Source organism: Denticeps clupeoides, chromosome 5, assembly GCF_900700375.1.
Source record: "Denticeps clupeoides chromosome 5, fDenClu1.1, whole genome shotgun sequence".
NCBI classification, from domain to species: domain Eukaryota; kingdom Metazoa; phylum Chordata; class Actinopteri; order Clupeiformes; family Denticipitidae; genus Denticeps; species Denticeps clupeoides.
This window is the reverse complement of record NC_041711.1, coordinates 16,805,872-16,877,960: the sequence shown is the minus strand read 5'-3', so window position 1 is coordinate 16,877,960 and position 72,089 is coordinate 16,805,872. Positions and strand designations below refer to the sequence as shown.

General features: G+C 40.8%; 2 protein-coding genes across 3 annotated transcripts; one reads left to right on the top strand and one right to left on the bottom strand.

Moving 5' to 3' along the window:
* Positions 1-13,137: 13,137 nt before the first annotated feature.
* On the bottom strand, positions 13,138-21,311 carry LOC114790844 (uncharacterized). Of its 2 annotated transcripts, XM_028981240.1 has the most exons (2): positions 21,184-21,311; positions 13,138-15,809 (listed from the first exon to the last, which is right to left on the bottom strand). In XM_028981240.1, the coding sequence occupies exons 1-2, from the start codon at positions 21,219-21,221 to the stop codon at positions 13,616-13,618; spliced, it is 2,232 nt and encodes a 743-aa protein (XP_028837073.1). In that variant the 5' UTR covers positions 21,222-21,311; the 3' UTR covers positions 13,138-13,615. The 2 variants fall into 2 exon arrangements, with proteins under 2 accessions (XP_028837073.1, XP_028837074.1); XM_028981241.1 differs by lacking the exon at positions 21,184-21,311 and having other exon boundaries at positions 13,138-17,273.
* Positions 21,312-29,356: 8,045 nt separating this feature from the next.
* Positions 29,357-51,430, top strand: LOC114790845 (glycophorin-C-like). Its single transcript, XM_028981243.1, has 5 exons — positions 29,357-29,545; positions 31,038-31,245; positions 50,146-50,190; positions 50,316-50,489; positions 50,773-51,430. The coding sequence occupies exons 2-5, from the start codon at positions 31,134-31,136 to the stop codon at positions 50,778-50,780; spliced, it is 339 nt and encodes a 112-aa protein (XP_028837076.1). The 5' UTR covers positions 29,357-29,545; positions 31,038-31,133; the 3' UTR covers positions 50,781-51,430.
* The last annotated feature ends 20,659 nt before the right edge of the window (positions 51,431-72,089 follow it).

The following is a 72,089-nucleotide window of genomic DNA, read 5'->3' as shown; positions in this document are numbered from 1 at the left end:
TGTTGGCCATCCCGGCAGCACCCAGTGCTTCATTGTTTGCGATTTGTCATTACACACTGAGAAACCAATGACTGTTGTGGTCTAAATGGTCTCATTAGGTGGTGAACAGGCGTGGTTGGTGATGATCTCCAAGCTAATATTCAGGTGACGGATGTGTGCAGGGCGTCACACTGCGGTTTAAAAATGTGCTTTAGATACAGAAAATAGAGCCCTTTATCTTCATGAACTGTAGTATTGGGCAGCTGGGTGCAACAATAGCATGACACCCTAACCTTACCATTAAGCCACAAAGAAAGTTACAACAACCCTGGTGTTTAGTCCTGTGTTAACAGCTCTTTCTTTAAAACTCTGCAATATAACAAAGCAAAAAAGGATTAAAAGCTGGTTTTAGCTTTGTTGAGAATATTGACCAGATGAACAGTTTGAGTAGTGTATTTGGCTCTGGTAGCAGATTATTTTGTGTAGTAAATAAAAATAAAATAAATAAAAATAAAATAAATTAGTTGTTCTTACTGAGCCCAAACGACAATAACCGTGTGGTTTAATTGAGGCAATTTGGTATTGCTTGAATGTTTTATTTTGTCAGTGTAATAAAACTGCGCAGTCATGGCAATTTTCTCAGCATCTCATTATCCCCCCTGTACCTCTTTCCACTTCCCCAAATTTTAGTTTACTTTTCACTCTATTGTCATATTCCTATGATTTCAATTTTGAAGGATTTGCGTGATCTTTATGCTCCTGTTGTCTCAGTACTCACGTCCCATCTTTGTGTTGTTTATTATGGTTAAGCACTGTGTGCTTTTTGTCCTCATTGTTTCCACATCATTTGGAAACATGACATGAATCCATGCTTGTCAATCAATGTCCTCAATATACAATAGAGTCTGTCAAGATATCTATCCCTTCATCCATCACAATGTCCACAAAAGCAAAGTGTGCAATAAAAGTCCTCTCAGAGGTTTATTGCAAGTGTCGATGTGTTGATGTTCCCAATAAAACCTTGGTCAACTCCTGTGGCATTCTTTATCTATTTGACATTTCTGCAGTGTTTGTCGTACAATATGATATAGAGTCCAGAATATTAATTATAAATATTTAGATGCATTGTATGCATTCTAAAAGCATACAATGCATAAAACCATAAAAACTGATAATATGTGACATTTTATTTTAAGTGTTTGCTCATGCACATATAACAACACTGTTGATGTTGCAGTTTCTGACCTTCAAAGTTTACTATTTGCACTCCAGCACACAAATCAGTGTAAGAAGCTAAAAATGCAAATCATACATGGATGCTATTCATAAAGGTGTACTCGTCCTGGTCATGTAACAGGTCTGTATTTTTTTTTTTAATTGCAGAATTTTACAAAAATATTGTGGAAAATTCTACTCATCGTTGACCAGTCACTAATGCCTTCTTTTCCTTCAACCTACAGTCATGTGCAAGTCTGTTTGTTTTTTATACTTTGTTTTGTTTATTTTGGCATATTATGCACAATTCACAAGACCATAATATTAATAGTACATACAATATATAAACAATTGACATTTATTCCAAAAATCCATGTTTTTATGGCCTATGCACATTTTCTGACACTTTAGTAGTAGGCTAAAAACTATTACCATAAATACGGCCACACATTTTAAATTCGACACATCTGCTGTTGAAATAAATTTAAGAGCAAGACTTAATGGTTCAGGAATTGCTCTGTCAAATTCCACAAAGGCCTTCTAAGAGTAGCGAAAGCATTAGAGCGCTGTACCAAATCTGCTCTGTCTTCCCTACAGGACATTTACATCCGGACCAGAACAACCGGCATCACCCCTGTTAATCTCTGCTTTGCCGGTTGAATTCAGGCAAATGGTTCTCCAGCCTTACGACTAGAACAGAGTGATCCAAGAGGTGCCTTTTAACTCAGGCCATAAGGCTCCTTAATCAGGACATTTCACACTTCCATTCCGTTATGGCACACTCTATGTGTAAATTCTAAAAAGTGTTAGCCAGAACATTGTCACAGTCATTTTATTACAAGAAATGCCCTGGATTAAGGAGTGGTTTTGAGGATGGTTTTACAACACATCGATTTTGATGGATGAGGAAGGTGTGGATTTCCTCCCACAATGTGAGGACACCAGCACAAACTAAATGAAATCATTAATTCCTTACACAGCTTACGAATGATTTTTAATGCTCAAAAAGTAGTAAAAGGTAAGAATTAATAACTCCCTCACCTTCCTATGTTTACCACCAATGTGACCGAAAAGCCCAAGGACTACAGAAAAGTAGAACTGATTATTAACCAAAGCCTGTCATTGGGCATTGGCCACCCTTTATTTGTTGGATAGTCCCGGGCCCCCCACGCTAAGATAATAATATTCTGCTCCATTTCTCATCGCCCCCATGCGGCAAATTGCTTGTCATGGCCTATTTGAGCCTGTTCCCTCGTCACAACGGTGCAGGCGGGAAAACGAGTGCAGCATGACATAGAGTTCGGCTGTTTTACTTGTGCAGGATGAATCCCACTGGCTTTTATGTTGGGTTTCAGGACCATGCACTTTGCAATTTAGGCACTGTCTGTGCATCAGGTCAAAGGGCCAATCAGACCTTAAAGCAAAGTAAGGACCCCCTCAGAGCTTGGTATAGTAGCATAGAATGTTTTTTTTTGTCCATACTGTGGGGGAAAATTGCATTTTCACTCAAACCAGTCAGGTTACTCTCCTTAGTACTCAATGTTGCTGAAAACCTAGCACAACTTGCCCCTGTAAACAATGTAATGGGTAATTATAATGACATTTACCTCATACTGTTATGCACATGTGATCTATGAAATCTATGAAATGTAAATGTATTTTTTGCCCAAGAAACAAAGGCAGCCAATTTCACGGACATTGATAGGAGGAATTGCATGACACGGTTTGGGCTCTTTGCCTCTCATTTTTAAAGGGGCAATAAAAGGGAAATTGATTGTACAATGTGAAATCTGGTAATTTGTTTGTGTTGCTCCCCAGCCGTAACACTGCTCAGATGCACTGGCATGGCAGTTCTCATTTGAGACAGGAGGAAGGCTGATTGACTTTATCCGTATCAGGTAAACAAGAGGATGAGTGGGTTCCCCTTTTCCCCTTTGAGAACATTTTCATTTGACCTACAAGGTTATAATTATCTTAAATGGTTTGCTTTTATTCCTTTTATTTCTATACCTGGACCATTTACTAGGAAAATTGCACATAATGATTAAACATGATGAGAAAATTGGCTGGGTATTTCAATTTTGCTATTTTATCAGTGTTCTGTACTATATGGATCTTCATTTACAACATGCATGCATGGTCTGTGTGTGTGTGCGTGTGTGTGCCTGTATTATGAATGGAGCTTAATAAGGTAGCACTTATTAAGCTCTAAGGTAGGTCTTTCATAATTACATAATTTGAAGAAGGTGTTTGCACAATTCATTTCTTGGAGAAAATTCAGTGTTGGCTTTTTTTAGGACTACACGGGAAGCAATGTTTACTCCCGCCCCCTTTAATGAGAACAAGTCTCCATGGGAAATATCAGCAGGAGCAACTGCAGAATCTTGTTTCATGCATTTATACTACCTTGTAAAAGTGATTTAATTCTATTCCATTAGGGTTGTCTATTAAAATCTATCTAACAAATTGAACATTTTGCACTGAAATAATTGCAATAAGACTAAAGCTTGCTAATGGACATTTTAAAAAGATATAAGTCCAAAAGGCATAGTCAGAGGCATATCTGCTCCGGTATATATATATTTATTTATTTGTTTGTTTGTTTGTTTGTTTATTTATTATAAAACACACTGACAGTAAGTGAAATGGAAATATAACAGTAAGTGAAATGGAAATATAATTTAGTGTAAATCTTTTTTGTTTTTCTAAATAGTGACTGGATTTCACTGCTGAAAGTGTTTTTTTTTTTTTTATTTCAGTGTAGGAATTAGACATTCCACCCTAGAAAGGGAACAATTTAATGAAATGACTGAAAGTCCCAAATTATGATTGCATTCATGCAATTATGAGTGCATGAAAACTTTAGACCTAACTTGTACATGATTAAATCTATGATACATTTATCTTTTCCAGATTTATTTGATGGGCGAGTTGTTATGTGCTTTGCAAAAGAGAAAACTAAAAAAAGGGAGTCTGGAGGAGTAAAATAAAGAAAACCTCTGGGTTTTATTGTAGGTAAAGGCTACCCATTGCCTTGGCATCAATAGTCTCAGAGCTGGGGTTTACCCTCAGGACCTGGGCTGCTGGTGGGAGAAGCTGCCAGCGGTATGCCTCATCAAACATGGGGCCAGATGGCAGACTCCCACCAGCAGCTTCTCGCTGGAGCAATGGGCCACAGGGGTTACTCCCCAATGCCAACAGTGTGCTGAACGTGCCACTGGCATTTGACTCCATTGATCGCCCTCCCTGTCTCCCAGGGCTTGCATTTGAGGTGAAGGGCTCTCTTGTTATTACTGTGTCACTGGCACGCTGTCACCACGGTCTTAGTAGTCAAGCAACGTTCTGCTTGTCTGGGTGTTTTGCTGAAGGCGGGCCTCCTCAAAAGACAGCCATCGATATGTATCCAAATGTCAACATGGATCTGTAATGCCCTTTTTCTGGAGCCATGTGGACATCTGTGGATGGTTATTACTTCACAACATCAACATATCCTGCACACCATCATTCAGTCTATCATTTAATGCTGGGTTTGTTAGGTCAGAGAATAGGTTTTTTTTTTTTGTTTTTTTTACCCACACAAATCCTTTAAAGTGATATTCTGATATTCTTGTCTGTAAATGTCTTCTGATCCTTTGCCACTGTTCTGTGTGCTCCCTGCTTCTAACTTAGAACTAGATACCTTGTGACTACATGGCAAAAGGCCACGATTCCTCTGTGAACTCACTAACATGTTGCAGAGGATGCCAGCATCTGCCAGGTCTTACCCTTGAACAATCTGGTCCCACAAGGCCTGGCAGTTCTATTACACTGCTAAACCACCTCTATAAAATTGAATTAAAACACACGGCTTATGAGAGAGGAGACATTAAGGTTGAATGAGAGAGACAAAAGGGAAGAGGGAGGGAGGGAACCAGGGAGGCATCAGCAGACCCTCTGGCGAGAAACACAGAGATACGGGTCATGTCACCTTGAGGTTTAACAGCTCGGTGGACTTGCTGCGCTGCTGATGAAAGGTTTACTGGTGACACAGGGAGAGCTCCTTTGTCCACCTTTGACAGAAAGCACCGTAGAGTCACACTGATGAGCGGCATTCCATCCTGATTGGCACCCTTGTTGTGGTTACATGCGAATTAATCTGATGAGAAGACCCACAGTAGCACCTCTGCTGTAAAAAATTGCTGCACAATTTTTGAGGATCAGGGTGAGTGATCATCGGCTTTTGTAGGACGGCTAATCCATCAGAAATCACAGGGCATGTGAGAATGAGCATCCAGTTTTAATGGCAAATCAATTTCTGCCTTTGTCTGATTGCATGGTATTTCGTTGATTTTTTTATATTCTTTTTTTTTTAGCGTTGCCAGAACTGAATTGACTCCATACTAACAATAATTACAAAAATTATTATGATGTAACAGTTGTCATCATTATCATAAAAAGATTAACTACTTATATAGCTAATGAGGTTTTTGGATTCAGTACTATCCCCCTGTGGCTAATTACATGTGTCTGTCAATATGAAACGTTCAAACACAGTTACCTTTCAAAGTTTGAGCCTTGGGGTGTTATTTACCAATCCATGGTGTCAACATCATATAGAAACTAGCAGCTAATCATCACACCCTCACCCCCCAAAAAATGGCACAAAAACCGTGCACGTGTTGCTCCTGAAAGGATTTGTGGTGGGGAAATCATTTGCTTGAACCCGGGGTGGCATGTTGCCCCCCACCTCTCCCGAGCGCCTGATGCCCGCGGGAGCCGGCTTTGCACTCGTTGCCAGGCTGTGGTGTGAAAACGCCCTCGCTGCCAGAGCGAGGTCGCTGTTTATTTGTCAGACACACAGTGACACCTTCACTCACAACCGCTCCTCTCTTTTCATCCCTCCTGCCTTTTTATTCATTATTTTGCCCAAGCTGTTTCGGAGAAATGTGTTTGGCATTTACGCTTCTGCTGTCGCCCACCCTTCCCCGGGGAGAACGAAAAGCTAGCATCATAGATTTCCAGTCTGCTGGTATTAGCTTCTGACTCCCCACCTGCAGCTCCCTCTTACACCTTCTCCCTCGGCCTCGTTCTCACTTGTATAAGAGGGATGGAGAGGCAGGGGAACAGGAGAATCAGAAGGGGGGGTAGGATCACGCCGAAGCCTGCGGATCAGGCAGCCATTGATGCTGCAGGTGGCCACTGCGTTGACAAATGCCTCCCAGACGCCGCGCCTCCGTAAACACCACCGAAAAGGACTCCGGGACACTCAAACTGGGGACCCGCCAAAGCCCCCTTATCCCCGGGCTGCAGCCTGCATCATGGGTGAGGCCACTCAGCAACCTGCCATCGCTCCCACACCAGCGTCCCTCGTTCCCTTGTCCCTGCCTAATCCCTTTTAACATGCAGGAGTTGGTGTCGCGTCGCCACCCTGCAGTGATGAGGAAGAGGAAATCAAACAGCACCCTTCAACTAAGCCTATGCTAATGACACTCCGCACACAGCGCATGTGCTTTAATGATTTTTTTTTTTTTTTTACAGAAATAATTCATCATCCGTTATGATAAATGTCTCTGCAGTTGAATAAAACACCATGCTAGACAAATGCATGACCGGAGAAATAGATGGAGGATGCTGCTAACAAATTTGTTGCCATGAAGATGTATTTCTGTGTTTTTATTTTTCAGATATTTTTGTTGCTCAGACAAAACAGTGATGACAAATATATGTACTTGTTCGCTTGGAGCAAGTGAGTGGGAAGAAATGTCAGCTCTGCAAATATCAACATTTGTTTTCATTTTTCCCGATCAATAGCGAATATCATTATAAGACATTTCTTGAAAAGTTTTTAAAATACAACTTTTGCAAAGTTTTTTAAATGTTGTTCAGTTTAACCACTTCAGTCAATATGCTGAACACATCTGCTTTGCTGTGTGCAGCCACAGGGTACAGAATCCATTACACACTGGCAAACACGCAGCGGTTCTGCAGTATCCGCCATTCTGATGTTAAATGTGCTTATAGTCTTCCCTGTTTATTGATTACCTGTGGAAGCAGCTTGCTCAGTTCAATGAAAAGGACACATTATGAACTTTCTACTGATTGGTGGTACAACCAGTGCTTTTTGGGGCAGTGGTGGCCTAGCGGTTAAGGAAGCGGCCCCATAATCAGAAGGTTGCCGGTTCGAATCCCGATCCGCCAAGGTGCCACTGAGGTACTACTGAGCAAAAGCACCCCCACACAATGCTCCCCGGGCACCTGTCATGGCTGCTCACTGCTCACCAAGGGTGATGATTAAAAGCAGAGGACACATTTTGTTGTGCCACCGTGTGCTGTGCTGCAGTGTTTCACAATGACAATCACTTCACTTTTACTTTCTTTTTTAACCATGTATTTAGACCAAATAATGTAGACAAAAGCCTGCATAATAAAAAAACACACATTAAATAAAAAAAGATTTACTTCAGAAACTCATCGAGAATGATCCCAGCTTGATCACAAATATGCATAATTAGCCAAGGCATCTCCATTATACATCCATGTGAGTTAATTACGGTGGGTTGAATTTTCACAGTATCATGAAACATCTTCTGGGTTTACAAAAATTGATACATAGAAGAAAGGACAGCTTGCTTGTTATATGTGTCTTGGAGAATATACAGATTACTTTTAAGCCCGCTTTTTGCAGAGGAAAACTATTTTTCATAATGTTTTTATGTGCGCGGTCCCACCATCCCACCCTCCTCGGCTTGCCTCTGTTCTCTAAAATTCTAATATCCGTTGTTCAGCGAGGCATCAGCAGACATCACAGTCATGACCTCTGGCTGCCACCAAGCACCCAGGGAGTTTATCAGTGTTTTATCTAAAGAATTCTGATTGGAGACATTTCATACGCTCCTCATGATCTAATATAGTGATGCAGAAATGTCCATCGTGTTGTTTAGGATTTGGGATTTACAAAAAATGATATGTTGTTTGAAGAAAAAAAAAAACCATACATATATATATATATATATATATATATATATATATATATATATATATATATATATATATATATATATGTATGTATGTATGTATGTATGTATGTATGTATGTATGTATGTATGTATGTATGTATGTGTATATATATATATATATATATATATATATAATTCCATGTGACTCCATATTACACTTCACAATTATTTAACAAAATATTACACACATTTTTTTCTTTTAATGAATACAACGCTTCAATAAAACCACAAATAGCGGGTCATTATGATTCATCCTGTGCAGTATAACAGCCGCATTGTGGAACATGTCCTCCCAGTGACACTGCAGCGCCGGTCCTCTTTTTATTTCAACTGAAGAGGGTAATTGGTTGCACATCCCACATAATTGCTTGGCCTTTGTAATTGCACTTTTTTTGTCGATTTATTAAATCAGTGCCAGCCACAGTCAATCAGAGGCATGGTGCCCCTCTTTTTCAACCACCTGAAAGAGAGCTACCTGGTTTAGCCAAATGACGGCATTGGTGGGAACATGGCAAGACGTCTAATACAGACACAAATCTCCAACCAGTAGTTGATACCCTACCTCAAGGATGACGTTTGGAAGGGCACATATGGGGGGGGAGGGTTTAGAAAGAGAAAGCAGTGATGACTGTTTTCATGTTTTCCTGATGGTTTATTCAGTAGAGGAACACTGCTGGTGCCCCCTGCTGACAGATACACTGGTGAAAAACAAGTCTTTATGGGCTTCTCTCAAGGTGTTATCCACCAGGTCAAACAACCTCTCTACCATCATAAAGAAATAACTGCTTCATCATTTTTCAGACAAACCGTACATGATAAAAACTCTAGGATCATGTATGAGGTTTGTTATGCCAGGAATGGGATCACATCTACCGTACAGTTATCTTTTGACTTTTCTCTGGTTTTCAAACACAGCAGGACAGAAATCTTATTGTGTGTGACTTTCTAGCTCAAGCTCTTCACAGCCACAGTGATGCAGCTGTACCTGGCAATGGTGAACTAAACTGCGTGGACAGTCAGTGAATCTGGGTGTCCAACTGTTCATAAAGTCATTCTGTTTATAAAGTCTAGATGAACAGATGAAGTTGAGTTTCATTGTCATTTCAGCTACATACGTGTTAGACAGTACACAGTGAAACAAAATAATATTTCTCGGGAACCTGGTGCTACATGTAACATTTGAACAACTAAACAAAGTTACATACTGACATAAAGTGCACGTGTGTGACACAGACAAGCTGGGCTACATAAAGTGCAAACAGGGGACACAGGCCATGCAAGAATAACATTTAACAAAATACATGTAAACAACAATGAGACAGACAGCTATAAACAACTGAAATGAATAATAAAAGTGCAAAAGTAAAAATACTGTGCAAATACTGCTGTGCAAAATGGAGCAGCGCAATAATAGATAATATTACTCCATATAACAGAGGAAGTGTGTGTGTGTTTGTGTGTGTCAGTCCAAAAAGGAGTGTCCCTGAGTGATAAGTTGTCTGATGGTCTGGGGAGGGCAGCTGGGTCTTCATATGTTTCATGATCAGACTTCTTAGGCATGAGCACGAAGGTGGTGGCCTTCAGACATGTTGAAACAACAACTGGGCTCAGTGAGATGTTAAAGATGTGGGTGAGAACATCTGCTAGCTGGTCTGCACATTCTCTGAGCATCTTTTTGGGATGTTGTCTGGTCCCCTGCATCCAGTAAGGAAGGGTCACTGTCACAGGTAGATGTACTCCTGTAGTAGTTTATGACGGTCTGGATGCCCTGCCACATGCGCCGTGTGTCTCCGCTGTCCTAGAAGTGGCTGTGGATTTCCTGCCCATGTGAGGGTTTTGCTGCTCTAACTGTTTCGAGACAGTTTGGACCTTGCTGATCTTAGGACCACCATGACACCCTTTCTGAAGGCGGAGTCTCGAGCTTTGAGCAGTTCACGTACCTCTGCAGTCATCCACAGCTTCTTGTTGGATCTTGTTGTCTTGTCGCCATTGGTTGGAGCCTCCCTAAACATTTGTCAGTCAGTGCACTCAAAAAGAGCAGAAATGGCTCCTGCTGGCCGGGCTCTCACCTTCTGTTTGAATGCTGGAATTAGCATACCAGTTATGTGGTCTGATTGGGCAAGATGGGGGTGGGGCTCCACCTGGGACACGCCAGCCATGTTTGTGTAACATCGCTTCCGGTTTCTCACGCACCGCTTGCAGTGGCATCTCCCTTGGGCACCGGCATCAGGCGAAACCTGTCTACGTGTCTTTTCCGGTGTGCTGAAAGACAAAAAAGTACAAAAAAACACCATTGTGGAACCGGAGAAGCCGTTGCGAGCTACTGTTGTGCTGCAATCTTGGTTCCATAACCACAGCTGGTCACACCACCTCATATCCTACTCTTCAGAATTGCATTCCCTTGTACTTGTGTAATGACAGTAAATTGGAATTTAGTGTAATCTTTTGTTAATTATATGCAATTTTATGGATAATTTAAACTTATCAGGACTTAACCTCACTTAGTGAATTTTAGAATGTGCTTGTTACATTTGCTTTGCATTATTTTAATTTGGCCATCTTGGCAACATTTGACCTAAAGATGAACTTCATGAAATGAAACCTCTGTCATCTCTAAGAATCATCTCTGGGTCCAGCATCACTTATCTGACTGGATAATCTGCCAAGGCAACTCCTTTATACATCCATGTGAATTAATTATGGTGGGAAACAAAGCAGTAACAGCTATAGCAGCTTCTGGCCATTAAGTTTTGTTAATAAAATGAATCAAACGCACCTCTCTAGGTCATGTGGTCCAGGAGAGCCACCCATCATTTTTAGCACAATGAAAAAACTGGATCATTTACTGGTTATTGGATTTAAAATTCACAGAAATACAGTTCAAGGCAGAACACAGTAATCAGTGAATAATAATGGACTCTGAAAAATGGCAAGTCTGTTTGAGTTTAACATGGAAGAGGCCAGCAGTTATTAAGGGGAAGAGACGTCTATCACATTTAATCTGTTTTGATAGTTTCATTGAAAGTGACATGGAGGCTCAGATCTTTCATCCAGCATTATGTAATGAACAGTATTAGACCTTGGACAGATAGTATTCAGATATGCTGCCATTTCATTTCCCTCTTCAGAGAGATGTACTTCCATTTTTTGCAGGCTTTGTCGTTTTTTCAGGGTCAATAACTGAGTCAGTAGATCATTATCTCCAGCAATATCCTATATGTGGAACGGCAATGGACACTATCTTTTAAATGATGTCTGGATTATGTCTTGTTTTCATCACTTTTCAGTTTTCAGCAAACAACAGTCCATTAATCTGACATTGCTGAATATTAATTATGACCAAAACTGAATTTCGTACAGTTGCTTTTGGGAAAGGTTTGACATTTTTCAGACTCAAGGAACTGACTAGCCATGAGGAATAGGTGAAAATGAAGACAACTATGTGAACGAGGAATGAAATTAAAGGATCAAAGTAAACCCTTATTTCAGGTATTAAAGGTCCCTTACTATGAAATATCATTTTGTTATATTATTTAACATTAATTCGAGTTCCCATAGCCTGTCTGTGGTCCTGCAGTGGCTAGAAATGGCAATAAGTGTAAAGTGTGCTTTGGACATTCTGCTTCGCCATTCAGAGAGACAGTCGGATCTGGAATGTCTCCCCTTATGTTGTCATAAGGGGAAAGGTTACCTCTTGTTTCTCATGCTTTGTCCACCCAATAAATTTTCCTCACCTCCACTAAAAAGGAACTCCACCTACCGTCATGCCTTGAAAACATGCAAAGCATTGCAGTTGCTCAGTGGTTGTAAAAATAAGCACAACTATTTTTTTAGTTCTATCACAAGAGACTCTGGAGAAGGGTAGGTTAATATCATTTGTTTCTGGAAAAACGCTGACATGACTTAATGTTTGCGCCAAACATTGTGGTTGGTGAATAGTGTTGTTGACATCATTTCTGCAAATACCCGCTTACTTCTAAAGGCCACTCTCCTCATTGTCCCGCCCCTCTCTCCTCCTCATTTGCATTTAAAGCCACACACACTGAAACAGTGCGTACTGGTGTAAAACCCGCCTATCAGCCCAATAACGGAACCTGATACGACGGTGAAGGGTTTAACGTGTATGACGTTTTATGACGCAAAATAAAATAACGAATCTACAAAACTAATTTATTTATCAACCGGATAAATAGTCTTAGATCTGTATAATCTGACTCCAATATAACTACCAAGACTATTCACTTTAGATGGGTAGTTGGAATGAAGAGGACAATAGGGACTGAATAATTTATAAAGTCAGGGAGAACTAAAGACTCTGCAAATTTGCATTGACTTAACGAATCTTGATCAGCAAAACAGTGGCCAGTTAATAGATCAAGTATAATTAATAAAATAACTTTCTACCATGCGGATTTGCACCGACTGACAGGCTGATCACACCAGGGGTAGGAGAAAAGGAACTCTCTACGGTTCACATAAAATACCTACTTACGTGCTATAGGATCAAGAAGTTCTTTAAACATACATAAATCTGGCGTGTTGCCATACGATCAGAAAGTTCCCCCTATGACCAACAACTTTAGTTGACAGAATATTCTATAACAAGACTGGAGATTAAGGATATCAATAGTTACATTTATTATGACACATAATCTTCACAGTTCTACAGATATAGTAAATGCAGTTCCTTAATTGTCCAAAACAAAATAGAATGATAGAATGAAAATCAATCCAACATACCCAACAGATGTTACACACAGCGCTGGATTAAAGAACAGGTAGCAGAGCTCTTAAAACCATCGCATGTGTGGGAGAACCTGAATGCAGTAACTCCTAGAACGGCATGTCACCTTCCCTTTTGTATCCTCGATCTGGGTCACTTTGGGGGGGTCACTATACGACCCCCTCAAGTGTTGGAGATCTTTGATGTTGTTTATGATTTGGTTTTAGTAATAACATATTTGTTGTATCTTATATCTGTTTAATTTATGTGACAGGGGACATTGAGCCAATGAAAATCAATCTAAACACGCATGTATTGTCATGATACCTCCATATATATATTGTACTCAAGTTAAACACTCAAGGAACCTTTCTGCTTCCCCCAGAGGTGAGAGGGGCTTTCCCGCCATCCTCAGGATGATGAATCTGTGGGAGAGATCTCATCCACCCGTTCTCGTGACCATTTGGTAATAATTGTCCGTGGGGGTCAATCTTTGATCTTGTGACCATTTGGTAGAGAATAGTCTGTGGGATCGATTACGTTTCCTGGTTCTCGTGGTTTTTCTGAGGTGTCAGGATGTCCCCTGCTGGGACAGGCCTGGTCCTGCCGGGAACCTTACAATTCCCCCCTTGACCCCGTGGGGCAATTGAAGCATAGTCCACAAGGGGTCACCGTGGTGGTCTGGCAGGGTTAGCGTCTCTTCTCAGGGTCTTTGAGATGTAGGTAGCTGTAGGGGGTTAAGAATAAAGGCTGCCCTGGTTGTTGAGTGTAGGGTCCTGAGTACACTGTGAAAGTAACAGCACTGTACCAGTGAGAAGGTGAAAATTAATGCACTGCTGATGACACATCCACGAAACACCCAGTCCCACCATGTGTAGGCATCCTTTGCCGAACGAGTGGAGGAGCTTGACAAGATTCTGGTCGTCTTCTTGGCCATGTTGACTTCCACCTGTGCCTGATTGAGGTGGTATTCAGTTTCCTGAATTGTCTGTTGCACCAAGTTCATTGTCTCTGCCAGGGCGTGGATTCCTTGCTCGTAGAATGTGTCATCCCACCAGGGTGACACATCAACCTCCAGTGCTGTTCTGCCAAGAATGTTTAGCTGTCCCATGGAGAAATCCTCAGATATCTCAAGGCAGAAGGTGTGGTTGGTAGGACACGTTAGACCTCCATATGAGAAGGAAGTCATTTCGCTGACGACACACCATTGCGTGTGAGATACTTGGACAGCATCTGAGTAACCATGTAATGACTGTACACTGATGAGTCTAGTATCATTATATGCGAATGGCTGCAAAGTGTTACAAACACAAATTACATAACTGGATGTCTCATGACAACACGTGCGTGTGGTAAATAAGATCTCGGTTCCTTTGGATGTCATGTACCCCATGAGTTGGTCCCATTTTATCACCTGGTCTTTGACTACGGTGCCAATTGAACGAATGGTGGTCGAATTTGGATATACTTGGTCAGGATGTATCAAAGGGAAGGTAACAAAAAATCCTATGCATCCAATACATTCTTTTCCAGTATATAGCATAAGTGTAGACAACAGTTCAGAATAATTAATAATCTTCATTTTGTCAGATGTAAACCACCTATGCAAATCTAGGATGTTGATTAAATCATTTAAGGCATGTCTGGGAGTTTTTCGGAGTCGAAGGTCCAATATTTCTTGTCTGGCTGTTGTGAATAAATCTTGGGCATATGTTCTGCATGCCAAGTCACGTTCAATTGTTTTAGTTTGATTAAAAAGTGAGCGGCTAATGGTCAAAAGTGTTTGGGCCTCTGATTTAACTGCTTTAATTATGTTTTCGTTGCTATTCGTGATGTGTTGGAATCCTGTAGCGATTTGGTTTGTCAGCCATGCAAGATACTGAGATTGTCCAGTGATTTTGTATGTATTTTTAATGGAGTTCACTGAGCCAAAAAGACCAGTGACTTCACTGAATAGATCCCGTTTGTTTCGTGTGGGTGGTGTTTGAACAGCCAATCTACTTTTGTAATCAGAAACTAGATCATCGATACGTGTCTGCAACCATGTGTAGGTTTTATCATCGTCATCACAATGAGTTACATATGCAGATAAGATGTTAGATATGTTGTAACTGACATGTGTCATGACAAGATTTACATCATGTAGTAGTGTCTTATTAATATTCCCTCTGATGAGTCCGCCTGGAGGGATGGGATGTAACTTGGGACATTGTGAGGGTTTGCGATAGCCACAAGTGGTGAGAGTTATGCAATAATTTGATGTCCATGAGCAATTTTGAGGGTTAGTAAATGTATTGAGGTTGGATTTGCATTTTCCTACACAGTAGGTTCCTTCTCTCCGACTGGTCCAAACAAAAGCTCTCGGTCTATTGTCTTCAGTTGTAGGGGAAGTTAAGTTAAATAGCAGTTCTGTATACCCTATGTGTGTGTGGTTGTGTGGTTCTGTGTGTCTGCATCGATACGATGCAGGTTCAAGATCCTTGATGTTATAGCATTTTTTTGGATCTCGTCCATTATTATCTTGGTGGTGCATTATGTGCATACTACCGATATTTGAGTCTGCTATTGCCTTAAGCCTATACCAGGCAGTTGTATTTCGAAATTGTGTGGGATTATTAAGTGTGTGTCCTATTATTCTGGATGTCGGGAGATGGGTGGATCCTGTCTTACAACATATTTTGCGTGTGCAATTTGGTTCCGGTGCTACACCGGGGGGCCATGAAACTGATACCCTAGGTAAAATTGTGATGTGAGGTGTGTCTGACCCCTTAAAAAGTTTCCATACCCATCTCCCACAGTCTAAGTTGTGTATGAGCTGGACTCGCTGTCCTAGCTTGATGCATGTGGATTCAGAAACCTTCCGCGTATCCGGGGTCCATGGGATGGCAGTGGTTTTCCTGAAGAGGAGATAGAAAGGATTATGTTCCCGTTTGCCCTCTGAATCGTTTGCACTGGGTCATATGGTACCACTTTAACTTCCTTCGGATACTGATGGCCACACAGCTGTTACACACAGCTTTAATCTCGTAAGGACCATGCCACCTAGGAGCAAAAACGTTTTGTTTTACAAAAACGCGTACCATGATTAAATCCCCTTCTGCAAATGTGACTTCAGAGGTAGGATTAAACTGAGCATCATTGGTCAGATCAGATTGTTGTTGTTTCAATGTTGCATGAGAATGTAGCACTTTTAAACGTTCCTGCAACTGGAGCAAAACAGTCTGTTGTTTTGAGACCACAAGATGTGCCAGTTCTGTTGGGGAGATTGTTGGGTCAATGGGAAGTTTCATGACTCGGCCTGTCATCAGTTCAAATGGGCTGATGCCAGTGGCTTTAGATGGTGATGCCCGTAGTACGCTTAAAACTGTGGGCAGTGCATCGGTCCACTTGTTATTTTTCTGTATGATTTGTTTTGTTATGCTTTCCTTGATGGTGCGATTTACTCGTTCCACCATCCCAGAGCTTTGTGGTCGGTATGGTATATGAAATTTCTGTTTTATGCATAACATCTTGCATAGGTCTTTCATTACCTGTCCAGTGAAATGGGTTCCTTGGTCAGATTCAATTTGAATAGGTGTTCCCCAGAGTGGGATGATTTGGTTCGCAAACACTCGTGCCACAGTATTTGCTGAATTATTGCGAGTAGGAATTGCTTCAACCCACTTTGAGAATTTATCGATGATTATGAGACAATATCGGTATCCCCCCTTGGCACTTGGGAGCGGACCAATGAAGTCTACTTGGAGAGATTCCCAGGGTCCCTTTGGTTGGGCAGGTCTACGGAGGTTAGTGCGACCTGTTTTTCCTTGATTTACTGCTGCACACACCAGACATGAATCACACCAGCTCATGACATCGGATGTCATCTGTGTCCACCAAAAATACCTATTAATAAGTTGTACCGTTTTTTCTGCAGATGTGTGGGCATATTCATGGTACATCTTGATAATGGGTTTTTGAAGGGCCTCAGGAACAACATATTTTTGTTCTCTAAGGATGATTCCATCCTGGATGGCGACTAGTTGGTCCTGCTGTAAGTGTGACATAAGTTCTCCATCGGAAGTCCATAGATCTTTCTGATATTGTTTTAAATCAATGGGTTGAACCTGGATCACGCTTACAGCAGGAGCGTCTGTCATGTCTCTGTGCCACTCATCGCCAGTCTTTGCTGCAGTTTTGGCTAGTTTGTCGGCAATATTGTTGTTTTGTTCATGTATGTCAGGGTTTTTTGTTATGTGTGCACGTACTTTGATGACAGATATGGAATGTGCACGGGTATTAATTAATTTCCAAATCATCTGTATAGTTTGGGCATGTTTGATTGGAGTGCCTGCAGAGGTGAGGAAGTTGCGGAGCTGCCATTGGGTCATGTAATCATGTACTGTACCAAAAGCGTATCGACTGTCTGTGTATATGCATAATGGCTCAGGGTGTGCTTTCAGTGCTTCAAGTAGAGCTATGAGCTCTGCCTCCTGTGCGGACATGTTGGGTGGCAATTTGAATAATGATTTCTGGGTCGTGTTTATGTTGGGGCATTGAGGGGTCCAGATCGCACAGCCAGTGTAAAATTTTCCATCTTCCCCAAAACGGGAGCCGTCAATGTATACTCGTGTCTGGTTTGAAAGTTCGCGGTCTCGTACCGGACTTTCTATTTCCGGATCCAGCTCACATGTGTGCGGCTGACCCTCAATGTCCCCAAGTAAATGTGGTAGTATGCGCTGATGTGTCGTTGTGATGTCACGTGATTGAATGTCTGCCAGCCATCGTGCCATCCTCTGTGAGGATACGCCTTTAATTCGACCTTGTAGCAGCATCTGTACAGGTGTGTGCAATGTGTGAAAGACAATCGGTTGGAATCCTACAATAGGTTCTGTGATTGCTAGCATCCAATGCATTGCCAAAACATGCTGTGTACACGAATCAAATCCTTGTTCGACTGGGGACTTTTTCCTACTGTAGTATGCTACTGGCAGTAATGAACCTCCGTGCTCCTGAGCTAAAACACCACAAACAACATTGTCATGTATATCGGCCTGTATGTGGAATGACTTTGACGGGTCGGGCAGCTTTAACGCTGGGGCTGAGCATAAACGTTGTTTTAAATCGGTAAAGGCTTGTTCGTGTTCCTCTGTCCAGTTTAAAACATCATTTGGTTTTTTGTTTCCTTTGAGTAAGGTGTATAGAGACCTGGCTGTTCCTGCAAAATTAGGGATGAATTCTCGTAAATAGTTGGCGGTGCCCAGAACTTTCTGAAGTGCATTCAATGTGTGTGGACGAGGCAGTTCAGCAATGCATTTTCGCCTATTCTCAGTTAATGAGCGGTGATTTTGTGTTAAAGTGTATCCGAGATATTGAACCTTTTTTTGTGCGATTTGTGCCTTATCTTTGTTTAGTTTAAATCCAGCATCTCCTAATGTCTGAATTACGCAGTCGAGTTGTTGCAGATGCTCATCAATGGACCCCCCTGTGGCAATTAAAATGTCATCCACGTAGTGGATCACATTGCCTGTATCCAAGAAGGGTTTGAGGACATCGGCCACAGCTCGGTGAAAGATCGCAGGGCTGTTGTGGAGACCCTGGGGCATGCGCGTCCAAGTGTATTGGATATGTTTTACCGTGAAGGCCAATTTCCACTGGTCCTCCGGTTTAACCCGGAGTGACCAAAATCCATTTTTAATGTCTAGTACCGTGAACCAACATGCTTCAGCAGGTATTTGGGAAAGGAGTGTGGATGGGTTCGCTACGATTGGTGTCACCTTGGGTAATACTTTATTTAGCCGTTGGTAGTCAATGCATAGTCGCCACTTCCCATTTGGTTTCGGTACGGGTAGACACGGAGAATTAGTGGTAGAACTGCATCGACGAATGATTCCTCTCACCTCAAGTTCTTGTACAATTTCGTGCACTGCAGCTTCCGCTTCCGGTTTAATGCGGTACTGTTTCTGGGGTGGAGGTGGGTTGCCCTTAATGGCTACCTCAAAATTCACATTTCCGCAATCATGCTCATGAGTGGCCCATATGTTGCTGTGTTTCTCATATATACCCTGGCAAGGATCTGTGATGGACATGGACATGACGCACTCAGTGGTTTGTGCTAGCCGAGGTTTCGCAGTTTTATTCAATTTTATTTCAATCTGTTTTTCTAAACATCGAATCACAAAACCATGTTTTTGCATAATGTCCATACCCAACACAGTTCCCTCACTGTTGTCTGGTAAATACCAAAACCGTGTGTTTACCACAGCTATGCCAAGGTCGAGTGTTACTAGCTCTGTTTGGGTTGCAGTCATGAGTGTGTCTCCTATTCCCTTAATTTGGATTGTTTGATCAGTGAGGGGTAACTTGATGTTAGTGCAGGAGCATGCAGCACCAGTATCAACGAGTACATCGACTAGTCGGCCTCCAAGACTTGCTCGTATTTTGATACGGTTTCCGCTGGATATAATGTTCCCGATCGTTGTGGAGGCCGCGCATCCCTATTGGGATGTGGTATGGGGGCGGGTTAGGGCTGCTACGTGCTGTAAGAGGTCATCACGTGTTCTGCGTTCTTCTGCAACGTTATGTCTTTCGTCAAATAACCGCTGTATTTGTTTTAATATCCAACCGTCATTATGGCCTGAGTTGGGACGCCGGGAGTTAATGCGTCTGTTTCTAAGCTTCCAGCACTTATGGGACGGGTGTGTATTCTGTTGACAGTGGACACATGCGGGGTCCCGTGACCCCTGACCTTCTGCTACCCACTGTGTTGCAGCGATGGTCTGAGACTTATTTCTTGCTCTGCATTCTATTTTAGATGCCCATTCAATCAGAGACCAGTATGTGTTCTGTGGTGGGTTGACGCCGTGGTCAAGAGCTTGTTGAACGTGAGGTCCGGCATTATTTTTTAAAATTGCAGCAGTGTTTCATTATCGCGGTCTACTTGTTCATGGCCAGAGTATTCCTGAAATGAGACCCACATGCGTTCAGCGTATGTCTCGAATGATTCATTGGATGTTTGCTTAACTTCGAGAATTTTGTCCCATGATGTAGGTGTTGGACCTCTTACTTCCAGCACCGCTTTCCGTAAGCGTTCATATACAGCTGTATCTGTTTCATCATCCTCCTTAACGAGAATGGATCCTGATCTTAGTCCTTCAGACATTTTAGGTCTTATCTCAGAAGGGATAGTGAGTAGAATTACTTGCCACACGTCTCTTAATTCCAATTTATAGACGCTGGCTTGCAGCATTAAGTTGTCCCAATATGGTTGGAATGGTCCCCTTCTAGGCATCATCCCCACAGCTTCTTTGTGTCTAGCTGCTTCATCGCAAGTTAAAGGGCGGCTTACGGTAGTTACAGCATCTTCAGCATTTGTCATGGTTTTTAATACTGCAACATTTGCTGGTTTGTGTTGTGCTGAACTTGACTTTGATCGGGTTATCACAGGGCTGTGTTTAGATTTGGTCGGTCGGTTTGGACAGTATGATTCATTTTTGGATGGTTTATGCACATTTGTGCAACGTGTTGTTAAGGAACGTGTTACTGTGGGAGGTCGACTGCGAGCCTCCTCTAAAGGCAATAACTCCTCGGACTCGTTATTTGCCATGAAACATTCTTCGTCCTCACTAGAGTCATATGACTCAGGTGCATCGGAGTTGGCCTGTCGAATAGCAGCAATAGGGATTCCCACGTTACTACAACAGTCTTCTAGAGCGGTCGAGTATTCCTGAGCGCGTTCCAGTTTAACCTGGAGCGTGGCTATGTGTCTCTGTGTTTCTTCCATGTCCCGCGCCCACCTTTGTTTATCGTAAGCGATCGCATCTACCTGAGCTTTAAGGCTCGTCAGCTCCTGGTCGCGGCTTTCTCCTATTTCTCTAAAACGGGCAACAGTTCGATCGCGTTCGGCCTGAGTTCTTATGTCATTCAAATGAATTAAATAAACAAGGGCGGCGGGGATTTTACGGAATTTACGTTTTGATAATAATGTACGTCCGCATGCTTCATACCAGTCTAGAAGCTGGTCATTACTGGCATTAACATCTAGGCCCTTTTTGTTAAGCAGTAGTAGGGTGGTCTTTAAATATTGGCCAAGCGCGTTCATCACCTCTGCAGTTGGGTCCGTGTAATGCTGTGTCTGGCTAGTCATGTTTTGGTGTCTAAAGGTTTAATTACTACCAGATTTCTACGGTCTCTGGTCTGTCACTGGGTATGTCGACCCGTTCTATAAATGTGTATATATGTGGTGTATTTTTCTTTCACTTAAACGCTGATAAATAAAAACGACGTACTCACCAGAATTGCAGTAGGCAGAGAAGGATTTCAAACCTCATGTCTCGCGATGTTTACAGTCAGTCCGGAAACTGGTCACTCTGCTTCGTAGTTCCAGGTGTTGGATGTGTCAAAAACACGTCACGTTCTTGCGAGGCAGCAAGATCACGTCGGGATCACCAACTGTAAAACCCGCCTATCAGCCCAATAACGGAACCTGATACGACGGTGAAGGGTTTAACGTGTATGACGTTTTATGACGCAAAATAAAATAACGAATCTACAAAACTAATTTATTTATCAACCGGATAAATAGTCTTAGATCTGTATAATCTGACTCCAATATAACTACCAAGACTATTCACTTTAGATGGGTAGTTGGAATGAAGAGGACAATAGGGACTGAATAATTTATAAAGTCAGGGAGAACTAAAGACTCTGCAAATTTGCATTGACTTAACGAATCTTGATCAGCAAAACAGTGGCCAGTTAATAGATCAAGTATAATTAATAAAATAACTTTCTACCATGCGGATTTGCACCGACTGACAGGCTGATCACACCAGGGGTAGGAGAAAAGGAACTCTCTACGGTTCACATAAAATACCTACTTACGTGCTATAGGATCAAGAAGTTCTTTAAACATACATAAATCTGGCGTGTTGCCATACGATCAGAAAGTTCCCCCTATGACCAACAACTTTAGTTGACAGAATATTCTATAACAAGACTGGAGATTAAGGATATCAATAGTTACATTTATTATGACACATAATCTTCACAGTTCTACAGATATAGTAAATGCAGTTCCTTAATTGTCCAAAACAAAATAGAATGATAGAATGAAAATCAATCCAACATACCCAACAGATGTTACACACAGCGCTGGATTAAAGAACAGGTAGCAGAGCTCTTAAAACCATCGCATGTGTGGGAGAACCTGAATGCAGTAACTCCTAGAACGGCATGTCACCTTCCCTTTTGTATCCTCGATCTGGGTCACTTTGGGGGGGTCACTATACGACCCCCTCAAGTGTTGGAGATCTTTGATGTTGTTTATGATTTGGTTTTAGTAATAACATATTTGTTGTATCTTATATCTGTTTAATTTATGTGACAGGGGACATTGAGCCAATGAAAATCAATCTAAACACGCATGTATTGTCATGATACCTCCATATATATATTGTACTCAAGTTAAACACTCAAGGAACCTTTCTGCTTCCCCCAGAGGTGAGAGGGGCTTTCCCGCCATCCTCAGGATGATGAATCTGTGGGAGAGATCTCATCCACCCGTTCTCGTGACCATTTGGTAATAATTGTCCGTGGGGGTCAATCTTTGATCTTGTGACCATTTGGTAGAGAATAGTCTGTGGGATCGATTACGTTTCCTGGTTCTCGTGGTTTTTCTGAGGTGTCAGGATGTCCCCTGCTGGGACAGGCCTGGTCCTGCCGGGAACCTTACAATTGGGATATCTCATTGTGTGACTGGCTAAAAGAGGCTGGTTTTCGAAAAGAGACTTCATATATAGTGTTATGGGAACACTAAGACCTATATACAAGTTTTTTCATCTGAGGGGACCTTTAATGTAACTTTCTTAGGGTAATGTAGTGCAAATGTTAAAATTACATTTCCAGGGTACATGACTCAGTGGGGCTTTATGAGCAACTGGTTTCAGCATGATAACTAACCATTCAAAAGATGATTGATGCCTGCATGGGCTCAGGGTCACTCCAGCATGTCACTTTGTGGCTTTGTGAGCTGGACTGAAATGTTTGTGCAATCACTGAACACTGAGGTTAACACCCCCACACACAGCCACATTCCTAAAAACACATATTGCCAGCACTCGGCAGCAACTACAACTTTCCACCCTAGAAATCATAAAATACCTAGTTTCACTTAGAAAATAGTTAAAGGAACATGTAGCATATTAATATTATATTTATTTTTAACTAAATACAGTAGCTCACGTAGGCTTCTAATTAAGCCATATAATTTTTATTAAGGCCATAGAACAGTATTTGGTTTTACATCCAGCTACTTAAATATTAATGTTTATTTCATAACCACATTCTTTTTATGTAGCCAATATATCAGCAGAACCAATACATATCTGCAAAGAAAGAATAGGACAAGGCCCTGTGACTGTTCCCTTGTGATTATTCCAACTTGTAAGGAGTCCCTACTGAAGGAAAATATATTTTTTGATCTTGCCTAATTTTAAACAGAGCTTGTTCATTATAATAAAGTGGGAATTCTTTTCTGAGAAATATCCTGTTTCCTGAAGCATTAAGATTGCCCTTCTCTGGTAGTAATGGGTTGAGCCCAAACCCTGAGAAACAGCCAAACACCATCATCTCTCTTCCACCAAACCTCAGAGTTGGCACAATGTAATCAGGCAGGTAACATTCTCCTGGCATGCACCAAAACTAGACTCTCCAATCTGGTTGCCAATCTGGCACTCCACTGAATTCACAGTGTGCTTAACACCATTCCAACCAAAATTTGGTGATGTGAGGCTTGTGTCCAGCCGCTCTGCTATGGAACTTCATTCCATGAAGCTTAGCTTGATGCCAGTGGATGTTTGGAACCATTTTTCTATGGACCCTCCACTTTTGAAAGCTTCCACTTACCAATAGTACTATTTACAGTTAAGCATTGAAAGAATATGGCATCCTATATAATACAATGCTTGGTGTCCCTGAACTCTTCACAACAACCTATTCTCTTTGAAAATCGGTCAGTTACACCTGTTGCAATGATTATGGTTAAAATGCCTGATTTCAATAATGAAGAGGTGTGTCCCAATGCTTTTGCCCATTCTGGCTAGCACAGGACCTCTGATGATTTTATGTTGGGTTTCCAGAACATTGTTTTAAAAGTCCTTCACAGTTTAGTCCTTCCAGAGCATCCAACAGATCTACTGTCTAGAGACATTCCTGAAACCGTTACTGTGGAAGGGTGCATCGTTGAAAAACAAGATTGAATCCATGAGTGAATGAAAATTCATGTGTGGTGCTCTTGTGTCAGCAAGTTAATTGTTTTATCATGTTTGTGCTACAGTTGTTCTTCAGTGTAATAACATAAGATGAACAGGTCTTTGATGAACAAATATCACTGAGTCTTGGCCCATAAAACCATGTTGCTGGTATACCAAATGTCCTTCACTGGACCATTTTTGATAGCTAAAAATCAGGGCATGATGGGACTCACAAGGCCTTGCATCATAATATTGCTGATCATTAGATCCTGAGACTTACCCACTTACTCTATTTTTTAGTAAACCACCTTCAAGAGTTGTCACTATGGTTGAATATGACCACTCTCTGCCGTACCAATGAGTCTGGTGCTTTGTCGTAGTCAAGACCAAATTTCACCCCTGACAGGTATTATCATAACTGGAGCAATGTCATTTACTTCATGTGTACATGTTTTAAATATTGTGGCTAAAAATGATCAGTTACAAGATATTCTTATGTTTTTGGTAATGTCGGTTTATTTGTTTTTCTAATTCTGTAATTCTAACATTGAAGAGTTTTTACATATGTTTTTTTTATTATTATTGCAGTCAAATGCAGCCAGAATCTGGACACTATGGTCACTTTTGGATGGCCTCTCAAGCTCTTTATTTTTTAAACGCTACAGGGCAATATTGCATTGACTTGCACCACATGAGACCACATTTTAATGCTTCACCTTTCCCCAATGCAAAATATGAGAAATATTCTACAGAAGAGGTAATCCCCAATTTCATTTCCTGACTGACCCATTTCCCGGGATGAATATTTATCAGCCATATATTTCTCTGTGAATGGTGCTCTCTCTCTCATCAGCTTATCAGAATGACTGGGTACCAAGGAAGTTGCAAAGGTCCTATTTTATTCAGAACCTTGCTTTTCAGGAGAGGCTGCATGGAATGATATGTATCTAAACCATTACCTGGATAATTGTGCATAACATTTATCATAGCATTTGCACTGTATTGGCTTATAGGGAATTCTCAGACAAGAAATTGCTATACATAGAATAACAAATAAACCTGGTTTTTACTTTGAAAATTGTTGAGTTATTTTCTCCCCATTTTGAAGACAGCTACAGAAATGTGGCTCAATGTGTTTTCTATGTAATTAATGTTATGGCCCATACAACATCTGGTGCCTGCGTTCTCTCCTAAACAGTTTGGTTAGCATCTGCAGGTTTGACAATGAGCATCAGTTTTGGTTGCAGAGAAACTGCTGGCAATTAAAAAGTCATTGTGTTTACAGATATCCCCTCCCTGATTTACATCCTAATCAGACACTTCAGCAGGGAGTCACAGGGGGAGAGCACTTGTTAAGATATCAAAGAAAGAGAGACAAATCAAAACATGGACTCTGCCAAGCTTAAGATCTGCTTTATTCTTAACACTTCATGCAAATGAAAAAAATACTCATAATGCCATAATTACCAATCATATAAAGGCAGGCAGGAAAAGTAACAGTTATTGTGCTAGAGCATATTTGCCTAATATTTTGCATGTGCATGTGTTCTTGAACACATCACATGTGGAGCATAGGCTTCAGATCGGATTTTTTTAACATTGCTGAAAACATTTTTAAATCCAATTGCTCTCTTGAGGGATATTCAGGAAGAACAAGTCAGATAAATATATTCACCACCTTGCAACAGGATAACAGAGCACACCTTCAGAAGTCTCGTCTAGTCCAGTAGTCTAGCAAAATTGTGGTCTCAGACCTCCAAGGTTGTGAGTTTGAATCACAGCTCAGACCTTTTGCGCGCATGGGCTCCGGCAGCCATGACCCTTAGCAATGACAGTGGTTAAGGAACAGTGAGTGAGTGAGTCTGTGAATTACAAAGAGGACAACTTCATCAGACAAATAGAGGTGAATTAAATACAGATACCAAAGAATTTGTCAATGTCCACATACCTTGTGGCAGGGGGCTTCCAGGACCAATGCAGGCCAATGGAAAAGATAAACTAAACAGAAGATATTTAAGGCTAAGGTTGTTATAAGTAGTCAGCGGAAATGTATGACAGATGAGAAATTATACATCATAGAACATAAAGTGCAAAAATGGGACACCGGCAAAGCAAGAATAACATTTAAGGTAAACAAAACATGTTGACAACAACGCTAGCTGGTGAAATGAAGGTGCAATGTAAAAATAGTGCAAATGCCTCTGTGCAATATGGAACAGAGCATAATAATTTCTAAACATAAAAGAGGTAGTATGTGTTTTTCAGGCAAAAGAGGAAAGTCCCTTCAAAATTAGCAACCAGTGATAACGAAGTAGAGGTAACACCTCTTAATTTTGGAGTTTGCACAAGATGCATGGTCAAAATAGGAAATCAACGATTAATCAGAAAATTACAAAATGCATCTGCAATTTGGCTCTCAAACAAATAAGAGAGAAACAGCAGTGGAGGGTTTAGAGCATTTAAGTTCAGCCAAGTGCTGTGAAATGTAGCTTCTCCTCCCACCCCTTTTAATCCATTTCTTTTCATGTAATTGCTGGAAAAGTTTAGTCGGCACTATTGCAGTGACAGTTAGATCTATTGAACTATATATCTGTCTGTTTAGCTAGATCTGATCTACAGTATCTTGGCTTGAGGCTGCAATGAATTTTCTCTTGAAACCAAAGCGACGCATTCCCAAGGCACAGCCTTGGGTTTTTACAGATGACTAATGTGCATAGTCAGGAGCGTTTTATCTGAAACTTTGTACGACTGCGCCAGCCTGGAAGAGGCCCATTGTGCAGACATTTGTGATTAATGTACCAGAGTGGAGGTGTTGTTTGTGCTGTGTCTTATATGTCTACGTGTATGCAATTACTTTCGATGTTGTTGATTTGAGAAAATTCTAATGAGTGAAAACTTCGGTCGATACAGCTTCAAAGCACTTCGCAGATGCATAGGTAAGGCAGGCAAAAAAACATAAAGTGTGTTTATATAGTGTTTACTGCAGGGATGGATCTTTCGTAAAGACAGTTGTCCTGGCTGATAACAATGTCTATAGCTATTTCTTTTAGTTTTGTTTTAGTCTTAGCTCAGCGTAAGGACTGGACATGGCTAAGTATAGTTTACAGTTTGCTTTAGTTCTGTCTACCTTTCCAAAGTCTCAACAATGCCCGCACATGTGCAGGAGTGCAGTGTGTTGAGTTTACAGCTGTACAGAGGTGAGTACAATCTTAACACTGTGTATGATATAATCAGTACACCCCAAACCCTACAACAAGTGTTAAGGCAGCAGTGGTGCTGTGTAGGACCTCGCTCACAGCCCACAAGACAAATAACACAATAAACAGAAAAAGAATAGAAAAAGAAAAACTGAAATCGGCAGCTCAGGCCTGCATCTACTGACCTCAAAACAAAATCAAATCAAACAAAAAAGAAAATTGTCTCAGTAGGCAGCCGTTTCGTCACACACCAGGCAGTCAACACACATTCAATCCCAAAATGGCTGGTTCCAGCTCCCCTCATGCCTTCTGCCACCCTGAGTTGGTAGAATATGGAGAGACACACTAACAGGAGGATGGTGCAATACAACACAAGCCCCTGCCAGCACAAATTCTCTGCTTGCCAAGTAGTTTATTTACTCTGAAAAGGTGACAAGGTGCCACTCTTTGTCCACCTCTATGTCCTTTACTTCCATGTGGAAGCACCCCTGAAAAGACACAGTCTTTTTTTCACAGAGAACATTAACTAAAACATCATGACCTCAATTACCAACCACCACCAACCAGTTCAGTTCCCGTCTATATACATATTTGAACGAACTCATGTAAAATGAATCGCTGAGTTCAAAGGAAAAGTGAGGAATCACGAACCTGACATGTGATTCCACTGAATAATTTCCACTGAGAAACATGTTGCCTTCAGTTAAAGTCAATTATTCCTGAAGAAGACAGAATACTGATGAACGTCATTCATCTGCAGCTTAAGAAGTGTTTGAGATTGAGACCCCAGCGTAATGGACATAACCCGTATACATGAAGCCTCCAGTCAGAGGCAGCTGGTCAATAGGGGGCACTGTATTCTGAGAATTCTTTAGAAAACATCCTTTTGCACTATGTACTCTGGAATAAAAAATGAAGATAAATAGCAACCATGTGATGAGGATTTTTTTTATTGCTTTCATGGTGTATAATATGGGTCATTTCAATAAATCACTTTTAATGAAATACATTCTTTCATCCTACATTCGTTGGAATGTTGAAGTCTCTTAAAACAAAACAAAAATAATAATTGAAATTTGATTGCTCAGAAACTAAAACAATTATGCACCTCTAGACCTTACCTGAAATAAATGAGCAAACTACAACAACAACAACATTTATTTCTTATATAGCCCAAAATTGCATACAGTATGTCTCAATGGGCTTTGACAGTTGACACCCCCCCCACACTTGACCCTTCTGCGCACAAGGAAAAACACACAAAAAAATTCCAGGATAGAGAAAAAAATTTTGTTGTGATCTTATCTCTATTCGTTAGTATTAAATGTTAGTATTAAAGAAATTAATAAAATTGTTACTACTATGATGATGTTGAGTGGTAGTATCCTTTTCTATCTTGTTCCTGGTTAGTTTGGCTATAGCGTTAAACTGGAATCTGGGATTATTTTTGTTCTTCTCTATTAACGATCGAGCCGCTCTACGAGACTTCCTATAGTTAAGGAGGTTCTCCTTCCATTCTATTCGGAATACGTTCAATTTACTTTGACGCCATTTACATTCTGGGCGCTCTTCTTAAGCGAGCGCGTTTGATCATTATACCAAGGTAATACATTTTTATCTCTTACTAAATAGCTCGATTTATTAAAAAGATCTGAAACTGTCTAAATAACAATAACAATGCCTCCAATACTTTAATTTATTCCCTTCCACTAAAGTTTGTCCAGTTAACTTAATTATTTGAATCTGTGGACTTTACACCTGTCCCGAGACAGTGACGGCCTTATGGGACTGTTGTCCGACTTGCTGCTCAATGTGCTCTTGCAGCAGCATATGTTGATTCGAATGCCTGAGCGTCTGCAGGCCCCCGCCTGTAACATTTCCTCCTTTTTCCCCAGGCCTGGTCTACATCTGTGGCCTATTTGCATCGCTGAAGGAGGGGCCCGCTGACCTATTGGCTACATGAGGAAAACAGTCACCCGTGGGAATATGCTGAGAAGTCCACCAGCAGGATATTTGGTGCACGCCCATGATTTGGCGTGCATGTGTGTTGGGGGGTGGTGTGCAGCACATGGTCTCTCTCTGGTCTCTGATAGTGCTGTCATCAGAACTTGAGGAACAGAAGTTTGCAAACTTTCTAAATGCCCTGTTCTGCTAACTCAGAGGAAGGAAAAGAAAACTTGTTGCTCTTCGATTTGTAGTCGCCTGGTGAGTTCACCATTCCTTCTATTGTTTTTAATTACGTCCCTTGAGGAAATAATATTCTCTTTTGTGTGTTATTGTCTCTATGCAAAATGCTCTCTTAAGAGAACAGAGGGAAGGAAAAGCATCCCCAACGGTGTAACATATAGCTGGTCTCATTCTGTCAAAAGTATGGCTCATCACATGCCCATAGTCATTGCTGCCATTTGAGTCTTTTCTTCTGAGATGATTGTAAAATAATAAAATCAATGATTTGTGGCACTGGTATGTCAAGGCGTCGCCTCTCTACATCAAATTATCTCATGCAACCTATTTCATTAATATCATTGATATTATGCAGTTATTGAAAGTGATGTGTAATGATGTGTAATCAATATGTAAGCATGGACCCCCTCCCTGCAAGTCTGATTAAAGAATGTCATATGGACATTTTTTTGGTCTCTGAAATGGGAGCATTTCATTTGCAAATTAAGGCGGCAGTTACACAGGCACATGTTTCTGCCCGCTTTCAGCAGCTGCCACTGATAAGCATTCATCTGTGATGTGGAGTAAGAAGCTATGAGATTAGTGTGTGTGTGTGTGTGTGTGTGTGTGTGTGTGTGTGTGAGATAGACAGCCTCAAATGCATCATTGCATTTCATCACCCCGTTGATTTCATAAACACAGTTAGAATGCAGTTCAGACTTAAAAGATTAAATGTGTTTTAAAGAGTTGTTATGCATTTTCAGAGCAAAAATTCATCAATAACAGTGATAGATGTGACATACAGTATAAATGATTGTGTACTGGTGCAGCACAGAATTTAGTGCCACTGCATTGCAGCAGGGGAACCTGGGAATGAGTCTCAATGTTCTGTGGCACCATTTTATGTTTCAAGATGCACATTTCGTAAAAGTTAGGTGAGAGTGTGAGTTTGCATAGAACTCAACTGAAGGTTAGATAAACTGATGTGAAATTGGCTCAGTTTCCTTTGGACTGGCCAGTTGGATGTTACAACAGTTTTTTTTCCTGCAGCTGTTTTTCAAGAAACTTAACATCCCCGCCCATCCTCATTTTGGTTTTCCTCTAAATCCGTGATTTAATCCTTAAATCATTTCTCCTTACATTATTTAAATCTAACGGTCATAATTCTGTTTGTCATATGTAAAACATCACACACTTTTCAACATACTGCTTTCTTTTAAACCAGGAATAGTTTTGACACCTCTAACCAGAGTCTAATTACTTGTTTAGCAGGCTGTGACATTCATTTAAATTAGTCTTACTGGACAAAAGTGCCTTGCTAATTCTCATCATTTAGCTATCAGATGGAGATGAGTCTTCTCTTCCTTTTCTGTTTCCTGACAAATGCACTGATTTAAATTGATATCTTCCCCCCAAGGAGCACCTTGGCCTGCATGATGGCAGAATAACACAAAAGAAGGTTTAAAGTCGCTGTGAGCCATGCTAATAATGCACATAAATCAATAATCTTTCATCATTCTCTTCTTCCAAACAGATTTCCAACAGTACTTTGAGGAAGTAAAAGGTGTTCAAACAGACACTAAACTCATCTTCAACTTGAACACAAAGGGCTGGCTTGTTGAAGTTCAGAATGTCTGAAGCTACGGGATTCCTGAACACCACAACAGGACACATACTTTCTGTCAGTAGTGATTATGTCACCATCATAGCCACCTCACCAACGACCACGGTGCTTCCAAGTGGTAAGTATACCTGAAGGATTCTGTCCTCTCCAGCATTATTTGCTTTTTGGAAGGCTTACCAGTACCCTTTTAAAGCATGTTCGCAGAATGAAACTTGCACGTTTAATGTGTAATGTGTAAGGGGCAGTGGTGGCCAAGCGATTAAGGAAGAAGCCCCGTAATCAAAAGGTTGCCGATTCGAATCCTGAGCCACCAAGGTGCCACTTAGGTGGCAGTGGATTGTGTTTGGTTTTAATATAAACTCATTAGAAAGTGAGGCATATTTGCTTATGGTTTTTGCAAGTTGACAAACACTTTCATAGTTCTCAAAAAATGGCAGTATTGTACATTACACCATGCAAAGCTGAGAAAAAGAGCAAATCATATGGATATGAAAACAGCGCAAATACATCTCATCTCATCTTATGCAGGAAAAACAAGTAATTACTCACAACCTTTTACATTTTTGATGATATGGATGTTCATATTTTTATGATATATAGTATGACCAGCCTATGGTCTGAGAAATCAGAATTGGGATGGCACAAGAATCCTCCTAGTCTGAGACAAGAACAGGCAATATCACTCTGTGTATGCTGTGCGTCATTCGAACAAAAAAAACAAAAAAAACAAACAATGCTCACAGCAGCTGAAAGGCATGGATGAGAGTTTATGTTCACTACAAGAACAGAACTGGTCCTGCCATCATCATTCTGTCAAAGTGTCTGCACAAACCCCCACTCTAAAGAGAGACAGAGTGATGAGGAAAAAGTGGACTGACAGCAGAGGAGAGTACCTTCATGTGGACAATCACTGTGTTTGAGAAGCATGAAAGCTTTTTCTTCCACACACGTGCCCTCTTTCACTAAACAAACCTTCTGACATGAGTGGTGGAAGCAACGCATTACGTACGTCAATTGCACCGCTCTACTGACTGAAAAAAAAAATTCCGCCGGGTGTGTTCCGAGTGTCCCACAACTGACATCCCTGCCTGCTGTGTACAGGACTGCAGACAATTAAGCAAGCATAAATTAATTTCCTGCACGGCTGCTGATGTTGCCCCTTAAGTGTGATGTGGGTAATTTGTTTTTGATGTTAATTGTGTACCTCCAGTGACGGTTTCCTCCCATTGCACCATGAAGGGCACATTTATTTTCCTGAAAAATATGTATAAAAAGGGGGGGTGGATCACAGGTATATATATAGTAAATTAATTATGGTTTGAGTACATGATTCTAAAGCACTCAGCCACCTCCCCTCGGCGGTGCAGCCGACACCATCCTCGGATTGGCAGAGAAGCCTGCAGAGGTTGCCATGACACCGGCCTGTGGGAATACAGAGGTGAGTGAGAGAAACACCTCGGCTCCTGCCAACCCAAAAGAGCTCCTGCATATGAATGGTGCATCTCTCAAGGTCAGGCTAGCGGCCGGTGTACAGTGGTGTGACGGAACGCTGTATGCTACCTTCGGCACTGCTGGGTTAATTTAACTGGACAGCAAGGATTTGCCGATTTTGATGCAACCTGAATGAAAGGATTTTATCATAGTTTATGATAAGGACTTCAGGTACCTTCCGCACCACTTTTTGTATCACCAATAATTGGCCACAACACAATTTCCATATTGATTGCATGTTGTGTGACAGTATATTGGAAAAACCTTTTTCTGAGGTTAGACAGTAAAATTTACATCCCCTTAACATTCCAATCTCAACCTATGCCTTTGTATAAAATATAAATATGTATAAAACTGATTTGTTATTGCAAGTTCTGAGCTGGATTTTGTGTGCTTTGAATGCTGCAACAGAGAAACTATTGCATTCTACTTAATCAGAATGAAGAGCTAAACAGCCTCTGCGGTTCAATATAAATTGCAGCTATCGGCCATCAAATGATTGAAACTGACTTTGATTCTAATATTTTGATTGAATTGCCATGAGAAAACAAACATCAAAATCGGATCTGGGATTCATCTTGTTGGAATTATAAATTAATGGAAATGCTATGCCCCCTTATGCCCTTCATCCTCTGTTGCTAAGCTGTACCACGCCCCATCCATTACTAATCACAGCTCATTAAGGGACCAGTGCGGGAGCCCTGTAGAAGCACAAACGCCTGCCATACATAACCAGGCTTATGGCTGTCCTGCAGGTCATGCTGTCAGTGTTTGGGTTCGAGCAGCGAGATGACGGCGGGGTCTGACCTCCGAGTTGGCTGCATATGCCTGTACACGTGACCTCAGGCTGTCAAGCTGCTAACTGAAGTTTGCTTTTCATCCCGCGAAGTGTGAAGGCACAGTTATATTTTGGCTTCATGGCGCTGGTGCTAATGAGAGTTTCTGGTAGTTTTGCCTTAGGGTATAGTGTCAATACTTATCAAGAAATATATATATTTTTAAACTATTATTAATTTCTAAGGCAGTGAAAATGTAAAAGATTTTGCACCGCCTTTGTCTCCTTTGGTCTTGCGAAGACCGGCAGGGTTAGGTGACGGGAGTGTTCACTTTTAGCGAGGCTTTTTCTCCGCTGTGGGCCAAACCACACATTCACAGGTGTCTGTAGCGATTCCTCTCCGGCCGTCACCGATGCCCCGTTTTCTCACCTAACAAGAGCATGTCACACATTCACAGATTCCTACTGCTATCATGAAGCAAGAGGGGGAGTGAAAGAGAATGTAGAGACTAGAGGTGGAGGCATGGGGGAAAGAGTGAAAGAAAAAAAGAATGTGAGAGGAGAGATGAACACAGGCCTCATGCTAGTGCGAGTGGCGGATGAGAGAAAGAAAGGCAAGGAAATGGAACTTGAAATGACTTCTCTGCCCCTCCCTCCCAAAAGAAAGAGGCAAAGTTTTCTTTCTTTCTTTTTCTTTCTTTTTTTTTTTTTTTGAGCTGAAGGAGCCTTGGAGGGGAGAGGCTTGAGTGAGTGCGCGTGAGACAGTGCTGTCTGAGGCTCTGGAGTGGGGTAACCCACTACAGACCTGCAGATTAGGGGAGTGCGTGTTTATCAGAGGCCTTCAGAGAGGAGCTGCGTAGGAAAGCTTCCAGCCCTGCAGGCCCCTGCGCCAGTGATAAGACCAACTCTGAGAGGCTCCATTACACTCTTCTCTCACACAACAATGACAGTGCACGCACACAAACATACACTCAGCATCCCACCTCCAAACGCCCTACTCTCCACGTCACCGTCTCTAATGTCATTTATGCCTAATGCTGCTTGGGGTCTTCATTGTGTCGCCCGCGTGTGAGTGTTTGTGTGTATGAATGTGTGTGTGTGGTGCAGTTGGTGTACACACAAGTGCAGTGTGCATGTGCATGTAAGATAAACATGAGAGAGAATGGGAGATAGAGAGCACGTGTGTAACAGTATGTCTTTGTTTTAATAAAATGCTGGCACCTAATCCATACTTTGTTTGCACTTTTGAAGCAATGCATAATGAGACCGGTAATGAAAACCCAGTAATCCTGGTAATTATATGGGTTTAAATAAAATAATCATACAAGGCTTAGCTGCTAACCACAAACATAGCCAAACTGAAAAGTGTAACTTTTTGCTAATAAGTGTAACAGCTGACAGTCACTAGATCATCATATATTTTGATTACATTAAAATTCCTGAAAACGTAGCCTCTTTTTTTATTTCTCACCATTATTTCTGCACCCCTTTTACCTTCCTCGGAGAGCAGAAGAACAGATGAGGTGCTTGATGTTCTAGATGGGAGCACTGTGTCAAGAGTTAAATATGTAGAACATAAAAAGTGGGCAAAAAAATTGAGATGTCTCAACCAACTAATGGAATATTTCTCATGGCGTGGGTTGCATGGCAGAAACGGGACTCATTGACACGACTTTACAAGACAAGAGATTAACTGAACAACAAGGTACAGCAACTCATCACAGGACATGGTACCAAGACACATTATATGTATGTACAGGTTTACAGAAATACACAGGGACAATGAACAGGGAGAGACAGGGCAGAAGCACAGTACATGTATACACAAAACATCAGGTGAACATGACTAGGTGATTAGGGAAACACACATGGAACATACAACACCAATTCGGAATGCGAACCCCGCAGAGTCCGGACAATTATTATTTCAATGTAACAATATGATACAATGCACTCTTGCTAAAATGTCTGTCAATAGAGAAGAAGCAGAAAATGAACTGATCACCAAATCAAAACTTTGTTGCAAAATTTTAAATAATATTTTTCATGCTTCTTCACCATAACCACTCTACATCGCACAGACACAAAAGCCTAATATTTACTTCTCAATATAGGTGAACACAAAAGGTTTTAAATATTTCCCCATGTAATCATCTAGCAATGTTTAGACAATGAAAATAACATGAAGCTAACATATTTGTCACAAGAAGGGACAGTAGGTTTACTTCTTTTAAATCTCTCCTTCAAACTACCGTCACCCCCTGGTGGAAGGTGGCAATTATGCCATAGCTCTGTCCAGAGGACATTTTCATCTTCTTGCTAAAGATGTGCTTCACAAGGGTATTTGAACTTGGCTGATTCTGCAGTGTGTGCTTGGCAGGAGACAGCAATTCTTTTGCCATCACCGGACCAGCTGAGTACAAAGAAGGGCTTTCCAATTCTGTATCAAGGCTAACAGGAACTCTCAGTGGTCCAGCTGAAGCCACAGCAAAGAATGAATAATTTCCCCCCCATCCTCTTTTGATTTATTATTCCAAAGCTATCACTCAGGGAAAAGCAATGCATGTGCTTGTGAGACCTCAAGAGAATTCCTCCTCTTCCCATTTACCATTTGGTCCAGATCTCCCTTTTCGCAATCCTGAGTTAAGGTCTCCAGAGGGCATCAACAACCAGTATCTCCTATATTCCCATTCTTTCTTAGGGAAAAAATATTTGCCAAAAATATTCACAACCACAGACACAAAGAAGTAAAATGGCAACATAGCAAAAAATAAATGAATAAAATGTATTTGATCATTCTTGACTTCTTTCACTCTTGCTGTTCCATGAGAAACCACTGTACTTACCAGTAAGAAACAGTCCGCACATATGCATCAGACTTAAGCTTGGATCTTGGAGCTGTAAGAACCGAATGTGTGGAATGCTGAATTGGGTGGTAGCTGAAGGTCGACTGAACTGTGTGTGTGTGTGTGTGTGTGTGTGTGCGTATGTGTGTGAGAAAGTGAAAGCGTATCACACCCATGCCACTATTTGTGATCGTCAGGCCATTTTCTGATCCAAGTACAAGATGTGAAGGAACTAAAGCCCACAAAGAGGAGCTCCTGGCTGTGTGAGAAACAGGAACGTGGCGTGCCAGGGCAAATTAAGGTGCTGATTATAATTCATTTTCACAGAGCTGTGAACTTTGTGCAAAAGTATAAACATCACCACCCCCCTAAAACACAGACTGTTTGACAGGCAGCAGCTGACAATGTCACCCTGTGTGGATGCACAGCTGAAAAAGTCTCGACCTTACCTCAAAAATCATTTCATCCATCCACCGCTTCCCCCGTCCTCAACCCATGACTGAGCCATGGGTTTGGCGTTATCAAAGCAGTCTTGGTATGCATGCGGATGCTGACGAGTGCTTTTGACAGGCCCGGCATGGCAGACTTTCTGTGTACAGCATGTTTGCAGAATACCAAAGGGAGACAACATGCCCAGACTGTCAGTTCTGTCTGAGCCCAGACGGAGAAACAAAGACAGCTCTGGAAAACGTGGGCTTTGTGAGGGTGCTATTGTCAAAACCGTCATTTCACTGCTCGCAGTGGCTATGAGGGGATATATAGTTGTTCACGGTGGCACTGCCAGTTGCTGTAGGTAGAAGTCAAAGTATTCAAAGGCTCTTTGTGGTTCTTTTCTCTACTATAGATCAGTCATGTTTGCCATAATGAGAATTCTCTGATTACACGTCTCGTATTTTACTTAATTTATGCAATTAATCTGACTGTGGACACCTAACTGAAAAGACAAAGCCTAAAAATAATATAAGAAGCCTAATAATAAGGAAGCACCAACATATTTATTGGAATGAAAACATTTTTTTTCCCTGCTACAAAGTCACAGTTGTAAATTCATACCTTTAGATAACATTTTGTCAATTATATTAACAACACTTAATAAACTAGTCATATACTAGTGACTACTAAACAGTCCATTTATGTTGTTAATTTGATTGCCTGAGGTTCTTTACAACCTCACACCAATCATTGCATATTACATGTACATGGCACAAAGCTGTTTATCTACTGAAGCTTTTATAAATGTGTGCCATTACATTTAAATGTATCAATTACTGGTTTGACATTCTTGTTTATATATATTCATTTCAATTGGATGAAAAACCATGTACAGTTGCCCTTAATGCCTAGAATGGTAGTTTTTAGAGACCCTAAGGTGGTGTTAAGTCCATGAGCCTGTATTGCCATAAGTTGTTTTGCTCACTTGAAAAGAGAACAGTTGGTTTCACTCTGTTACTATTTTTCTAGTGTTTCTCATAGGAAGAACAGATGTTTTGTAACAAATACATGTCTGGATTTCTGCTGAACATGTGTCATTAGCAGTGCTATGGTTTTCACAGGATTGAAAATAGGTGCAAAAGTAGAGACTTAATGGGGTGACTTGTTTGCATGTTCAAAATCAGGCAACAGCGAGTGGTACAGACATAAATGGTGGTACAGACAGAACGTGGATCCCATAAGCCATCACTACTTTGCGTCATGATCCAAACTTTCCCTGATACTCCTGGCCAGGATTTCTATATGTTCCTTGTTTCCTGATTGCTGTGATTGTTTCCATCGGTTCGTAAAGTACAATGTAACTTTGGATTTGTCTAGTCGGCGTGCGATCATTGTGGTTTTTTTGTCATGTGTCTCTGGCCTTGTCATATATTGTCATGTTTACAATTGAATCCCTGTGTGTTCCATGAAGTTGAGCGAATGTTTCCTTCCCTGCACTGCACCCCATGAAACTTTGTGTTGATCTAGAAAATGTGCTAAATTGTAAAAAATGAACTATTGTTAATATTTTCTTTATCTCTGTATGTGTAATATTAGGTTGTGTGTCATTAAATACATGTACTACTTAGTACTCAGTCAGTGAGCTGAGGTTTTTGAACGCAATTTCACAAAAAAGGTGTTTAATCTCATTACTTTGTTCAAGGTGAAAAAATCTCCTTGAAATTTGGTTATTAGCCATCCTAATATAGATGCAAACCTGGAATGAAATCTTGAATTTAGACCCCACACTAGAGGTTCAGATTGCCCCCAGTCAAACCCAACAGGTCATTCTTAACCTGGAGCTGCCACTGCAGGTCCAGTGTGTCGCCTTGTGTGCCCCAGCTAATTATCAGCCGGTGCTCCAATTGTGTCTCTTCGTTAATCGAATACTTCCTACACATTCAGGCTAATTAAACACCTCTGCTTTCACCCCACAGTTCATGGTCCAGTTCAAAGACAAAGGCACTGGTGGCTTTAGCATGCAGGTGAAAAGTCAAGGTACAGTAGGAAATAGGACGGCAATTTTATAAAATTATAACCCAAACGTTAATGAGGAAAAGAAAGCCCCTGTCAGGCATGCAGAACTCAAGATCACCACAGAGGCTTAGAACTGTTCACTCTCAGACCCTCTAAGGGTCTGGGAGGGACGACTGGTGCCCCGACAGCAGGGAAATCAATGGTGAAATAAATTAATAAGACAATGTGTTCCATCTTAATCAGGGCAAGGCTGACTGTATACTTTATTTTAAGGGGGAAAGAATTGCCTCTTTGGAAATAAACACAGAATGTAGCTCAGAACATGACATTGGCATCTCAGCTGAAAAGTAGGGCTCGATTAAAAGTATTTTATGTCAGTTATTCTGTATGAAAGAGAAAGGGAATGATTGAAGAGAACGGTCCACAGACTCCAGAAGCGGCAGGCTTTTTTGTATAATTGAGAATCTGTGCAAGTGGAATTTCTGTCCAAGTGGTTTTTTTTTTCTTTTAAAATCAGCAAGCGGTCAAGCCACCACATTTGTGCTTCCGTTAAGTCATACACACACTCAGAATCTGACGGGCCCAAAGGATCCTTCCATATGACCTCCACGCAAGAGTTTTAGTTTGATTTCTGGCAGCTGAGAAAAGTGAAAAAAAAAAAAGTTAATTGGATTGAAACACACTCGTCAGAAGCCCGAGACAAAATGTGGATTTAGAGTCAAGGACAAATGTGTTATTTTTTTAATATACTGGAATAATGTGTTTAGTTTGGGCCGGAAATTCTCCAGCGCCCGCATTATGAATGGGTGTTAGCCGAGATGTGAGGACAGTGGGGGATTCGGTTCTGGCGCTGGTTGCGGAGATCGGCTCCAGAGCCCCTGACACAGGAAGCTGAAGCTGGGGTGAGTGAGGAGAGGGCGTGGGTAGAGGAGAACATCTGGAGTGAGGAAAGGGTGTGAGAATGAGGGTAAGGTGACGTCAGCGTTTCCATTTGTGGACAAAAAAACAATAAGGCCTGTATGTCAGGTCTAGGTAAGCAGTGAATGAAGCGTCTTAGTAAACGATGCGTTAAACTCATTTCATTCTCTACACCTGGCTAAATGGACGGGACACAGAGACAAAATAAGCTCCAAAGGACACCGATCGCCTGAGCCCATCCACACGCAGCACTCTGAACACCCAGGGTCCTGCCCACACACTTTCTCCGGAGGATGATGGACCATAATGACAGAGAAAAGGGGGAGATAACAGTCTGTAATTAGTTACTATTCATACCGAGACCAAGCCCACAGACCCGTATTTGCATAATCTTGACACAGGTAATTATCCCGACTGGGGAGTTCACGCGCCTGGCGCCGCGCACCGCTGCTGAAGAGAGTGGCGGTGAAGGCTCTCTTCTTCACTGGGCCATACCGAGTTGTGTGCTCTGTGCTTTAACTGGCTGGAAAATGGGCTCGAATGTAATTTATTTGCTTACAGAATTGCAGGTTTCAACAGAAAAAAACAGCATCTTGTCATTCTGATGCATTTTTGACGGCTCTCATTGCCGCGAGCGTGGATGGTTTTGATGGGCGTAATACAAGACGATGACTTCCATGGGGGATGAACTTGTGACTCCATTTTATGGCTGCCCCCCACCCACTCCACTTCCCTGAGATCAAGTAGTCCATTACCAGTATTAAAATACAGGAAGAGCAGGCGCTCCTGCATGGAGATTTATGTGAATTTAAATTACACAAATATTGACTCTGACTGCTTCTGCAAATACCTCTCAATTATCACCCCCGGGCGCAACTCTCACACATACTAAGAGCATCACAGACAAGCATATGCAATGACAGATCCATTTGTGCTTTGGCCTACACTTATACAGTTGTGTATACACACACACACTCACAAATGCTCCTTCCCGCATTCATTTCTTCCTCTTCGCTTAGATGAATAATCTCATTCAGAGTAACACATAAATAAACTTACACTGACACACTCAATTTCGCCATGATTTTCACATGAACACCCATGCACTCTGCACCCTTCCATACAATGGACATGGGAATGCCTTTATTAAAAATCTGCAGAACATCATTTCCCCCCACAAGCCATCATTTACTTTTATTGCTCTCCAAAGCAATAACAATCAGGCGTTGACCCTGCACCAGTGAGCCCATAGTGACATCATCGCCTTCCCATGAACCTCTGTCTGTACCTCATTAACATCAGCGAATCGAACAGGGCCCTGGATGATCTCAGCACCAAGCCTCCTTCTGGAACGCTCTGTGAGCCTGAGCTTTCAGATAAATACAAAGACAGCAGAGGTTTTGCCACCCCCACTTTAAAAGAATTCACTGAAGATAAACATTAAGACAAAAGACTTAATTTTTGAAACAATAAGTGGTGGCCTATTGCCTAAAGCAGAGGGCACGTGACCAGAGGGTGCAGGTTTGAATCCACCAACCATCAAAGTGTCACGACTACGGACTTACGGGGGAAGGAAGCGCAGAGGTCTGACATGTTGGGAAGGGGTTTTATTCATAAACAAACAAATACAAATAAACAATGGCGCGGTGGCCAAAAACGAGAAAATAAAAGGGAAAAACACAAACTAACCCGTAGGCGTGTGGCGATTGCCAGAACTCAAAACACATAAAACTAAACCAGGTCAAGTTCGTGCAGAGAGTTCACGAAAATGCCAGAGACCCAGAATGGGCGGAAACTTCCGGCATTTATGGGGCGTCAGGATTGGATTCAGGTGTGGAGCCCAGCTGCAGGCAATCCTGACACAAAGTGCCACTGAGGTACTCATGTTCCCTGGCCACTGTTCTTGTCTGACCAATAATCACACAAGATTGTACAGTTCAATAAGCTAAATAATACCATAACTCAATAAAAAAAATAATGGTTTGGAACCTTGTTATAAGAGCGCCCAAAGTTATTCATGATGTTCCTTTCCTATATTCGCTATTCAAAGTATACAAGAAATACACACTATTAGCATAAAAATGAGAAGAAATGTGTTGTCTTTAACTTTGGTGATCAGTTCATCTTTTGTATTCACAGAAACAGAAATGTGACATTTTTTCATGCCGCTGAAAGCAAAAAAAGTCCATCAATGGCAAAGCAACAGTGCAAAGAGTTGGTGCTTTAACTCATCCCAGAACGCATAAAACCCACTCTTGGGAATCACTTTTCATGCACTCTCAAAATTAAAAACTACTTTGTCTGGTCCCCTGCTTGTGAAAGACCAAGTCCTCTTCTCTACTGGATGACCTCCTGCCGGGATGCCCAGTGAGTGGTGAAGTAGGCCTGGCTCTGGCCTGAATTTATCACATTTTGAATGTCACTGCAGCCACCATTTACAGCTTACAGTGCAATCACATGGCCATCATACCTTTCTCCCAAATGATGAATAAAAAATATGTTTCTTTTTACTACTTTATTTCTCAAATCTTACGTAAGAGTTGGCATATCCAGTAATGGAAATATTTAAAGATCTGTAAGGTGGAAAGAACTTTTCCTATGAACATAGAAACCTAAATAATGGAGGGCTTAAAAATGACTGAAACCCATTTTATTTTGGGCAGAGTGCAGGGCTTGTAAATGCCCGGGCATATTATATTGATGCATTATTAAAATCTCACCAGAGACAAATGGTCAGCATGCCTACACACAGAGAAAAAAAAGAATATATTTAATAGAGTTAGATGCAGAAGATAAGCACTCAGACAGAGCCTTTGCTGACTCCTTTTCCTCTACTCAAGACGACTCACAAAGTATTGTACATTGGCACACTGGTAGCAACTTTCACACCCTTTATCTACCACCTGCTGGTTCTGAACATGTGCAATCTAAAAATATAAATCAACAGCATTTAGCAACCTGAACACATTACAGTGGGGTGATATCTGGGTCGTGAACATTTCACACCAAGTTTCTGAAAGTGAAAATGAAACCTACATTTTTGAAAAACGGCGAGTGCACGGAGTTGCCCAGGATACTGGCGTGATTAAATAATAAAAAGCACATCTCCATCTGTGGACAGAAGGAGAGGGGGCATGGTGGAGAGAGAGAAGGTCTGAGTGAGGCATTTCACCCTCGGTTAGGCATGACTGTAACATCCCCGCCAACAGCAACACCTCTGCCGAGGCAGGCTCGGCACGCAGCGAGGTGCTCCCGTCATTAATCTGCCTGCCGGCTTTTGCGGCGCATCAGCATGGCTTCTGCGAAACCCACATCGTGACATTGTCAGCTTGCACCACAAAACATGAAAAGCTCATGTCTTTTTTTTTTCTTGTTGTCTGGCAGACAAAGCGTATTATTGTGACAAATCACAGGCATCAGCGTGATTACTTTGAAACCAATGACCATGAGGGGCTTTGGCAGCCGGTGCTCTTGCCAGGTATTCATTTGTTTGCTAAAGCTGGATCGGGGGCAGTGTTTAAGTGACAGAGCACCTGACAAAGGCACCAGCAAAAGGGAAAAGCATCAATCTGTTAATAGCAGCAAAGGCTTGTCTGTCATTCAGCATTGGAGCGATTAGAAAGCAAACGAGGTTCCTGTAAAGATTTGATTCTCACTGCTGCTTTTCTTGAGGAGTGCTCCTTGAGTGTGTTAAAAAAAAGCGTATGGTGTGGTTGAATGCTTATTTGGGTGTGTGAATGCTTATTTATTACGGGGCAGTGGTGGTAAGGAATCGGAACCGTAATCAGAAGGCTGCTGGTTCAAATCCTGAGACGCAGAGATGCCTCTGTCCCCACACACTGCTCCCCAGGCACCTGTCATGGCTGCCCACTGCTCAGGAAGGGTGATGGTTAAAAGCAGAGGACACATTTCGTTGTGTTACTCTGTGCTGTGCTGCAGTGTTTCACAATGACAATCACTTCACTTCACTTGTGCGTCTCTGTGGGTTTTTGCTAACTTTGGACTAAACAGAGCATGTCATAATTCTGTATCAAATACTTTATTTGCATTTTTGAACATGTGGTTCCCTCAACAAAGGAGTTTATGGAAGAAGTTCACATGTTGAACAGAAAGTATCATGTGTTATTCATAAGTTTATGCCAAATTAAGGCAAATTAGTCTTTTGCTATTGTTTTGCTAAAAAAGAGAGAAAAAACACTGTGGCTACATCATGAATTTGTAAAGTATATTATAATATAATATTTATCTAGATTTATTTCTTGGGTACAAAACGTGGGTACAGATTTCACAGTAATGTGGTTTTGTACGTAACCCTGTTACACTTTTGCCATTCCAAAACATTTGAATGAGATGGCTTTTTAGAAAATTGAACATTCTAAATCTTTTAATAACAAATCTTATCATCACACAGCACTAAGAATGCGAATTGTAAGCCCGTATCCTATCCTGTTTGATACTGGATTCATTAATTGAATTTGAATCTTTGACACACATTGTAGCTTTAACCGAATGATTTAAATTATCTTACGATTTGTTAGCTGAGGTTTTCTGGTCTTCTGTCCATTTCTCCATATTAGGCTCAGTGTTAATTATTCTCCAATAACAAAAAGTAACATACCAAGATTCCTCTCTCCATCGCTCTCCTCTCCTTAACTTATACTTCGTAAGTTGATTGTGGTTTCAAACTTGCAAAGTTGAATTTTGGTGGTATTTTTTTAAATGTCCTCTTGCAGGCCAGTTGCACTGCAAGTGACCCACAGAGAAACACTGCCCAAGGCAAACGGCGATCTAGAAAGTAAAGTGAAGAATAAAATTTCATCATAAAAACAGGAGTGTAGGTCAGACTGAAAAACTAAGAGTTGTCACCAGGATTTAGTTGCAGACAGAGAGGTTTGTTTTTTAACAAGTCACAATCAGTGTAAGGCTTTTCCCTTTTCAAACCAGACCTATACATCTGTGGATGTGTGCAGCCTTTGCCATGTCAGTCTTATTGCTTCTGAGGTTTCTAATGTATTTAAGCACTCATCAGAACTGTCCTATGGTTCTCCTAAATCTATTTTAATTTATTTTAAATTGAAATGCTGCTTAAAGGTATTTCAAATAGAATTGTCAAAGTTAAACTAAAAAAATTTAATAGTATTGAGGGAATTTACAGGATGCACAGTTAAAAAATATATATATAAGCATGTTTTGTAGGGCCCCTTTGCCTTCACTCTTCGGTCCAGCTCACCCCAAACCATCTCAACTGGGTTCAGGTCCAGTGACTATGGAGGCCAGGTCTCCATTCTTTGTTAAGTACATAGCTCCACATGTGTTCAGTCATAGTTTTGATGCCTTCAGTGAGAATCTACCAATGTAAATGGTCATGAAAATAAAAAAAAACACATTGAATGAGACAGTGTGTCCAAACTTTTGGCATGTACTGTAATTTTCTGTGTACAGCATTGATTAGGCTCGGATTGCGATTAGATGTACTGTGTTTGTGTCGTGGTTGTAAGCAATTCTCATCTATGTCAAAATAAAAAGAATTATAATTTCATGAAATGTTAAGATAATTACATCACTTGTAAACCACTCATTGTCACTTATTTATAATAGGGTCCAATTATGTATTTTTGTTGATTTGAGCAAGCGGTTGTCAAGTGTTGTGTGTTTCTGTGGCTGGTGAGAAGATCCAGGGTATGACACTGGAAAAACGCCCCTGTTTTCAAAATCCATTTGTGAGAGGAATTTTTATGGCAGTGGCATTTCCCTGGATTCTGACACTTTGTTACATGGAAATTAATATGTTGCTAACGGTAATGAAGATGAAGTACAGCTCCCTTCACTTTGATATGCATTCTGAGAACAGTGGCTGTTTTTCAGCCACTGGCTGGGATTTGGAAATGTATTTTTCATTTTCTTTTGGGTATTTTAGGCTTTCTGGCAGTTATTTTTCCTTTTCAAGTCTCTTTCTTTTCCTCAGTTTTGTTCCCTGGTTGTTCTTTCCATAATCCTAGTTTTCTCCCTCCCTTTGGACTCTTACCATCTATCTTACCTTCTCCAGTGCTTACTGTGTTCACATTCTTGTTCTTTCTTTTATTTTCCCCTCCATCTATAGATACTTCAATCTTCATTTTTTTCTACTATTTGATTTATCTTTTTGTTTAAGTGTTCATAGTCACATTCCAGATATAGGTATATCTTACACCATAGCGCCTCCTTTTCTATTCCTAGATTATAATAAGATAGCAGTATTATCATTTTTTCTCTTGACATTCTAGATTTATTCTAGAACATCAGCCCACCTTCCTCCAGCTCCATCTTGACAGCCTGCAAGTGCCTGTCTTTGTGTTCTGACTGCATATAAGAACTTTTTTGCTGTGGCAGAATGCAACACCTCTTTATATTTTACAGGTTCTTTAGTTCCTTCTGAATCCAAACAGATTGAATATTTTGCTCAGTGTTTGCTCAGTTTTCTTTTTTATTTTATTCTGAGACTGTTACACTAATTATTTTGTGCTCCTCATGTTTCCTTGATTCTTTTGTAATAAAATGCACGTTTTTAGAATAGTTCTGAGATATCTGTGACTATTCTAATTTCACGAACCCGAAGCTTCTACTGATAATTATCAAGAGGCATAACAGGGCAACGAAATCACCACAAAACCGCCAGCACGAAATAAACTCATTTATCACAACCAAACTCTGGTGCCCTACCTTATCAATATATATCTCAGCCAGAATACAAGGGGACCACAGCCACATACTAATTTCTCTAATACAGCATTTCAGAAGTGGGCAAAATGCCACGAAAAAGCAAATGACTTATCTCACTAATTAAAATGTGAGAGCAGTTCCGAACACATTATGTTTACCACATTCTCATCCCCTTCACAAACTCATTCAGCCCAGATAGCCTATGAGGGCTAGTTAGTGTTCAGCTACTCTGGCAGTCCAATGTTCAGACATTATTCTACAATATTATATACACTTAACTGACCAAGTGAAGTCCAGCAGGATTTTTGTGGTCACGGAAGGAAGCGGCAAAAGAGTGACAAAACCTTACATTTACCAAAGACCAAACCTTTTCAATGGTGTAGGCATTGTAATATAAGCGAGAAGCAGTTTATTTATTTATTAGGAAAAGTTCCCCTGCCCTGACTGCTCAGGGGTTTTCTGCCAGTTCATTTAGCGCATGCAAAAAAAGATCTCCAAAAAAATGTAGTTTTGTAGTACAGAGAAATCAGTGTTAAGCATATACTGTAGTTGATGTCAACATTCTTCCATTCTTTACCCATAATAATATTTCTTCACATGCTGTGTTGCCATTTTCATCATCTTTTACTTGCTTTCCTCATATGAAAAATGTTATATACACCACATTACATATCAAATAAACGACTGTATTGCCTGATAGGCACCTGCAAAAAATAAACCTGCAAAATTTCACCTCTGTTTCTGTTTAATTCGTCAACACCAACCATCTGCCATGGGTTTGAAGCCACAACTATTGAAAAAAAGGTAGCACATTTTGTCCCATTCATCCCCAAGCGTACCAAAATATACTGTTTATCTGCTGTCATTTTTGTGAATTTGATGACTGCACTATTTAAAATGACATATTTCCTCAATTTATGCTTTGCCTGCTACCATCCTTTCTAAACACCTGTTCCATTTTTATTTACTCAGTAAAGTTACTGAATAATAAAAGCAAACAGTATGTGCAGTGTATTCCTTGATTTTTAAGGTGCAAAGAGTGAGTCAAAGATGTACATACTTCTCACATGCAAGAGTTCATGGGAGATGAAACGTCCACTGATGTCCACTGGTCACGTTGTAAGTCGCTCTGGATAAGGGCGTCTGCCAAATGCCGTAAATGTAAATGTAAATGTAAAATGGTCGGATCTTTCAGCAAAGTACTGTCCCCACTCACCTGAGCACCTTTCATGACTACCCACCCACTAAGGATGATGGGTTAAATGCAGAGGATGGATTTCATTGTGTTCACCATGTGCTGTTCTGCAGTGTTTCAGGGTGCTAGAAGCCTAGTGGGTAACACACCCAAAGTTCAAACCCCACTTACTACCATTGTGTCCCTGAGCAAGACGCAACTCTGAGTGTCTCCAGGGGGACTGTCTCTGTAACTACTGATTGTTAGTCGCACTGGATAAGTGCGCTTGATAAATGCCATAAATGTGAATGTACAGAATGTAAATGTTTCACAATGACAATCCCTTCACTTTCACATCCTGCCTTTTAAATCAGCATTTCCCTTTCTCTAGCTATTTAGAAGAACACTAACATGCAAGTGTTCTCTTTCAACAGTGCATGACTGTGGGTAATATGTGTCTAAGAGCAACGTATTTTTCATACAACCATATCTTCTCAACTGCAGTCACTGTGCTTTAGGGGGCAATTAATCCTTTTCTGTTCTATTGGTCTTGGGACAAGACTGAGCCTGTCTAAAAAAAAAACTCTTGAGCACTCAGGCAAAGATTTTTGGGAAACCAATGAAACAAAAAATCTCCTGCTCTCTGGCACATTTATTTGTGCTGGGTGAAAGTGTTGTGTGGCGGTCAGATGGGGGTTCTATTTTCTGTCACTGTTCTGTGCTCTGCTGGGCCTAGGGGTGGGAAGCTTCATATTGCCTCCCAGAGGTGGGAAAAGAGATGCAGAGCTGTCTGCAGTTAACAGATGTTACTCTGCATCATAGCATCACATGCGTCACTGCCAACAACACTGGGAGCCACCACGTCTGTTCCTACTGTGCCCAAGGAGGGGGTTGCTCACCCTCAAATGGGATGCTTTCTTATTTACTCAGTAAAACTAGAGTAACTATGTTATAACGCTGATGGAGTGTAATGATTATTTAAGACTTTATTAAGGCACGAATAGCTGGACCTCAGTCAAATATTTATTAACATTTACATACATGTATGCGTAAGTGCCTTATTTATCAGATATTTACCAGAATTATATGTGGAGGGTAAAAGTCTCACCTATCAATGACATAGCCTGCAAAATCAGGTTCAAATGCCAATTAATACTGTTTGTCATTGAGAAAAACTATCCCTGAAATTATTAATATATTGATTACTGGAAAGCATCTTACATTGCACATTGTTGAATGTTCACAATCAGTCAGCTCCATCTAGTTGTGCTTCCTTATATGACAGTTAAAAACTCAAGAGAAAGGGTTTTGTCTATTTATCTTTTTAATTAAACTAGTTATTTTCTCTAAACAATAATATTTAATAATAATGATATATGTTATGATGATCAATGCATGTAATTAATTGACATGTTTTTTTACTTCTGTGGAATTGTTGACTTTGCGACTGAGAATTGAATTTGCATTGAATCTGCAACCACCCGTGTAGTGCACGCTTAAAAATAATTCAAATGTTTACATACAAGGGACAAACAATCTTTCTAGATGAAAAGCACTCCAGAGAAATGTTGAGAGAGGCCGTAAGCAAGAAAAAAAGAGTAGCTACCATCAAAGCTTTTATGGGAGGTCCAATTAACATAACAGACAGAGCACATGCCCAAGGAGTTTAATTTCTCTCGGTTGACTCTTCTCTACACTTTCTCTCTCTCTGCAGAGTTGTTCCTTTCATCATACATGACCACAGAAAAAAAGATCCACACAACACACACTGGACATGTTGCTTGGTTTATAAGATGTAAACAGATGGGCATGTGCAAATGAGACTATAAATGAAGCAACTTTGAACACCAGCAATGTGATTTAATGAGCCCTGAGAGTGTGTGTGTGTGTGTTTTGTTCGCCCGTACAGCCTTCAGAAGAAGCCCCAGCCAGTCTCAATTACACTACTCTGTACTGTGACCTCAGACGGTGACTCTAATAAGCGTGTGAACTCCATCGCTTTCTCTCAGCTGCCACACTGACGTTGTACAGGCCGGCTGCCTCTCTCGCCCGCCCCTTCCTCCAGGTCGCCTCAGACAGCCAGCTCTCTGGCCACACGCTGACATTTTCCTTCCACTCGGCCCACCAGCTCTGGCTTTCCAGCCCAGAGGGCCCTGCTATTGACGTGTGTGCGCGGGTTTAATGACTTGGAGTGGCCGGCGCTTTCCAAACGATGCTGATTAATGAAGCATTAATGATAGGCTAACACCTAAATGTACCAGGTAATTAAGCATTAATGAGGTGTTCAGAAACTCCAGACATTAGCCCTTACATTGCCAAATTGTTCATTTTTTTCTTCCTCGCAGCCCCTGGAAATGTATTTCTACCTTCCTCTCTCACCACCAAAACAGCAGTTTAACATGGTCTGTGGTTTTTCAGATGGCCTCTAATACCCTGCAAGGAATGACACACATTTATCTGAATTAGGGAATGTCAAAAGGGACAGACTTACCTTGTCCGTTATCACTTTCACTTTCCTTTTCACTTGTGAAGGATACAAAAAAGGAGCTTTATTTTCTGAAAGATCCACTGTGTTGTGGTATTTTTAATATTAACACTCATGTATACATGGACTGTCAATACAATTAGAAGCCTGTATCTGACTAATCTTCTTGGTTTTTTTAACAGTTTCAGGTCACATGACTGATGAATTCTTCATTGCCATTCTGGGAGGTGAGCAATTAATTAAATAACTAATGACAGCATAGTATCGAATAGTATTCAGTGATGTTTATTTGTTCTATAGTAATTTAATCTCAAAGATTAGCTTTAAAAATCTATAAATTGTTCTTTTTCAGGTGTCATTGCAGCCTCTATTTTGGTGACCGCCTTTGTGTTGTTTGTGTTGTTCCGCTTCATTTTCCAACACAAGGGCACGTATTACACCCACGAGGCCAAAAGCCTGGAATCAGCAGACTCAGTCGACGCTGTTCTGAAGAGTGACCCTGTCCTCCAAGAGCTTGTGGACGAAGGCAAGAAAGAACATTCAATTCAAGTTTAGAGTTTACGAAGAAAAGTGATGCCTCATTTTTCAAACTGTTACATTCATCTAAGGACTTAATATTTTATTTGATACATATGAGAATAGTAGAATAGAGTAATGCCAGTGAAAAACAGTGTGTGCGTGGGTTTGCATGTTTCCTTATCCGTTCCTATTGTTCATTGTTTTTCATCAATTTACAAGAACAAGTTGTCTGGATTTTTGAAGGACTTCTGTTGTTTTTTCTTTCTTTCTCTCTTTCTTTCTTTCCCCAGATGTATGAGTGCCATGAAAAACAGCTTGGCTTGACCACAGGGAATGATAAATGAGCCATTCTCTGGGGGAAATGGGAGAAGAAATCTGAAGCCAAAGGCCCAAAGATATGTGATGATGTTGCCTCTCTTTGATCTCATCTTCAAAACCTGGCCAGATCTCATCTTCCAGCTCATTTATTTTCGTTGTTCCACTATAGAGTTCAAGTAACAATTCTGCAATACCACAAATACGGTATTAGACATGTTTTGGGTGCATTCCATGTAACTAAGTTCAGTATAAATTTTCCACTCAGCATAAGTTTGGAGCCAATCCAGCAGTGTGAATGGAGGGCAGGGTGTCCTGACTCTTCCCTAGCTCAGATGCAACATCTCTGAATAATTTATCTGTCAAGTATGAGGATCCAATGTGAGAGCCTTGACAAAATAAACCCCAAAATTATTGCCATCGCCTTCTGATCCGCCAAAAAAATGAAACTGCTCCACATTGATTTGCTTTCTCAAAGGCAATAAGAATGGTCGTGCAGAACCGCTCTTTTGCTCTTTCTTTTATGATGTGGATTAGTTACATTTTATAGCGACCTGTTTGTCAAAGGCACGTGTAAAATGTCAGATAATTAAACTAAACAAAAAATAAACTTTTGTCATTTTTAATTTGAAATAGACTACTCTGTATTGTATTACACAAGATCTCCTTTTTCACAACAAGCTTTGATTCCAAGCTGTTCGAGTGACATCACAGCAGATGTAGCGCATTTCATTGCAGCCATGTGCATGTTTCGGTGGCTCTGTGTGTGTTTGTGTATGCGTGTGTTCGCCTGCGTTTGCTCAGTACCCACCTGTGGTGGTGGTTTGGCAGGGGTTATACCGAATGAGTTAGCCCAGCTGCACCTGTGCCAAAGTAAGGGGGCCAGTGAAAGCGGGCAGGGGGATCTATGCCGGGACCACTCAAGAGAATCAGAGCAGAAAGACCCAGAGAAACTGTGATTAATACCACTCCGGTTTTAGCTGCCGCTGTCAAATGCAGTCACATATTTATTTCATCTGCGGGACTCAGGGATACTCAAGGCTGCGCTGAGATCTTCAGTCCTCCCCTCCACCCCCTTTCTCCCCATCCTCTGTAAGTGCCCAGCACCCAAAACATGTTCATTCCTCACATATGAAAAATTCAATTTGTGCTGCAATATTATTTTGGAGAGAGAATGTTTTATTCATTCTAGAAATTGATCACTCGACCAAAACGAAAAAGGAAAAAGGAAGGGACGCTTCAGCAGACTTGTAAAGAGAATCAAAAATATGAAGGAGGTTTTAAAAAAAAAAAATTCAACCTGTATGCTGCAGCTTGCATTTAATTTAGGTGAGTCAGTAATGTATAATTAGTGGAGTTGGGTCACAGTTTTTTTGAGTGGAACAATAAAATCAAATCATCCGCGTGATTATTTTTGGTTGTGTGTTGACAATAAATCTCATTTCAGAGTCAAATACCTCCACCACACATGCACTACAGATTAGAAACGTTTTATGTACAACTGAGACTATGACATTCTGTTTTCTGTGTTATCTGCATTAAATTGCAATAGCAAGTTTTAAAAAAAGTGGGAAATTTAAAAATAATTTTAGGCTGAAGTACATGATTTATATCTACAAATGATATTTTCTTTCTCCTGTAAATCCCAACTTCTGGAAAACAGAAGTCAGAGCATAGTTTCTTACGCAAGTCCCCGCAACCAATACATTATCATATGATTAAAGAGAATGACCTCATTTTTGCCTGATGAAAACAGCTTCTAATTAGCATGGAAGAGCATTTCTTCCCTTAAAGAGACGGGTTTCAGAAAAGTGTCAACAACACATACACAGTTTCAAAGGAAAACTAGGGAATTTGTTCCTTAGCTAGTGCCCACTGCAGGGACACAGCCATGCAAACACAATTCAGGAGCTGAAACCAGAAATGCTTCTGAGCACAGTGAATTGACCAGAGTCTAGTTCAAAGGAAACAAATTCCTTGAAGATGCTAAATGAACCATGAAACCCTAGTGGACCTGATATCTTTACTTGTACCAGAGACGTTCAGAGAGAAAGAAGACCTTTTAAGACCAAACAAACAATGGTTATCTACTTTTATGAAGATTCAGCTTTATTTAGATGAATCTGTTCGTTTGAATGGACGGGGGTCTGTTTTCTGCTGTTGTTGTATATTGGAGGGAGAGAGAGAGTTGTATTCGGCCCACGGCGTCATTTACTACCACCAAATCACAGCAGGGGTGAAAAGGGTACAGCAGCCTGCAAATTTATCGGATAATGCTTAAAGGTGGAGCATGCCAATACGGGTTCTTGCCAAAATAGGCAAACCATACAAACCTTTCCTTCATTTGTCAGCCTGAGGAACAAGACGCTATAAGGAGATCCAGCAATGTCTGGACATGAATTATCGGGTCATATTGATTTTTGCGATGCAGCATTAGCCTGTCCAAGTACAAAGAATAAGTAACAAGTGGGAACATCATGTCAACCTGGCCTGTCAAATCTCATACCAACTTTACATGTTGATGTAGTCCATTATGTATATTAATTTGTGTAAAAAAAACCTATACAGAAACTCTACTTATTAGTGCTAGGTTTGATCTAATATAGGTGTACATTTGGCCTTAATCGAAATAGCTTTCTATTACATTCAATCTGCTTTTCAAATGATATGAGAATGAGCTCCTAAATTATTGCCATGCTCACCGCAACAAATGTGTTTAGGTTAGCTAATGCATTTTCTACAGCTGAAGTAGCGAAATAAATTCACCTATTAAGCATTTAAAATTGCTTAAATATCCTTTTACAGTAAAAACACGCACACACAACATCTGGGTTTCTGAGGTGGTGATAAGGCCAGAAGGGTGTGCTTAAATAATATGTGTTAATAATGTGATTTGGCAAAGCAGCTTGGAGGGGGGATTTTCTCTTTTCTATTCTCATCAAGTTAAAGAGGGACCCGAGGTACCGTGGTAGCTTGGAGGGCTTCCGCAAGTAGTGCCGTGGATTTAATCCAATTCCGGCACCTCCAGCTTTGCAGAGCAAGCACATATTTGTGGCAAAACAAACCCCACTGTGACTATGGGAAATATGTTTACCCTAATTACAAAATTAATGCATGGTGGGATAGTGAGAACAAACTAATCTCAGCATCCCACAACACCTGATCTGCAGATAAGTGAACCCCCTTTCAAATATTGCACTGTCTGCAGTTCAGGACAAAGATAGTGAAGGACTCATATTCCCAGATCGAAATGAGTAAAGTAGGTCCCGGTGTTTAATATAGGCTGGAGAGAGATGAATATTTTCAAGCACTTATTCAAACCCAACCAATACAGCTTTGTGAGCTCAGGAGAGATGCACCCATGAAGGTCATAATATTGGAATCAGATTCATACCTTTTCTTTTCCTCTGTGGGAATTCAAATCTAGAGGGCAAATGTGCTCAATTGTACTCTTTGGCCAACGCACACACCCAGATGCATGGAAAATTTTCACCGTCCCAGCTGTCCTCGCATGTAAAAAAAAGTAATTTTAACATTCTGTGTCAGAGAAGAAAAATCTTATTTATGGGAATTAATTACAGCCCCACAACTACAATCGTACAAAGATTTATTACATCAACCAAATGCAGTGGAGACCCTTTGTTGTCTTCATTTTTATCTTCACAATTACCTTACATAAAAGTCAAATATACTCTTACAACCATTTTAGATCTCTCTCTCATATATATACTTTATTTGAGAAAACAGCCTGCAGATTAAAAATAAAAATACAGGGTATGAGGTTTTTCATATGCTGATCTGACCTGTGAGGGCAAAGAAGTGGAGCTCCACAAGAAACAATAAAAAAACAGACTCATCCATCACAGCGGCGACTTTACTGACAGAGTGTCACATCCTATTGATCTGAAATAGGACCATAGGAGAGGAAGGGTCTTATGAGCCGGAGACACTGTTACTTTAGTCGTATAGGGCACTGGGAAGTTTTTACACCTTCTGTCTTTTCCCGATAATCTTGATGATGACATGTTGCATGTGATGACATGTTGCAGTCTGTTGTTACGCAGCATTAGCTGGGCTGGATGAAGGCCACGCTGAAGCCATCCAAAGAAAAAAACTAACTCTTTCTTGTCCTTTACAAAATGTCAGAGGACATGGCTTTCAGATGATTGTGTTCAACACTAATGGTGCCCAGATTCCTTTTTTTTCCCCGCTGTATATGTAGAGTATACTGAAGCTAGGCAGTCATCAAAGCCATTCATTGCAGCCCAATGCTTTCAGAGCGGGTTCCATAGCCACTAATAACTAAATGTTTTAATGTAAATCAAAGATAAAAAGAAAATAATATCAACTAAGAGTTCAGTGTGCCTTGCTGTGGTAAGTCTTCAGAAACCATGTGCTACCTAGAGGTGTTGATTTGAGGACTTAATGAGAGGGTAAAATGTTGATGACTGAGCTGTGGAAATATGTGAAATTGCTAAAAAAGAACACAATGAAAGGCTATTAGGACACAAAATGAATGGCTTTGGAGGCACAAATTATTATACTTTCCCACTAATATCATTCGTTTTTTGGTGGATATAAAAGAGAAAAGGGTAATATTACTTTTTAAGCACAGTTCATTAGATTTGCCAAAAAATCTGCACTGCACATTTACTTCACAATAAAACCACTCAAGCACTAGCAATGTTTTATAAGAGCACTTCAACAAATATGACCTTTTAAAAAATGCTGGAATTTTCGGCAACTTAACTACAGATCCATATTTTATACATTTCTGTTCTATATATTTGCAGACAATTATACATGTATTTTGTATTTTATATATAAACAGAATATTTGTGCCCTATATGACTAAAGTAACAGTGTCTCTGGCTCATAAGACTCTTCCTCTCCTATCACCCAGTCAGGGTGATCACTTGACATTTTAAAATAAGTGATGGTTTTACAAGTGAAAATTTTTTATCATGGCCAGCACCTCAAAACATACACAAGATGAATTTAATGCAGGACATGGGGTGTGGTAGAGACTAACATGTAAAGCATCCTAATCACCCCTACCTAGCAGGCAGTACCTGTGGGTTTTTATGACCCAACACCCAGGTGAACGAGCAGTACTTGGCTATGCCAGAACTGCCATGGCAGCACAATGATGAGTAAATAAATATGTAATATGATAGTGATATGTATAGCTCAATGTTCTTACTGTAAACATGCTAACATTTGTATACGTTACAAATAGCATTAACTTACCTAGGCAATATGTTAATACATACACTACCTACAATAAGTTAGGGATATTGTGAGAGACTTGTCATACATACAGTGTTTGTTTCACTTCAGACATTTTTGGGATAGGGAGGCAATTGTATTGGGGTGATTCCTTTATATTGGGGCCAATACCAAGAGACAACCTCAATGTGGCATCAATTTCAACATTCTGTGGGTATAAAAAGCTGATATTGTCAGTAAGTCTTTCCAAGTTCATCATTCAAACAGCCATGAACACACAACGTCACTTAACGGATGAGCAGCGTCACCAGGACATGACGCGCTTTTGGGTCAGTGGCAGGCAGTCAGACAGACCAATCTGTTTCCAGACAGACCAATCGCAACCGACTCCACCGCTTTGGCTTAAATGCCAGGCGACTGTTGCAGGTAGCTCCACTGACACCAGGATACCGCAGTGAATGTTGGCAGTTGTCACAAAACCTTGTGACCAGGACAATGCAGCAGTGGTCATACAGAGTGTCAGGTCACCTTGCAGAGGTCGTCAGCATTGCTGGAGAAGGCGAGATGAGCGATACATTGAGGTCAACATGGTCCCCAGGGTTTGCTTCTGTGAAGGAGGTTCAACAGTCTGGGCAGGCATCACCAGTCAGTGCGAAACAGATTTGGTTATTGTACATGGCTCAGTCACTCAGTCAGAGACATCATACAACCCATCATCATACCCCAATTCTGCCAGCACACCTCCAACTTTCTTTTCATGGATGATAATGCTCCACCACATCGCGGCAGAGCAGCACGACTTCAGGAAGTTGGTGTGCCTCATATGGTCTAGCCATCAATGTCCCCTGACCTGAACCCCATAGAGCACGTCTGGGACCAGTTGAAGCAGAGACTGAATGATTGTACCCACCATCACATGACCTGGGGGTAATAACTATTAAACTAATGAAAATGGGGTTTCTTTTAGTAATATCAAAGGGAACTTACTTATTTCATTAAAATTCAGAGCAAATAGGAAAAGCACTCATGTAAATAATAATATGCCTAACTTATTGTGAGTACTGTATATTTTTATGGGTAAAGGCACCTTGCATTCTGTACTCACTCGCCAGAGCTCGTGGTCTTTTTGTAAGACAATGCACATGCATCCTTTGCTACACATTTAAATGCATCGTCTGCTTTGTCCTCTTTCCTGCCCAGTCTCAGTCACCAATGAATGTCAATGTCAAGAACAACATTGCCTAATTCTGTCTAAATTACTTGATTTAGAGGGTGTCAGACATAGAATACACTTTTTATAACATTCTGGTTTTCATTCTACTTAGGCTCATATACATGGACGTATTGCATGACATCCTCATGCACTTAATGTTCCTCTCATACTTATTTTCACATGATACAAACTGCTGCTCTCAGACCAAAATGCAGCAGTTTTATAAAACATTTTCATCCCCAGTTGATGTGATCAGATCCAAATAAAACTAGTAAGACCACTCTGATATCCAACTTATTGCGTTGTAAAAGACTGGTAAATATGTTTCTTAATCTGCTATACTTTTACAGCAGATGACCGTGTGAAATATGCATCTTACTATGATAGACTAATGGTTAAGGAAATGGACCCATTATCAGAGGTTGCTGGTTCGAATCCCAAACCGCCAAGGTGCCACTGAGGTGCCACTGAGCAAAGTACCCACACACTGCTCCCCGGGCCAAAAAAAAAGCAGAAGACACATTTTGTTGTGTCACCGTGTGCTTCGCTGTGTTTCGCAATGACAATCACTTCACTTTCACTTTTTAGAGTGGTTTGTGTTTCTGTAATGTAGGTGGCACACTCATTCAATTGAACAATTTTTATTTATGACATGGCATACAGTGCTTCTCAGCCAGAAGCTCAAGCAGTTCACCCAAACCGCATACATACCACGGCATCAATTGACCCCTCCCAACCCACCATTATAATGCTGCAGTTTTTCCCTTTTTATTGATGGTCCTGGAAATTTTTGAAAATGCTTGCTAGCAATTGTCAAATACTACACTTGGAGAGAAACTGCTGAGCCACAGCTGCTTACCTAATATGAACATATGGTGTAAATTTGGAGAAATCCTCAGAGAATTTGCTTCTAAGAACTTTTAGTTCTTCGTAGACATTCTGTCACATAAGAAGTGCAGTGATGCCATCAGTCTCTTGTGTAGGTAAGGTTCACACACACACACACACACAGCTGGCCATTACTCAAACATAGTAACAGCACGGTTTGAGTGGGTAAGCCATCATTCATAAAAAATGATTTAATAATAACAGAACAGTATCCTTGTTCTTATAAGCAGCAATTATTGGTCACTCCTGTTGAAGATCCAAGATACTATAGAAAAGACATCAAGTAACCTTTTATTGTTTTCAAGTAAACAAAAGACAAATAGTTATTCCAAATGTAGAAACAATTGTCTGATAATTTTATATTTTATTTAAATGATAAATTAGGTTTGTGGAAAAAATAAACAACATTTGTCCATGTAATAGGGAGTTATTACAATTAAGCACCACTGTAATAATGACACCTGCATCTCAACTGTAGAATTTGTCTGTTAAATAATAGGGTTACAGGATCCTTTGCAGAGCACTTTGAAGCACATTGCCTTTACTAGCCCTAGAAAGTCCTTAATTGTGTGGTTATCACCTTAGGCCAGATAAGAGTAGAGATCAAAGGCCACCACTTGGAAATGCTGTTGGTGGAGAAGACCATCTACATCCCTCTAGACAGTTGGATGTGGTTGGCCACTGTAGATGTTTTCTCAGGAAGCCAAGTCTTGTTGCTTACAAAGCAGGCTGTGCAGCCCTTCACCATAGCCTCAATGTCCCTATATTTTTACCTTTATAATGCCCAGGGTGTGACGACCACCTATGCCCTTGTATCTTGTGGTGTGTAACAAGCCCACCATAACAGAGGGGACCTTCATAAGCCATGGTTAAGAAGTAAACATAAGACATTGTGGATGACTGTACAGTTTTCTTGGGCTATGCAGACATAATTTCAGGCTTAAGTTTTTTTTTTTTCATGAGGAAGGCTGTATGCTGAATAAAAATGTCTGATGCTACAGATCTGTCAGTTGTGTTTTGACAGTGAACGGGTGCTGGTTTACCGGAAAATAGGTGAGGAAGGGCCAAGGACCCCAACCAACTATAAAGTTCCTTTCATTATTTATTGCTCTTGAATGTGTAAGATGGGAAGTCCCAGGTCCATTGCATTCTGTGCTTTTGTCTTCCGTAAGAGGTTCCCCAACTATGTCTTTGTCAAATTTACTCCCCCAGCCATTTGAAAAGCCAGTTATTTGCTTGAGGTCCCATGAAGACAAGAAAACAAGATAGAGACATCAAAGGAAATATCCTGATTGGTCTGTGGGAACTTTTTGGGAGCCAAATGTATAAAATAATTTTCTCTTGTTGGCTCTCTGGACTTTCCTCTTCCAACACTGCCAGGTTACAATGGCTTCAAAATAGCTAACAATTAAAGTAGTGACACTACTATTACATTTAAATAGGATTATAGTTCTATAGTAATCTTCCCAAGACAAGGGTCTTGACACTGGTACTTCAATTGGAAATTGTACAGCTTCAGGCTCTATAATAGCAAAATGTTATGTTTTGTAAGCACTTGGACCAAGGAATGAAGTGCAGTAACACACCCATGGGCCACAATGTCATCCGGATACACTGCAGAGCTGAAAATGTGGTGGATGTGCCCTGGAGCATGGCTGAACAATGGTCATCCTATAAAGCCCAAGACCATGTAAATGAGGATTTTACTAAAAGTGGAGCAGTAGATGGTTCCAAGAGCCTCTGGTCTGGAAAACCCTTTATTGAAACCCTTTATTGGATTAAGTTGAGGACCGTAGCCTCAATTCAACAGCTGGCAAAGGGTTCTGGGCAGCTCTGGGACACACAATTATCACACACTTGAGGCTTGTATCCAGCAAAAACTAGTTTAGGCACCCATGTAAACCAATATATGCTTTCTACGCTACAACAAATTGTCAAAACAGTAAATAAAAATCACTTTTCAAACATTGAGCAATATCTTAATTTATCTAAACAGTCATGACCGAGGGCAGTGGGCACCAAGGGTGGGGAAAAGCAACACAATTTATTGGGATAACATAAAGGCAATGGCCAGTCCCCTCTAGGTAGTCCTATGCCTTAGAAGGTTTGATCAACTCGCCCCCGATCACAGGCAAGCAAGTCGCCCAGGAAAGTCCTTGTGACTACACATGATCCTGTATTAGCACGTAACACAAACTACACAAACCAGACTTATAGGAGGGCATTAATAAATGTTTACAAAAGTAAAAAGTCCAACCTTCCGTTTATCTATTATATCTTGTTATCAATGTTTTTAAAATCAAATTAAATAACTGCTACTTTTTTATTAATTATTATTAGCATGTTTTTATTTTTATATACTCCTTTTGTGGTCACTGTCAACAAAATATTTACTGTTAAGAAGATCATTTTCACTACTGCTTAGTGCTGGCCCTCAGAAGCATCACACATTGTTGACCTTGTACATAACATGTGCGGGTGGAGCAAAAGAAGTTCACTGTGTTGCCTCCTCTGTTGCCGATTGCTTTATCCACTGCCTGCTTTAGAATTAGGTTGTCATATGTCATTATTAAAGTCTCTGAGATTCATGGGTGCTGTGAATGCTCCGTTAACTGAAAGGACCATTTGTTCTTCCAGAGGTCTGAACTTACAGAGGCAGGTCAAACCTCTCAAATCCTAAATGCGTTTTTGAACTCACTCACCTGCATTCTGCTGCTGCTGGCAAAAGAGAATTGAGCAGACAATGCAACTCTGCAGTGTGGAGAGTAAAGCTTCACAGATGCAGTATCTATTGGTTAGTCTAAGGATTCCATAATGTGTTGTGTCCCTTAATAACTGCACAGACAATAAGAATTGCGTCCTTCCTGAGCATCACTGCATCATCATCCACAACTAGATTTATTTGAAACAATTTTGAGTCTGACCAATGATTCCATGGAACGGGCAATGTGAGGAAATAAGCAATATCTCAACCCCAATGTTGTGTAGGTAACAGTCAAACACATTTAGCTGAGAATTTCTATACACTGTGAAAAAAAATAAATAAATACAATCCAATTCCACACAAGAATTCCACCAGAAAGCCACAAGCATTCTGGCTCAATTGAAATGAATAGTGACAATACACCCTTGGTTCTCAAACTATGGTACCTGGACTCCCTCCAATGGTATTGGCTAGAAGTCTTTCAGACTATTGTTATTTTTTATGCATGGTACTTTATGCACTGTAGGTATTGTTCTAAATTTGATCAATATAGTATAGTTTTATCCTCACTTGCTATGTGTTTGCAGTATTGACAGTGAATGACAGTCAATAATAAATAATATTCGTATTAGAAATAAAACTGGCTCATGTATAAACTACTTAGTATACTACACTATTTTACTACAATACACTATTTTAATGTCAGTCATAATGACAGTACTTGGAGAATCATATATTATTGTGGAAGTGGGACATAAATGTGTGAGAACCAATGCACACTATTCACAGATCTATACATTTCCGTTTTTGTTTTGGGGAACAGCCATTAATTTATAATTAGGAATTCATTATTCTAATGCAAAAGATTAAGATGATTTCCTGCAACTTTAGTTTTTGTAGCCTGGGTGAAGATCACTGCAATTGGTAATGATGTGTTGAAGAAAGCATGATTTCCTACAAGCGTAGAAATAAAAGCACACACATACACAGGCCAGAATGTATTATGTGTCAGACTTCTAAAACGTCCCTCAGTCCGATCGATATAAATTAGGTCAGTGGAATTGATAACCTTATAAAAAACTGTAATTACTTTCTATCCTTGGCCACAAGCCATAAACTTCTTTTATAGATCTCTTCTCCTTCTGCATGATTTCAAGAGGTTGTGCAATAAAATTAGAGCTTATGGCCTGTGATTGCTTAGCTGAGTGTACAATGTGTACATACACAGCTGTAATTTAGTATTTATGTTTGCATTTGACTAGAGAGGAATGAGTTATTATTGCATAATGAGCCTCTGGTGAATATTCTTCAGAACAGATGAAGCACTAGGAATGGGCAGAATGGGGCAGCAAAATCTAGTGTTGATGCTTTGTTTAACATGCTGACCATGTCACACTATAGTGAATTTTAAAACCAGTCTCAAGTGGGCCGGGCTGACAGATGGAACCCGATTTGAGAATCACAATTGTTTTAGAAACTCCCTTCTTCTTTTCTTGCATTGCTTTCATATATTTCAGTACTCTGACAGTAAATGCCAGCTAATGCCTTCTTATACAATGCATTCACTATCACACAATTAAATCATGTTTGACTACAAAAAAACCCAACTGTAAGAATTACTGGGAGGGGGTGACAAAATAAAACTTAAAAGTTTTTGACAGACTCCTTCAGACAAAGCAATGCATCTATACAATGTTCCTTTTGTGGAAGCCATGCCTACGGTCTTACATTTCAGCTTTTTTATCGCAAGAGAAAGGCAGGGAGCAAGAGCTCAAAGTAATCTAAGCTTTTCCAAGTTTCCTTTTAATTGCAAGAATGAACTAGAATTTGGTCAAACAAAATGGGAACATATTCAGCCTATTCTGCGCACGGATCGTGTTAAGCCTTTAAGTCTTGAGCAGGTTCCTTGTAATACAGAGTGAAACAAAGTGGTGAAAGCTGAGCTCGTCTCAGCACCTCATGCTGTAAGTGGTTAATGAAGATATCCTCCAGCTCCCGCCTCTCTGACATTGTGCTGCAGTGGCAGGCGCAGCCGCAGAGAAAGACTCAGTCATTCTACAGTCATTTCTGTTTCAATATGTTTCAGCTCTGGATATTGAATATTGCAAGATAAGCAGTTCCCAGCTAAATTGCTGCACAAAGTCTGCAGCACACTGTCAAGGCTTTTCGTGCCTTTGTTCAATGGTGCAGCGCCTGTGCGCTGGAAGGTTATAAAGTTTAATTTTTTTGGCTGGCTTTCAGGGAGAGTAATATCTGCCTGTGAAGATGGATGCCACACTGTTATTGCCAGGGACTGTCTGACACTCAGCACTTCTCTGCTGAGCTCTGGATGTCATGCTTAGAGAGGGAGAGAGAGCGAGAGAGAGAGAGTGAGAGAAAGAGAGAGAGAGAGATGGGGGTGATGGGATGAGATTGAGTGAGTGCTTTGGAGTGAGAAATAGGTGCATTCTCCTCAAGCCACAGATGGACCAATGACTGCCAACCTGTGTGATAGACTTTTGTAAAGGATCTTATTTGATTTCAGTTGTCTGTCTGGAACATAATGAAAGTGTAAGAAATGAATTGTGGAATCGGAAATGAGACTGACCTAGTTCCATCTAAGGCACTGGAGACAGGTGCTTCCAATTGCTTGTCAGTGTCATGTAGTGGTGGCATTTACCAGTTACACGATTACCTAAACAGAAAAAAAACACTGGTACATCCTGGAAGGGAAGGAAGCCAACAAGATGCATCATGCTAAGAAGGCAAGCCAATGGATGCAGATACTGTGACTCCTAGAATTTGTGTGGGTGTTCTTTCGACATATACCACATGTTGCAGGCCAATAATAAAATTGTTGTAGGCCGATGGTTTGGTCCTCTATGATCATAAGCTATCCATGACTTCAAACCCTGTACTGTACATACCTGACCAGTTTATAACCTATAAACCTAAAACAGTTTATTTCTGAGTTAAATAAATATAACTTAAAGCACTAACACATGGTAAAGAAACATGCATTCTTTTACATTACACAAAGACGTCACAACCAAAAGGGAAAAGTGTTATGGAATATCACTGTTCCCTTGTAACCAGTGGTACTGCTATAATATCGGAAACAGGCCAGCTGTCAGTTATCAGTTGTCGACCTTATAACCAGCAATAGCCCTAACACTCAGGTTACAGCCAATATGCACGATACACAAGGGATGAGACATACTAAACAAAGCATAATAAAGGGGACAAACATAACCAAACAAGCAAGACAAGACATAAATCAAAGGGGGTAATGACATGAAAGGCAACCACTTAAAAGAAAAGCAGAGGCCAAACGGCAGAAGATCCTTCTGTAAACATAAGCCCACTGTATTAGTAGATAAAACTATTCCCCACATTCACTACATTGGATCGACAGATTACCATTATTGCATTTTACCTTTGTGCACTCCTTACTTGGTGTGGACTCACAAAGGATCCATTGACCCAGCCTTCATAAAATTTCATGGCTAACACACATCAGCAAAATACAATAAAACACACTGTTCCATCATGGTTCAATCCCTTACTCATTTCACATGCTATCACAGGACCCGATTGCCCAAAGGGGTGAACCATTTCACGCTTCCTAGCCAGACCTTCAACGGTCAACAATCATCACACCCAAAAGCATCAGGAACCAAGGTCAAGTGCACAGAATATTCAGAAACACATACAACCCAAACTCCCACTGATACCACACGATTGGCCACCTGAAAGCTACTTAGGAGTGTGTCCAACTGAAGGAGGCTACTGGTGGCTGCAACAGGACCCAAGCCACTGAACCAACCAGCACTTTAGCTGATTATATGGAAGTTCATGGAACTTCCAGAAGCATGTAATATAAGAAACCTGGTTTAAAAATTCCTGATTTACAGGATCAAGAACACTTTTCAAGTTGAAACTACGAGTAAGACAATGTGACAAGAATTTACTCAAGGAGTGGGAACAGTTAATTAATACATTTGTTATCCATTTTAATGCTTAAGTGGTTCTCATCTCCTGCTATTCAAGTTGATGAATAAATTCTGGCAGCAAACTATTATGCTCACACTAGCGGGAAGCATTTCATCTTCCCAGAAACAAAAGGGGACGCAATCACGTTAGAGAATGTCGCTAATTGATGTTAAACTGCACGTTTCATGAATGACCTCGCATTGCCTCAATGAGTAATCTGTTCTTCCACCTTAGTATGAACCAAGAGAAAGACAATCAAATGAAACACAATTGAAGGAATCAATCAGCCTTTATCATGGAGCCTGGCCCACAGAAATTTGAGTCTGAGATGACATTAATAAAAGAGCTTCATCAGCCTCTTTGGCTGGTCAACATTACTTTCCACAGGAAAGAAATATGATAAAAGTTGTGCCAAAAATGACAAAATAGCTTGTAGACCCACAGTTTTAAGCATTTCATGATGTAACAGAGAACATATGATGTTACTCACCCGTATCTGTTTGTGAACATCTGCAAATGTATTTCAGGGCAAGCATACAGCATGGGGTACTCTGCTACCCCATATGTCATTTTCTTTTTGTTAATTCAAGGTCACTATTCCTCTGAGCATTTTTTTTATCTACGCTGTTTCATGAATGAGATAAGGATGCAATTTCCCTTGGTGCGTCTACATGACTAAATGCATGACTACCCATTTCAATATCTTGTAGGAAATTGCAGTGAGTTGAGTTTACTGCAGCTGTGGATGCCTTTGGTCGGCGAAACTCCCTAAAGGTGGCAACATTTAAAGCAAGACAAACTCACCATGTAAAGCCAAACACAATGTTACTCACTGTGCAGTAAGTGTCAAGGCCTGTGAAGGGTGGAGCTGTAGCACCCAGGCCTACAAACCTTCCTGCCTGTTAATTCAGACTCAGGCCAGAGAGGGGCATTGTGATCCATTTTTACATACTTTAGGATCTATACAGCACCAGATTACACAACCCAACCTAAAAACAGGGAACACAGTCCCAGTTTGTACTCTCTTAGTTACACAATTGGTCCCTACAGTCTCATTTGCTTCTCTTAGCATTGTTCCTTCTCTTCCTTTCATTACTTCAGCTACCTACAGGGACCTGTGTACCTGCATTCCCATAGTCCCGACAATTTGTTTCTCTAAATGAAGAAGAGTATGTGGGTAAGAGATAGCAACTTGCTTTGGCTGGTAAAGAACAGCGACATGCCAAAAAATTGAATGCATATATTATGCAATTCAGAAGAATTCAAACTCTAAAAGGACTACACCATTGATGAGTATCTAAAGATGAACACCCACATCTGAAGAAACACATTGCTTGTCAACTCAATATCCTGGGGGTGCATTTGCAACTGGACTACCTCAACACTACTCCTCAATCCTTCCTCAAGTATTTTTAGGATAGCTATGCATCTTTTTCCAACTTTAAGATATATTTATATATACTGAAGCTGCATGTGGTGCTTTCATTTATAGCTTTGTCACCATCCTATCACCGCAGCCCTTAATCAGAGGCAAGTTTTTGCTGTGGTCCTCAATTTGATTTCATCATAATTTCCCCACTAAGCAACAATCATCCATCAGTAAACTATACATCATGTACAATATGAGGATGTGGAAGAATTTATTAAATTCCAACAATCAGTGGTTCTAACATTTGAACCTGACTTCCGTTATGTAGTGCTACAGACAAATATTTTTTAAACAATTAATGATGTACATGTATGCTGATTTTATAGCACACTTAAGTCCTCATCTTTTTCAGATGCTTTAATCAACATTGTGCTCATACTTTCATTCATCGTTCATGCTGGATAGCCATGAAGTCAATTAGTTCACAAGAGTCTGAAGTTTCTGACATTTTGACATGGAGACAGTGGATAACCTCACATCTTTGAATTGCACCACAATTTCATCTTTCTGACTCTTTTGAACTGTGTCCTGTCTCCTGTTTCCAATGTGGTTTATTAAAAACATTTATTCCTCGGTGTCTTGGGTAAGTCATCTTTCTCAGTCACTCTGCGGTCGACTGTGTTTTTACAACGATGAACGTCACCAACGAGATGCCCCTGGTGATCGTCCTGCGTAATGACGAGACACACAAGTTCGTACGAGACACATCCCCTGTGTAGCCACCTACACATCACTCACTATTTAAACAATTCAGTGGGTTTCTGCAATAGCAGCCCAATCCAAATTACACCTCAGAGCTGTCAGGTATGTGAAGGGGGCTAGTTATTTTTCCCACTGACACCCACAGGGGGCTGATATTTAATCAACACTAGACAAATGTCTGCTTTCCTCAGGCCTTCTTGTTAAAAATAAGCTGCGCCCGTTGGTATTGAAGTAAGAGCTTGTGCAAACACTGGGGTACGTGCCCACTTCAGTTCAAAAGTGTGTTCTCCAAATGAATGCGGGCGAATGTGGGTCACATGACGGGCGCTGGCTGGTCTGCCTCGGCCCTGCAGTGCTAATATGTGTTTGAGCAGCTAGAACACCTGCCGGCTTTGCTTCAAAGGCAGCTTTGGGAAGCCCTGGGGTGCTGATGAAGCCCACCAGCTGTGTGCAGAGAAAGCGCTTCCCTTCGGTATGAGTCTTCCGGGCAACCCAGGGTGGGGCAAATTATTATCTAAGTGGGAGCAAAGAATATCTTTGATAAATCCCTGTGAACTAAAAGTCTGAGAGGGATCTCCAGCGGGACCCGTTCGACACCCTACATTGCACTTTATCGCATGCAGCAGATGAAAAAGTTTTAAATTGAAACAAAATCGGGCTATGTTGAGTTTCACATTGACGCACATCGCTTCTAAGTATTCCTCTCTGTAATTGCTCTAGTGCAGTAGTATGCACTCAACCCCCAGGTCATTAGACAAGATTAATATAAGCATGGCACTCCTCCTCAGCCGGTCTGACTCCTGTGTCGAAGCTCCCAACATGAGCCTCACTGCCCCGCTGATCTCCCTGAGATTATAAAAGCCGTGTTCTTGTCACCCACAATTCATCCCTCCCACCACCCCCATAAAAAAGGGCAGTGGCTGCTGGGAGCGACGACGGTTCGTTGGGGGTGGAAAGGGCTCATTTGTGGAGATAACACAGGCTCCTTCTTCCCAATTATTGCTCCATCATGACTGATAAATCACTTTCATATGGTCAATGAGGGAAGCTCGGCAGCCAGGGTTTTATCACCATACCGCACTCTTCATAAAGTGGACGCCGTAAGACCCCCGCTCTGCAGAAAGCATCTGGCCATTACTGCTGTCCTGGCGCTTCTGCTGATGTGTCACAATCAACATTCTTGACTGTGACTTTCTTTTCAATTCCAACCACTTTCTTTCTCTTAAAACAAAAAAAAAAGAAATCGATCACGTCTCAGCACAAACGCTGAAGACATTATGTGTGGTGCCCTTGGCTGCTGGTGCACTAGATGTTCACCTTGTGATCAGGAGAAGCTGTGAGGTGATTAATGCCATCATTCTTCCTGTGGGAAAAAGCAGACATTCAAAGAGAGCTAAATCTGTGAAAAGCCCTACTCCATGCTCTTCAACTTCAAGGCGATGTTACAGAGCCAGATAAAGATATCCCTTAAAATCACAAGAAGTCTTTGAAGGTTGTTCTTTTCTTTCAGATATTGAAAAGGGTGACTGATGATTGGGATAAAAAAAAAGTGTGTAATTGATCTACAGGCAAAGAAAAAAAGACAACAGGAAAAAATGCCTTGTACAATGAGCATGAGGCTTGAGTCAGTACCCAATCTGTTCCACTTGCCTGATCAGTTCCACGCATTCTGTCAGAAGGTTTTTAAAATGTCTGAGATCTGTAACAATGCATCATAAAGATCGACCCACCACACCCAACTGGTTTAAACCTGCAGCCATGTCTCCTGGATGAGAATATAAATGTGAAATACCTCCCAGAGAAGGGGCAGGCATGGAATGCTATTAAAGTTGCCTCAGAAGCTTGTTTGTTGTAACAAACTTCCTGCCCGATAATCCAGGGCCCCATTCGCAATTACTCAGTTGACTGCAAGGCCATTTTAGATTTAATTAAAAGTTGGAGCCTAATATCACCAGTCACTGCACCTGACAGTGTGGCATTGCCGTGCCGCTTCGTACTCATTAGAGCAGGCAAGTCGTTTTCTTATATCTCCTCTGAAATTGCGCTCCATTTTATTACCAATTCCACAGGAGAACAACAAAATATCACAGGCCCTGTGATACAAGCCCTTCCAACAGGCTGAGGCATGTTGGGAGAACTTGAACTACCCTACAGCTCTTGAAAACCACAGTTCAGGCTCAGTTCAGTTCCTTTTCTCCATATTGGTGCACACTGGCCATTGCTTGGCTACGATAGTGCCAACATTTCACCTGGTCTTCACAGTAGGTTTCACTCATTGTTAGAATAGCAAGTTGGTTTGGCCGTTAGTTTCTCAAAGCGCAGAAGATGTAATTGCTGAACTAATTGCTGATATTAGTGAACAAGTATATAAAATAAATGTGCTTACTGTGAAGGAGATTTACTGCAAAGAGAAACTTATTAAAAGAAAAACTAAGCAAAGGGCAGAGTCTTTCCAATACATGCACAACTCTACAGACGTCAGTCTGTCACTGCCAGATAGCTTTAAAAATCGAACCTAGGGGTTCAAGAAAAGGAAAAGAAAGTAAAGGAAGCTGGTTTTACCTGCAGAACAGGGGTCCCCATTATAACCTAATAGTCTTTAAACAAGACCATAGAATAAAGCTGGTTTAAACACTGAGCAGATGTTCTGTGAGATGTGGGCGTTTTTAATATTTATGAAAGTAGAAGCAGGCTGCACACTTGTCTATCACCTGAAATATATACGAATGGATGGCTGTCAACTCCGTAATTGTGAAGTCTACATTTTTTCCCTATATATAAACATTTATGGCATACAACTTTTCAGTAGTGCACAGTGTGTCCTTTATGTTATAAATGACATGATATGTTGAACCAAATGACAACATTAGGGTGATTCTCTAATGTTATAAATTATGTGCATGATTGTTGTGTCACTTTTATCCAACGAACATGCAACAGAAATAGCAGGAACACCCACCGGTTCTCAGCGCTCTACACTGAGGCAAGTGGCCTGAGTGAAATGAACAGGTCGAGAACATCCAAAAGACTCAATGCGGTCAATTGTTTAAAGATTTCATCAAAGCTTATATTTAGACCTGCCTGGAATCATTATAAAAAAAATATTTAATATCCCTGGAACAGGAAATACTAAATAAAATCCATAAAGCAAAACTAGATCTAAATGAAATTATCAATAATAACTCATTATAGCACAAACACGAACCAGTTAAAAATAAGGAAAGAACAACAACTATAAATATGTCCAGTTAAAGACTTAAATGGGGACAGAGTATATGACCCAGAAAGAATGAAAAAATCAGGGACTTTTACAAATCTTCACCACAGATAAAACCATCTAAAGATGTGTAAAAACAATGAAGACCATGTGGTGTGGAGAAGAGAATAGAGTGTGTAGAAAAAACTCTTTCTCCCTCCACACAAAGCACTGTATTCAACCACTCCAATTTGATGTTACCTGGCAGAAAGAGGCATGGCACAATAGAGGTTAAAAATGTACAGTTTCTAATTTATTAACACCGGTAAATAATTATTGTAGTTACATGTGAATATTGAATGTAAAAAGGTACCAAGGTTGCAGAGAAAATAAACATGAGAAGAAAGAGTAAAGAGGGAGAAGAGAAAGAGAGGGGGAGAGAAAGTCTCAGAAGCCTTCCGGCTTCCGATGGAAAACCCCCTGAGCAAGATAGCTCAGAGGTCCCTTTTTCCACATGTGAGCAGACTTTTATACCCCTGGCCTACAGGAAGTTGTCACTGGCCTACAGGAAGTTGTCACTGACCAATCAGAACCTGTTGTTTCTGATGTCATGCCCCCGGTGCCTCCCATTTGGGGAAGACAAAAAGGGTGGGCGGTCCTGACGGCTGATACTTCACACGTAACCGGCAGACAAAAGGCATGTAAAACAGAGGTGTCGAATCTTCACGCACAACCATCGACACAGGAATGTCACACTTCCCCCTGCAGACATCTGTTATGCAAGGTAAAAGCAGGCTCCCGTGATGTCCATTCTTACAGTTGAAACTGATCAGTTTCTTGAAAACATAACCCTCCTGAACTGATAAGACAATCAAGCAATGGCACTGGACTCTCCACTAACACCAGGTGAAGCCCTGAATAGTATGCCCAGTAAAAAGGCCCCATGTCCAGATGGATTTCCAGCTGACCTCTATAAAATATCTGGACAATTTTGGCACCAAGTCAACAATATTACAGGAAAGTAAGGTAGACTTACACCTCATATGAACATCAGTCTTTTGCTAAAACCACGCAAGGGCCCTACATTTGATTGAGTTAACTGGAAAGTTTCTATTTGCCATTTTATATAAATTTGGTTTTGGACACTCATTAACTGGTTCATTAACTGGTTAGAAATATTATATAGTTCCCCAACAGCATGTGTCAAGACAAATGACCAAACATCCTCCAGCTTCTGTCTCAGGAAGGGCACCAGGCAGTTATGTCCACTCTCCCCCTCACTGTTTGCAATTTTTATCGAACCGCTAGCAGCAGCAATTTGATAGTCTATAGCAATTAAATGAATTGAATGCAGGAATGTGGAACATAAAGTCATCCTTTATGCGGATGATTTGCTACTTTTTCTCCAGCATTTACAAACCAGTCTCAGTGCGGTAATTACATTAATAAACTCTTTCTCAAGTGTATCAGACTATTCGATAAACTGGTTAAAATCTACAGTCCTTCTGATTAATTCCAGAATAAACTTCCCAAATTGGTGTTGTAAAGGCGTTAAATACATGGAACAAATTTGTCGGAAAAGACTTTACTACTTTCAATATATCACATAAACAACATGGTCTTAACAAGAATAAATTCCTAGACTATCAATCTATAGTAAAAAAAGAAAATTTAAGTTGAATCAAATCAAATTACAAACACCACCCAAGTGTGGTAGAATTCCTTAATTTAAAAACTCCCAAATTATACCAAATATACAGGACTTTTTTTCCAAAATAGATGGCACAGTATCCCTTCCTATTGCTAAAGGGGGAGCCTGTGCCGGTGGACATAGGTTACCGGCCTGGCGGCTGAGATGCGCAAGGTCCGATCCAAAGCGACCTTAGTATCTGTGCTTGGTGCTTGTGCTTGTGTTTGCGTGTGCCTGCTTGTCTATGTGGCAGGTTGGGTCCTGGACTC

Bases quoted from the DNA above. Each gene is read 5' to 3' on its own strand.
- LOC114790844 (XM_028981240.1), bottom strand. From the start codon at position 21,221: ATGAGGTTTGAAATCCTTCTCTGCCTACTGCAATTCTG. The intron at 15,810-21,183 runs GTGAGTACGTCG...TCTCCTCTTCAG, and splicing joins CTCTGCCTACTGCAATTCTG to GAAAACCACTGCCATCCCAT.
- LOC114790845 (XM_028981243.1), top strand. From the start codon at position 31,134: ATGTCTGAAGCTACGGGATTCCTGAACACCACAACAGGACACATACTT. The intron at 31,246-50,145 runs GTAAGTATACCT...TTTTTTTAACAG, and splicing joins GACCACGGTGCTTCCAAGTG to TTTCAGGTCACATGACTGAT. The intron at 50,191-50,315 runs GTGAGCAATTAA...GTTCTTTTTCAG, and splicing joins CTTCATTGCCATTCTGGGAG to GTGTCATTGCAGCCTCTATT.